Raw genomic sequence first — 72,089 nt, 5'->3', positions numbered from 1 at the left:
CTCTGTTGACTAGTGCTCCAGACTGAATGTGGATACCACTCCACTCCAATTCACTCGTGAATCTTAATCCCCACGTGACAGTAATAAGAGGTGGGGCCTTTTGGGAAGTCAGTAAGTGTTACAGGGCTCTGCCCTCAGGAATGGAATTATTGTTCATAAAAGAGATGAAAGGGAGCATGTTTGACCCCTCTTCTCTTTAGCCATATGAAGATGTATCAAGAGAAACTATCAAAGGCTTGGGGTATCGCTCTTGCCTAGATCCTTGCTGGCAGCCATCAGACCCTGCATTACATCCCCAGCACCAGGAAAAAAAAAAAAAAAAGAAGACAGACATCTATGAGGACATCAAACCTGTCGGTGCCTCAATCTTACTTAGACTCTCCAACTTCCATAACTTTATAAGCAATAAATTTCTATTGTTTGTTAATTACCTAGGTTAAGATATATTGTTATAGTAGCCTGAAATGACTAAGACAACTGCTCTCACTTTAAAGCCACTTAGGTAGCCAGGTGTAGTGGTGCACGCTTGGAATCCCCGGGCTTGGGAGGCTGAGACAGGAGGATCACACAGGTTTGAAGCCAGCCTCAGCTACTTAGTGAGGCTCTCAGCAACTTAGTGAGAACCTGTTTCCAAATAAAATATAAAAAATAGGTCTGGGAGGTAGAAAGCCCCTGGGTTCCACCCCAAGTACCACCAAAAAAAAAAAAAAAAAAAAAAAAAGCCACGTAGGTCCTTGTGCTGCTCAGCAATCTAGGTGGTTCCCCTGGTCTTCTCCGTCTTCACTCATTCCAGACTGTTGAAGAGAGGGGATGTATATTTTGGTTGTCTCCTCCCCTGAATGGGTAACAGAGAGGTAGCTGGGGGAACCCGTGATGCTTAGGCCCAGCTCTACTTTGTGCAACATTCTCTCCACCCACAGCACGACCAGCCCACTTCAAAGCACAGCTCTTCTCTTTTTAGAAAGGTGTCCTTATTCAATCAAACTCACAGAATCTGTTTGGAAAACAAAGGGGGCAGGTGACTCTTGGCAGCCGACAGGAGCTTATAACATTAGGCTTGGTCATGTTTTACTAATTGAAGGGCAATCATGAATTTCTGTCTCTGAGATTTGTTCTGATAAAAAGAACATGGTAGAGTAGTTGTAATGAACTATAATTCAAATTTCATTAGCATCACAGTAATCAAATTTTACAGAAACTTTAATTATTCCATATATCTGATTATCAATCATTCATAGTTATTTGAGGAATTGCAGACCATTTTAATAATTTTTCTCTTTCCCTCAAATACACATAAAACGATGGCCTTACAGATTTAATTTTAATACAATAAACATAATTATTAATCCTTTCTTTCTAATCCAGGGAATTTCATAAATCCACCTTTAATCCCTATTTTCCAAGTTCAAAGTTTTGTACATTTGCAGAAACAAATCCTTTGGGTTCAGATTAAAGCCAGATTTGTTGTTCTTTCTATTGCACATCGCTTTGCCCTGCTGTTTACTTTATTAGTTCATTTCAGGCTTATTCTCCTCCCCTCCCTCCATCCCGCTGGGGAGGACTCTGGCAGGCAGCCAGATGGACTCTTAAGGTTTGGTCTCCACAGTGGATTCCCAGTTTGAATCCCCTTTTGTACAATTTGCCAACTGCCGGCCTATTTTTGTTCTACTCTGGCTCCATCTAGTGGAATAAAATGATCAGCACAGCCTATATTTCTTCATTAAAGCTTTGTTAGCAATCTTCAAATTGGGTAGGAATCTAACACATCTTCCCTTAATATTATTGTTTTAATCTATTCAGGCAGCTGTTACAAAATACTATACATTAGATAGCTTATAAAGAACAGGATTTTCCTCTCAAAGTTCTAGATGCATACATTTACAAACTTATTGGCTTATGCCCACTTTCAGAAAAAAACAACACTCAGCATCCACATAGGGTATTTTACTGCCCCCTTATTTTTATTCAGTGCTACCAAATTATACCTGAGGCTCCTACTGTGGCCCTGGATTGGTCCAACCCTCCTGCCCCCACCTTGGTATTGCTGCCAACACATTTGGTGGCTACAAAGAACCCATTACCTCATAGATGGCACCTTCTAGCTCTGTCTTTACATGGTGGACAGGGCAAAAGGGCATTAATCCCATTCACAGGGCTCTTCCCTCATGACATCACCTGCCAAAGATGAAAACTTCTAATAGCATCAATTGGGGATTTCAGCATATGAGTGGTAATGGCAGGGGTGTGGGAGTAGGACTCAGACATATTGTCCATAGCAATTATAACTTTGTGCCTTTCACATCCTCTGCTCTGTTTTTGGACACAAAGATTTTATCTCCTGGAAGAGCAGGGCGGGGAGACCAAGACAGGAAGGACTGCAGGTTCATGGCCAGCCTCAGCAATTTAGTGAGGCTCTCCCCAACTCAATGAAACCCTGTTTCAAAACAAAGAATAGAGCTGGGCGTGGTGGCGCATGTTTGTAATCCCAGTACTTGGGAGGCTGAGACAGAAGGATCACAGGTTTATTACCACCTCAGCTACTTAGTGAGGACTTCTTGCACATTTTTTTGAAAAAAAAATTAAAAATAGGGCGGATGTATCTCAAAGGTAGAACTTAATCCCCACAAAAATATGTCCTGGACATATTTTATGTCTTGGAGGAAAATTCCAGTAATTACTTAGGCTTGTAAGGATGCTCAGAACCTGGGGACCTCCACCTATGTCACTGATCCTCAGTTGCTATTTTCTTTTATTTTTTGGTGGTACTGGGGGTGGAACCTGGAGGCCTTCTACCTCCGGGCTATACTCCCAGACCTATTTTATATTTTTATTTGGAAACAGGGTCTCACTTAGTTGCTGAGAGCCTCACTAAGTAGCTGAGGCTGGCTTCGAACCTGTGTGATCCTCCTGTTTCAGCCTCCCAAGCGCGGGGATTACAAGTGTGTGCCACCACAACCAGCTTTTTTTTTTCTTTTTTTTTTTGCGGCCCTGGGGCTGGAACCCAGGGGCATTCTACCTTCGAGCTACACCCCCGGCACCCCCTTTTTATTATTTATTTATTTATTATTTTTTGTGGTACTAGGGATGGAACACAGGGGCCTTCTACCTCCGGGTTACACTCCCAGACCTATTTTATATTTTATTTGGAAACAGGGTCTCTTAAGCCAGCTGAGGCTGGCTTCGAACCTGCGCTATCCTCCTGTCTCAGCCTCCCAAGCGTGGGGATTATAAGCGTGGGCCACCACACCCGGCTTTTATTCTTTATTTTGAAACAGGGTCTCAGTGAGTTTCAAAGAGCCTCACTAAGGTAGCTGAGGCTGCCCACAAACCGCGATCCTCCTGTCTCAGCCTCCTGAATGCTGGGATTACAAGTGTGCACCACCACTCCCCGCAGATTTTTGCCTTTTTTTTTTTTTTAACATGTATGATATTCCACACCTGGCTGGTAATTTTCACCTTTAATAGGATCATGGGAAGTGACCTTAGTCTTGGGTTCTAAATGAAAACATTGCTATACAGACTTCCAGTCCCTTTGCCCACCTTATTTCAAGAAAATCTGGTATATCAGATAATATAGAAATTTCTAACACTTGGAATTATATTTCTGGTGCTTTCATTTTATATTAGTGCTCAAATCCAGAGATGAGTTTCTTTAGATCATTAATTCTTTCAACAAATATTGACTGAATACCTACTATGGAATAATACTGAGTTTGTATTTAGAGTATATTAAATTTGTGACCTCTTGGGGCATATATCCTGGGGAAGGAGTTTTGCTATGGGGACAGACCATAAGAAATAAGTAAATACATAGTATCTGAGATGTCTGATTAATGCTGTGATTAAAGTAAGTGAGGCCGTGATGGGAGGTTGGGGGTGGTGAGTGGGTAGTTGCTATTTCATGATTTTCAGGATTCACTCATAAAGTGACTTTCAAAACAGCACCTGGAGAAAGCGATGAAGTGAGGAATGTGCCTGTCCAGGGAAAAGCATTGTAGCCAAAAGGAACAGCAAGTGAAAGTCTTTGAGGTAGAAAGCCATGTGGCTGGGGAATAAGGCCAGAGAGGCAGGAGGAGCTGGTCATGAAGGGGGGGGGGGTCTCACAAGGATTTACCTCTACCTTAAATTAGATGGAAAGACATTGAACGGAGGGGTAACATGACAAGTTTGGGGAGGGTGGACTGGGTATTGAATCCAGGGGCTTTTTTTGTTTTGGTGGTACTGGGGGTGGAACCCAGAGGCTTTCTACCTCCGAGCTATACTCCCAGACCTATTTTATATTTTATTTCGAAACAGGGTCTCACTACGTTGCTGAGAGCCTCACTAAGTAGCTGAGGCTGGCTTTGAACTTGTGCAATCCTCCTGTTTCAGCCTCCCAAGCGCGGGGATTACAAGCGTGTGCCACCACGCCCGGCAGGAATCCAGGGGCTTTTTACCTCCGAGCTATACCCCTAGGTCTATTTTATTTTTATTTTGAAACAAGGTATCTCTAAAGTTGTTGAGGGTCTCAATAACTTGCTGAGGCTGGCTTTGAACTTACTATCTTCCTGCCTCAGACTTCCAAGTACTGGAACTAGAGACTTGTGCCACCCTGCCTGGATCTGACATATAAATATGTTATTTATTTATTTTGGTGGTATTGGGGACTGAATCAGGGGTCATTCTGCTTCTGAGCTTTATCTGCAACCCTATTGTTTATTCTTTATTTTGAAACAAGGTCTCACTAAGTTGCAGAGGGCCTCACTAAGTAGCGGAGGCATCTGCAAACCTATGATCCTCCTGTCTCAATCCCAGGTACTGGGATTATAAGCATGCACCACCACGCCTGACCTTACTTTTTTTTTTTTTTTTTTTTTTTTTGATGGTACTAGGGTTCCTGGAAATGCTTCTACTTCCAGGCTGCACTCCCAAACCTATTTTTATATTTTTTATTTGGAAACAGGGTCTCTTAAGCCAGCAAGGCTGGCTTCTAACCAGCACGATCCTCCTGTCTCTGCCTCCCAAGCGCAGGGATTATAAGCGTGCGCCACCATACCAGGCTACATTTTTAATAAGACTTTTCTAGCTGTTGTGTTAAAAGGAAATTAAAAAGCAAAGACATAAACTAGAAGCCTATTGCAATAATCTAGGCAAAAAGTAAATGGTGGCTTAGATAAGGGTGGTAGCAGATGGAAGTGGTCTGATTTCAATATATCCGAAGAATAAATGATGTATTGATTGGATAGGGGATAAAAAAAAAAAAGAGATTGTTAACTGGGTGTGGAGGCTGAGACAGGAGGACCACAGGATTGAAGCCAGCCCCAGCAGCCCTGTTTGAGAATTACACACACACACACACACACACACACACACTAGGGCTGAGATGTAACTCGGAGGTCGGAGGTAGAATGTCCCTAGATTCAATACTCAGTACTGAAAAAAAAAAAAAAAGGAAGGAAGGAATGAAGGAAGGGGTCTTAAGCATGACTACTTGATTTTCACCCCTAGAAAATCAGAGGACCAGTGCTGAGGGTGAAGTTCAGTGGTAAAGCACATAGATGTGCAAGGCCCTGGGTTCATTCTCTAATAGCAAAGAACTAAACTAAACATCAGCAACAACAAAACCCAAAGGATGGGGCCATTAGTTGAAATAGAAGTGATTAGCTGAGCATGGTGATGCATGTTTGTAATTCCAGGACTTGGGAGGCTGAGATAGGAGGTTAAAAGTTTCTCAGCCAGCCTAAGCTACTTAGTGAGGCCCTCCACAACTTAGTGAGACCCTGTTTCAAACTAAAAACTAAAATAGGAAACTGGGCATGGTAGCACACTCTTGTAATTCCAGCATTTTGGGGGGCTGAGACAGGAGGATTGCAGTTCTCAGCCAGCCTCAGCTACTTAGTGAGGCCCTTTGCAACTCAGTGAGAACCTGTTTCAAAGTTAAGAATAAAAAATAGGGCTGAAGGTGTAGCTCAGAGGTAGAATGTCCCTGGTTCCATCCTAAGTACCGCAAATAATAATAATAATAATGATAATAATAATAATAATTAGAGTCAGAAGCATAGCTCAAAAGAATGCCCCTGAGAGTTCAATTCACAGTAGCACACACACACACACACACACACACACACACACACACACACACACACACAGAAATGGAAGTGACTGTGAAAAGAGAAAACATTTTTTAGGGGGAAGAGGCAGGGGTTGATGCAGAAATCAGTCATATTAATTTTACATGTTAATTTGAGATACCTATTAGAAATTCAAGTGGAGATACTGAGTAAATAGATGGAAAATCAGATTTGACATTCAGGCTAAAAGCCTGAGCTAGAGATAAAAATTAAAACCTCAGCAACATAAAGATATATTTTAAAGCTTACATGGGATCCCTCAATAGAAATAGAAAAAAATAAAAATTTTGAGGATTAATCCTTGGGCTACTCCAACATTTAGAGTTGGGAACAGGAAAGGACACTGAGAAGAAATAGTGAGCAAGATAGGAGCGGAACTAAGTAAATGATGTCCGTGAAGATGTCGGAGGAAGTGCGGCGCTGCCAATGGTGACCGTGACTTTTAGCTCTGTGGGAGCCACTGCCGACCTTGGCTGGGAACACGCAAGCCTCATGCAGTGGAAGTCTGGATGGGAGGAAAGAAACTGAAGACTGAGCATGTATAATTCTCTTTTTTCTATAAAGAGTGTCGGAAAATGGAGCAGCAGCTGTAGGGTGAGGTGGCATCAAAAACATTATTTATTTATTTATTTATTTATTTATTTATTTATTTATTATCTTTTTGTGGTACTGGGAATTGAACTCAGGGGCACTTTACTTCCAAGCTATATCTCCAACTCTATTAATTTCTATATTTTGAAAAAAGGCCAAGTTGCAGTGGGCCTTGATAAGTTGCTGAAGCTGGCTACAAACCTGTGGTCTTCCTGTCTCAACCTCCCAAGTAATGGGATTACAAGCATGTGCCACCACACCTGGCTGAAGTTTGACTAGTTTTCACACTGACTAGAAATGGATCAGATGGCCTGCTTCTTCACAGTTTCACCAGCTGGGCGTGGTGGCGCACGCTTGTAATCCCAGCATTCGGGAGGCGGAGACCGGAGGATGGAGGTTCGTGGACAGCCTCAACTACTTAGTGAGGCCCTCTGCAACTCAGTGATACCCTGTTTCAAAATAAAGAATAACAAATTAGGGCAGGGGGTGTAGCTCAGAGGTCGAATGACCCTGGGTTCCATCCCCAGATCTGCAAAAACAAAAAAAACAAAAAACAACAACAACAATAAAACACAGTTTCACCAACACAATGTGATGTCAAAGTCTTTCTTATTAAATAATATAATAGGAGCCAAGCATGGTGATGCACGCTTGCAATCCCAGTACTTGGGGAAACTGACACAGGAGGATTTCAGGTTCAAGAACAGTCTCAGAAAATAGTGAGACTTTCATCAACCAAGTAAAACAAACCTAGTAAGACCAACAAAAATAAAGTAGGGCTGGGGGTATATCTCAGAGGTAGAATGCCCCCGGGCTCAATCTCAGTACCACATAAAATAAATAAACAAATAAATAAAAATAAATAACATGATAGGGTAAATGTGTGCAGAGTGATTTAAATTCACATAAGTTTGCATAAGGAAGCTTTTTTTTTGAGATACTGAGGATTGAACACAGGGGCATTTTACTCTGAGCTACACTCCCAGCTTTATTTTTTATTCTTTATTTATTCATTTTTTTGTGGTACTGGGGTTCCTGGAAACCCTTCTACATCCAGGCTACACTCCCAGACTTATTTTTATATTTTTATTTGGAAACAGGGTCTCTTAAGCCAGTGAGGCTGGCTTCCAACCTGTGAAGATGCTCCTGTCTCAGCCTCTCAAGCACGGGGATTACAAGTGTGTGCCACCACGCATGGCTTTATTCTTTATTTTAAAAAAGGGTCTCACAAAGTTGCAGATGACCTCACAAGTAGCTGAGGCTGTCCTTAACCCTGCAACCCTCTTGTTTCAGCCTCCCAAATGCTAGTATTATAAACATGCACCACAACTCCTGGCTAAGGACTGAGGATTGAACCCAAGAACATTCTACCTTCGAACTACATCCCAGCCCTATTTTTTATTCTTTATTTTGAAACAGGGTTTTACTAAATTTTAGAGGCCCTCACTAAGTATCTGAGGCTGGCTGTGAACCCCCAATCTTTCTGTCTCAGCCTCTCAAGTCCTGGGATAACAAGTGTGCACCACCATATCTGGTTAAAGAAGCTTTTTTGAAAACGATTTGGGAAACTGAAATGCTCATCAAATTTTAAGATAAGCCCTGCAGATGCAGCTCAGTGGTAGAGTACTTGCCTAGCACACACAAGCACCCTAAGTTTAATCCCCAGGACAGAAAAAAAAGGTAAGCTTTTACAGAAATAAATTCTTCAAAGCCTATTCCAAGTTTGAAGTTGTGCAGTTAGCTAATATTTGGAAACTCTTGTAAATAACAAGGCCACTGGATGAGCACTATTTTTCTGTGAACCAAAGCTTGGTATCAGCTGAATTCAAGGAAACTTGGCCACTGTTCTTGGGTTACTCAATCTTCAACTAGACAGACTAGTGCTGCACTGCTGAGGAGTGACCTTGCTCATCCCACAGCGCTGTGGACTGATTTTCTTTATTGTTGGGCTCTGATCTGGCTTGCATTTTAATGACCAAAGGCAACCAAAACACACATCAATGTCTTGAACAGATATCCTACAGCAAAATGGCATAAACAAGACGAAAAACAGAACTAGAGGATGCTCCTTTAGACTCTGCGTTGACATTCTTTCTTTCTTACACACACACACACACACACACACACACACACACACACACACACACCAGCAGAAGCATTTAAGATGAAAAGAAATGGAAATAGAGAAATGTAGATTCCATTCTACTGTCTTCTCAACTCTAAAGAAAATAAATCCAATTTTTTGTATAATGCTCTATAAAATGTGAACTGTAGGTATCTTCCATGTTCTTTTTTTCTTTTTTTATGGTACTGAGGATGGAAACCAGAGGCATTCTACCTCTGAGTTACACCCTTAGCCCTATTTTTTTTTTTTAGTCTTTTTATTTTTAGAAACAGGGTCGCACTTGGTTGCAAAGGGCCTCACTAAGTAGCTGAGGCTGTCCTCAAACCACGATTCTCAGGTCTTTGCCTCCTGAATGCTGAGATTACAAGTGTGCACCACCACAGCCAACCTAATCTTCCATGTTTGTATGTAATAAAAACTACTATGATAGCCTGTGTGGTGGCGCATGTTTGTAATCCCAGTGCTTGGGAGGCTGAGACAGGAGGATTGCACAGGTTCGAAGCCAGCCTCAGCAACTTAGTGAGACCCTGACTCCAAACAAAGTATAAAATAGGTCTGGGAGTATAGCCCAGAGGTAGAAAAGCCTCTGTGTTCCACTCTCAGTACCACACACACAAAAAAACACTACTATATTATATATATTATATATTTTTATATTATAATATATAAATATATATTTATTATATATATATTTATATATATTTTATTCTTATTTTTGGTGGTACTGGGGGTGGAACCTAGAGGCTTTCTACCTCCGGGCTATACTCCCAGACCCATTTTATATATTTTTGGAAACAGGGTCTCACTAAGTTGCTGAGAGCCTCACTAAGTAGCTGAGGCTGGCTTTGAACCTGCGCGATCCTCCTGTCTCAGTCTCCCAAGCGCGGGGATTACAAGCGTGTGCCACCACACCCGGCTAAACACTACTATATTAAAGGCCATTTAATAGTATTTTCTCAGTAACACCCAAAATTCATTGAATTAATTAATTAATTTTTGGGAATACTGGGCATTGAATCCAGGACTGAGCTATACCTCAGTCCCATTTTATTTTTTTATTTTGAAACAAGGTCTCACTGAGTTAGCTGAGAGGTCTCCCTAAGTAGCTGAAACTGGCCTTGAACCTATGAATGTCCTGTCTCAGCCTCCCAAGTACTGGGATTACAGGCGGTCACCACCACCGCCAAGCTTTCATTTAATTTAAATAGACACAGTGTATGCGTTTATTAATCAGCAGAATAGTAATGATGCTGATATCCATTTTATAGGGTTTTTGTGAGATTAAATAAATCAAAACCTGTAAAACACCTAGAAGAGTGCTTGACATAGAGAATATGCACTCAGTACATGTTAGCTATTATTTTATTTTTTGCCAGTAAGAAATTTCTTATGAGCACTGAATCTTTGGACCCAAGGTAGGAACAATGTACTTTATTTCTCCATGTTGAATAAAGTCTTAAAACCTGATACAGCCGGGTATGGTGGTGTACACCTATGATCCTAGTTCTTGGGAGGTTGAGACAGGAGGATTGCAGGTTTGAGGCCAGCTTCAGCAATGTAGGGAGTCCCTCTGCAACTTAGTGAGACCATGTTTCAAAATTAAAGAACAAAAACTAGGGATGGGGTGTAGTTACTCAGAGGTAAATGCCCCTGGGTTCAATCCCCAGTACCACAAAAATAAATACAAATAAATAGGGCTGGGGGTGGGGGGTGGACGTATACCATGGAGGTAGAATGCCCCTGGGTTCAATCTCGAGTACCAAACAAACGAACAAACAAAAAAAACAACCCCCCAAAAAAACCGGAAACCTAAAACACTGGTCAAAAGCAACTCAGAAAGTAAGATAATAGCAAGAACATTAAGAACGTTAATGATTAATGTTAATGCTAATCTGTTTGGTATTTAAACCCAAGTGCAGGAGGCAAAATAATGGCTCTTCACAATGCTGACTCTAACCCTTGGAATTTGAGAATATGTTACTTAACACAGCAAATGGAATTTTCAGATGTAATTAGGGATAAGAACCTTGAGATGGGAGATTATCCTGGATTATCAGGGATGGGCCCAAACTAATCACTTAAATCTTTAAAAATAGAGAGGACTTCTTGTTGAGGCCAAGAGAGATGATGATGGAAGAAGGTCCAGACAGGAGCCAGGTGATACCTCCACCAGCCACTGTTGGTTTTGAAGATACAGAGGCAAAGAATGCAATTAGTCTCTGGGGCTGGAGAAGGCAGAGAAGCAGATTCTCTCTTAGAGTTTTCTGAAAGGAGCGCCACCCGGCTGACAGCTCAGCTTCAGCTCTGAATCCCGTGTCAGGTTTCTGGCCTATGCAGCTGTAAAATCACACATCATTGAGTCCTGTCCCAGATTCTGACTTATAGAACTGGAAAAAAAAAAAGTTTGTGATAGCAGCATTAGAGCAATGACAAAGTAAGGTAGCAATCTTTTGTTAGGATGTGAAACTTCAGTATACTTATTACTTGTTTTGTACTAACAAATTAAAAAGAAACATGTCAGAGGTCAATAAATAACACCATATACTGTATATTCCACTGGATTCAAGATAAATACAAAAAAGGGAAATCAATAGACAAATATGTCAATTTGAATAAATATCAGTTGTAGCCAGACCTGGTGGCACATACCTGTGATCCCAGTACTTGGGAGGCTGAGACAGGAGAATTGCAGGTTTGAGGACAGTCTCAGCATCTTAAGGAGTTCCTCAGCACCTTCAAAATAGAAAATAAAATAGGGCTGGAGGTGTAGCTTAGAAGTAGAACACCTCTGAGTTCAATCCCCAGTGCCATAAAAAAATAGTTCTATCTTTAATTTAAATGTAAAAATAACGCTCACCAATATCACCACCTTAGGGTGGAGTGTTACTTATTTGGAATGAAATTTATTTAGGTCTACTCATATACTTAAAAAAACAATCAGACAGCTGGGCGTGGTGGCGCACGCTTGTAATCCCAGCATTCGGGAGGCTGAGACCTGGAGGATCGCGGTTCGCGGATAGCCTCAGCGACTACTTAGTGAGGCCCTCTGCAACTCAGTGAGACCCAGTTTCAAAATAAAGAATAAAAAATAGGGCAGGGGGTGTAGCTCGGAGGTCGAATGCCTTGGGTTCCATCCCAGACCCGCAAAAACAAAAACAAAAACAATCAGACAGGGCCCCACCATCCATTGCCCACCCGGGCCCACCGTGGAAGCCCTGCACGTGCCTACCAGCAGCCGCCTGGAGGTGACCATGCTCTCCCGCACAAGATCTGGCACAACATCTGACTGAGCCTGCTGGTGTTGGTGGCCACGCTGCTGATAGTGCTGCTGCTGCTGGTGTGCAGAATTGGAGCACAGTTGGATTTTCAGCACCAAAAAATTATTTACTTCGAGTTCAGGCTTCAACTGAATTCCAGTCAGAGAGATGTTGAGAACACGCAGAACACCAGCCACATTAAACTTCCAGGGGCAGGCTGGTAATTTGTATAGCATCTGTTTTTATCTAAATTAAAATTTTTACGAGAACTGATAGGAGACATTGGGTCCCAGGAGGGAGATCATGAACCTTCAGTATCCAAAAGTGAAGAAGCTTCATCTTCTCACACAGGAAAAGATCTGCTTGCCAAAGGAAGGTGTCTGTTGGCGAGCCCCAACATAGTCCTTGACGAAAGGTTATCATGAGTCTGTCTTCAATGACTTGGCTTTGATTTTACTAAATGACAGAAGGACACTTGTCCTTGGATTTTATATGAGCCAGGCATGGTGGTACATGCTTGTAATTCCAGTATTTGGGAGGCTGAGACAGGAGGATCAGCGTTTGTGGTCAGCCTCAGCTACTTAGTGAGGCTCTTTGCAACTTAGTGAGACCCTGTTTCAAAAGAAAATTGGGCTGGGTGTATAGCTCGGAGGTAGAATGCCCCTGGGTACAAGCCCCAGAATCAGAGAGAGAGAGAGAGAGAGAGAGAGAGAGAGAGAGAGAGAGAGAGAGAGAGGAGAGATGTAAGCCATATAGTAATAAAGGGAATTAAAACCAAATTGGACCACTGGAAGTTTCATCTTAAAGATAATATTTTGTTTCATTAGCTTTCTACTTAACATGTTTATTCCTTGGCTCCTGGGATTGCCCCCCACACACTTTTTTTCCTTTTTTTTTTTTTTTTTTTTTTTTTGCCCTGGGATAAATCTGGTAAACATTTCAGGCTTAAAAAAATGTATTTTATTAGTCATAAAATGTACTCTTTTCTTAGCTGGGCGTGGTGGCACACGCTTGTAATCCCAGCACTTGGGAGGCTGAGACAGGTGGATCGTGCGAGTTCAAAGCCAGCCTCAGTTACTTAGTGAGGCTCTCAGCAATTTAGTGAGACCCTGTTTCCAAATAAAATGTAAAATTGGTCTGGGAGTGTATCTCGGATGTAGAAAGCCCCTGGGTTCCATTCCTAGTAACACACACACACACACACACACACACACACACACACACACAAATGTACTATTTTTTTCACATTTTAATTTGTCTAAAATTGGGGTGATTTCATTACTGTTGCCCAGGTAATAGTCATGTATCCTAGCTTATGTATATGTAAGATTACAGTTTATGATAACGTCACTACCTCAATGAATGTGTGTGCTGTTAATATCAAATGTGTCAGGTTTGATTGTCAGGCATTTAAAAATATCTTCAAGAAGATTACGACTCAGCATTGAAATGCAAAGTTATTGTATACCCCGAAAAGCCTGGTAACAGAGCAGTGGGATATATTTGATATTAGTGAAGCAGGTGTCCATCATTGAATGAACGATAGAAATTCCATATCTTCTTGCAAAGCCACCACAAAATGTTTTATGGGACTTAAGAAAGGAAGATACCCGCAAGTAGATAAAGCCATCCTATATTTTGTCAGTGAGGCACGTGCAAAAGGAATGCCTATCACACGCCAAGGAATGCGAATGAAATTGCCAAACCCTGGGGACTGATGACGCGAAACTCAAAGCAACAAGAGGTGGGTGTGACCAATTTCTGTGTCCAGCTAGACTATCACTAAGGCATCAAACATCGTTTTGTCCAAAGCTTCTCCCCAGCGTCAAACAGAAAATGGCGGTGGAGCACTCTCTCAAACGCTGCAGCACCACTCCTCTTGAAGACTCTGAGGGCCATGTCATGCAGGAAAATGTGGATATTGAGGACAGTGGTGTGGAAAGTGATTCGGAAGGGCTGTACTTAGAATATGAAGTCATAGCCAATTTCAAATACACTTTACATATACAAGGTTGATGTGATAAAAATCTGTTTTTAAGCATTGTTGCAATACATATGATGAACAATTTCTGTGAAAAATAAATTAGATAACAAAAGGTGTGGTGTAGCTTTAATTTAAATGTAAATGATAGATCTTTAATTTAAATGTAAAAATAATGCTCACCAATATCACCACCTTAGGGTGGAGTGTTACTTATTTGGAATGAAATTTATTTAGGTCTACTCATATATATGAGTATGATATATAGATCACCTGCCAAGCACTGTGAGGCTCTGGGTTTGATCTCCAGCACTAAAAAAAAAAAAAAGAAAAGAAAAGAAAAAAAAGGTAATGATGCTTTCTGACATTATTCTTAAATTACATGGATCATGTAGAATCTTAAATATCTATTATTGAATATAGAATTGAAAGTATATAACAATATTAACAAAACAATCATCTATTTTGCATATGACTTGGACTTGGGATCAAGAAGACCTGGATTTGAGTTTTATGAACCTACTACTTAATAGTACTATGATTCCTAAGAAAGTCACAACCACAGTGAGCCTGTTTTCCCCTTTGTAAGATAAGAGGGCAGGTACCTTCTGTATTGTTTACTGTTATGTCTCCAGCACTAGTATATTGGCATAAGCACTTCTGATGTCTATAAACATCTATTGATTAAAGGCATAACTACCTTATGAGGTTGCTAAAAACTAAATGAGCTAAGAATTATGAAAGTTCCTAACACAGTACCTAACGGAGACATCGTTAAGTGTTTCTCTGTGCAGGCACTGTTTTAGGTGCAGGGGATATGAAGATGACTGCAACAGCATCCCTGCTCTTTGGGAGTTTTAGTCTAGAGGGGCTACATAAATTTTGTGGGACGAAACTCAGACTAGGTGCTCAACAAACATTGGCTTTTATGTGGCATTCCTATACTTAGCATTTTCATAAATGCTATGCCATCTGAAAAAATGGACACAAAAGGTTTTATGAGAATAGACAAAGGTCTTAGGCCCTCACAAGATGAGACGATCTCTTGGGAGGAACAAATGGCAAAGATGGACTTTGAGAAGAGGGCTGTGGTTTGAATGTTTGTGTTCCCTCTAAAATCCATGTTGATACTTGAGCTGCAATCAAACATTATGAAGAGGTGTTAGGTCATGAGGAGTTCGCTCTAATGGACGGAGTTAATACCTTTATAAGTGGGTAGAAGAACTGGCGAGGTCCGTTTGCCTTTATCCCTTCTGTCGTGTGAGGGCACAGCAAAAGAATGCCATTTTGGAAGCAAAGACTGGCCCCTTATCAGACAACAAATGTCCTGGCAAATTGATTTTAGACTCCCAGCTTTCAAAACTGTAAGAAAATACATTTTTATTCCTTATATATTAAATTAATTTATAAGTGGCACATAAAACATAAATATACCCCACACACATCAATACGCTCCATCACAGTGCCATGTGATGTTTTGACAATATATAAATCGTGTAATGTTAAAATCAGGTCTGCTGTGCTATGGCACACTCAGGTAACTACAGGCAATAATAGGTGTGGGGAATGCAACTGCCAGGAACAGGCTAACGTTTGCCTTGGAAAAGTCTAAGGGTCATGGAAAGCCACGATTAGACTGATGGACTTTGCTGAAAGCAGCCTACTCCTCCAAGGTAAACATTCCTGTGTCTCTTGCTAATGCCTACTCTCAAACATCCTGCTTGTCAAACGTTGTCTCAAGGACCTTCTGCACATCCTCAGCAGTTTTATTACTAACTGCTATCTCAAAGGCTTTCTGCAATTGTTCTGTGGGCAGCCCAGTTAGACTTCGACTCCTAGCCCTCACTGTACATTTACTTGTTAAACTTTGTTTCCTGGGTTCTACACGTATGCAATAGCATCCTTACCTCAACTCCTCCCCCACCCCGCGTCCCACACATGAGTACAAGCTGTGGACCAGCGTCCAGTGGGGCCTTTGTTTAAGAGTGGGGTCCCCTGGCCTGCCCCTCTCAATAAGCTCCATGTGTCTACGTCATTCTCTTCCCTCAGGTGTACTGCAGGACGGTCACTGGCAATAAGGGATGGTGCATTTCAAAGAGCTACATGGAATTTGAAAGTTTTCATCATAAAGAAATGATAAACGAGGAGACAGATATGTTTAACCTGACTTTGCCTGTTGTTTATAAATTACCTGGTCTGTGGTATTTTGTTATAGCAACAAGAGCACCCAAATATGAATAAATTTGTATGCTAGTCAGCTTTTTGTAGTCCACAGTCAGCTGGCTCCATTGCTCTGGACCTGAAGTGAGCCAGGAAAAGGGGATGGAGAGAGGAAAAAAAAGAGAGAATAAAAAATACCCTCCATAGTGACCTACTTCCTCCAAGTAGGCCTGGTCTCCTACAACTTCTACCACCTTGCGATAATACCACCAGCTTTGCATCCCTCAATGGGCTAATCCACTGCAGAGGTCAGAGTCCTCTTGATCCAGTCACTCCTCGAGTCCCCACCTCTATACATGGCAGCACTAGGGGCCAAGCCAAGATATGAGTCTTTGGGGGACACTTCATATCAAAACCATAATTTATAGGAGTGAAAGATAAGAGGGGATGGGAGCTTCACAGACAAGGAAATATATAAGCAAAAAGAGAAGTAAAAACATGTTGTCAGCAATTCTGTATTACTTTATCTCTGTTTTATAAACCATATAAACCATATGCTCACCAATAATACCCTTTGGGGGAATTCTGCTAAATATTGGTATGTGCAATCTTTGAAATTAATCCTCACTTATCGTGTGTGTGTGTGTATGTGTGTGTGTGTGTGTGTGTGTAATTGGGGATTGAACCCAGGTGCATTCTTCATCTGAGCTACATGCCCAGCTCAATTTAATTTAATTTAATATTTTGGTACTGGGGAATGATCCCAAGGACATTCTACCTCTGAATTACACCCTACCCCTTTTTACTTTTTATTTTAAAACAGGGTCTGTTGGGCGTGGTGGCGCACACTTGTAATCTCAGCATTCAGGATCGGAGACTGGAGGATCTCAGTTTGAGGACAGACTCAGCTACTTAATGAGGTGCTTTGCAACTCAGTGAGACCCTGTTTCAAAAATAAAAAAGGACTTTTAAGAAAAGGGCTGGGGGTGTAGCTCGAAGGTAGAATGCCCCTGGGTTCCATCCCTGGTACCATAAACAAACAAACAAACAAACAAATAAATAAATAAAAAATAAAACAGGGTCTTGCTAGGTTGCTCATTCTCATTAAGTTGCGGAGGCTATCCTCAAACCAGTAATCTTCCTGTCTCAGCCTCTCAAGTACTGGGATTACAGGTGTGCACTACCACACCTGGATCCTATTTTATTTTTTATTTTGAAACAATGTCTAAGTTGGGAGGCCTTAAATGTACCAGTATTGGAATGGCCTAGGAAAATTTGGGGAAGCTCTGATTATTAATATATTTCAAAAGAAAATAATTGGTATATTTCAAAATAGTTGTGTCAAAATGGCAGCAGACATGGGTAAAGAAAGGACTTGATTTCTGCCTAAAACAGGCAGCTATTCCAATGTAAATTAACCTAGCTCAAAGTAATTAACCAATCAATAGGAGAGGAGAACTAGGCCTTTCTCTAAAGACAGATCTACATGATTGGATAAGCTAGCTAAGATGGTAGGAGAGGTCGACCTTCATGAAAGGAGACACCTCACCACACCTTTCTAGGGGAGGTACCTTACAGGGTAAGGGGAGGTATCTTACAGGGATGTTCACTACGTCAGAATCACACAAACAAGATGGAGGTCATGAGTATAAAAAGTCTGGTCCACGTGTAAGCCCTTTGGCGTATTCATTTCGAGTGACCCCCTCATGCCATTTTGGCATGGGGCTGTATTTCTATTTTCTGTATTTCTATCTTTTAATAAACTTCTTTAAATCTTCAGCAGCTATCCAAGCTATGCATATTTATGCTTAGCTTAGGACAAGAACCCGCGGTCATTTTCTGTTTTGGGTCATTTTTGGGTTTTGTTATGGGTTGGGGGAAAGTGTGTCCGGGACCCTCACAGGGGTTCCCAGGGAACAGTTTCCTCAAACCATAGTCTCCCAATCTGTAACATATTTGGCGCCCAACCTCTTGGGGCAACATGGGACACGTGGCTCAGTAATTTTCACAGGACTTTTTGTCCAGTGGGTCAGTGGGGAACAGCAGCAGTTTTAGCCCCAGCTGGTCAGCTGGTGAGCTTTAAAACAACTGTAGAGCAGCCTTTGAGTCACAGCATCTCTGAAAGTGACTTCCAGGACATCTCGTTGGTGGGCCTAGTACCACTGCACCCCAAAAGGTATGTACCTTCCTGGAGCGATAAGGAGTTCCCCCAGAATGACCATGATCGTCTGGCATCTGGCATCTGGGAGGCAATTCTGGCTCGTGGGGAACCCCCGACCAAGGACACAGCCCGCGGCCAAATCCCCTCCAGGAAGAAATTCCTTTAAATAGTGTATCCATTCTGCCCACATCATAGATGGGACACTTTTAAAAGCCCTATACAAGGTTAAATCTAAGAGAAATGCCCATGGCCCACCTCTGGAAAAATTCCTAAACAGGAGACACTAGCCAGCCAGCACCCATTTCTAAATAGCAGTGAGTTTTTCCCCGGCAATGGGAAACAGGTTCTAGGGATATAAGCTAAAGGAGCGTAAATGGACAGAGAAAGTTCCCCAAACAGGAGACACAAGCCAGCAAATGGTAGTAAGTCCCCCCCCCCACCCCCCAGTGGTTAAAAACCAGGTCTAGGGAGATAAGCTAGTTTGTTTTTAGCAGCAGGGTCTAGGAAGCATGGCCATTAGCAACTGCGGCTACATGCACCCCCTTGGTCGCTATGGCAGGTCATAGTCACTGGCAACTAGTGGAAGCCATAATGGGTAAGCTTTTCCAAAAGCTCAAGAAAAAAAAAAAAAGCCAGCTAGTCAATCTCAGTTAGATAACAGCCAGCCATGCCTCTTCGGTGAATGGCCACACCCTGGAGGGATTGTCTGGTTGCAGGTAGCTGGCAGATACAGCTCTGTTGGCATAAGAAAGCCCTCAGGAAAGGAAGCCAAAGAGAGAGAGAGCTACTCCCAACCTCTTCTTAGCTAGGGGTTCTTAGGCACACTAAAGTTGGAGAACATTTTCAGGGAGGCAAATTAATACAGCAATGTTTTCATCTGGGAAACCTCCAGAGAAAGAGAAAGGATTCAAAGGGAAGAAGGTTCAGAGGTAGGGCAGGAGTAAGAGTGGCAAAACTTCAAGCCTACCCTGGTCTTCTGATGGACTATGAGGCCACTCTCATGGCTCCAGCAACACAAGCATCCCAGCTGGACGCCCCCAGTTGGGCTACTAGCTTTAGGAAATGCAGGAAACTTCATCTGGACAGAGAAGGGCCACACAGCTCAATTGGACAGTGGAATATGGAGCAAGGGGAAAGGGTGGCAAAGCCCCTTCCCATTTAATACCCTCCCGGTGGGCAGCAAACTGGTGGGAAATGAGGCCACCCTCAAGGCCCACAAACAGACAGGGTGCAGGGACAGGAGGACGACCTTCTGAGCACAGAATACCTCTCTCTGTCTTAAGATGAGATTTCAGCAATATCCTAAATGCTAGGGTAATTGGTTTTAGATTGGGAAGCTCTGGGAAGGCAGGGCGACCTTGCCCAGACAGGCCACTAAAACCCCACCCTTTCTCTCACAAATGGGACCCCAGAAATCCAAAGTGAAAGCCAGATCTCCACTTGCATGTGTTCTCCAAAGCGGAGGAAAAATCTGGATCCCAAATACTAAAGAAAGCTCTCGTTTTTTTTTTTTTTTTTTTTTTTCTGCACCCAAGTATGGCTACAGTATGCGCTGGGGAACAAAGACATGTGGCCCAGCCAGGGAGGTTTAAAGTAGCTTATCTTTAGCTGTTCTTCAACTTCAGAGACCAACAGATTTCTTTAATGATTGCAGGGTTGAGACAATTGTGGTAGCCTTGGCTAAGGTAGTATGGGAAGGGAGAGTTTAAAATTCAATCTGTCCATATGCGGTAGTTTTTCTCCTTTTATGGGCTGAGTTTAGAGCGATATCACCAACTCAAGCAATAGGTGTTGGCATTCTTAAATCTTGACCCGGTAGAGCGGGAGGCCATCCTCAGACTGCAGGCTGCCAATTTGGTTTAGTAAGGACTTAGAAAGAGAGATGGACAAAAGTCATTTAAGAACTCTGGCTGAGCACAGAAGCCTAGGCTCAAGTCTGCTTAAGGATGGAGAGCAAGGGCATCACTGGTGTAATGCTCTTAACCAGGAGGCCAAATAGGCCCTCTGAGGGTAAGGGGAGGTACCTTACAGGGACGTTCACTATGTCAGAATCACACAAACAAGATGGAGGTCATGAGTATAAAAAGTCCGGTCCACGTGTAAGCCCTTTGGTGTATTCATTTCGTGTCACCCCCTCATGCCATTTTGGCATGGGGCTGTATTTCTATTTCCTGTATTTCTATCTTTTAATAAACTTCTTTAAATCTTCAGCAGCTGTCCAAGCTATGCATATTTATTCTTAGCTTTTTTCTTCTATTTGAGGTTGTTTTGGGTTTTGTTATGGGTTGGAGAAAAGTGTGTCCGGGACCCTAGCAGGGGTCCCCAGGGAATGGTTTCCACAAACCATATTCTCCCAATCCGTAACATTAAATTGCTGAAGTCATCTCAGCCTAGAAATTCTAGGATTATAGGTATGCATCATTACACCTGGCTCTCACCCACCTTTGAAAATCTGAAGAACATTTTTTCTTATTAATCTCCATAAATTAATGAATTCCTGCTTTCATTTATGCTTAATGAATTCTGATGCTTATTAATGGAAGTTACATTAATTTTTTTACAAATACTTATTGGGTCCTAGATATACTTGAGACCTTTTATCATGTATCACAGGGGCTATCAAGACATAAGAAACTATGCTCTGTGTGCAAAGACATACTTACAAAGCAGAATTCTGTGCTACAGCCAAGTCAAGCTGGATTTGCTATGGGAGGGCCCAAAGGAGAAGGGAAGTAGAGTTTCTCCCCTCTCCAATTCTTTCTACAATTCGTTAATCATCTGACCTTGGAGACTTTATATTTAAAAAGCTGTTATTTTGCAACCTCCCCTTTGGATTACCTGTGTGTTTGTTGTGCCTTTTCAATCAATAATAGGCTTCATACATTGTTCAGAAAGACTTCTACTCAGGTCTGAAATATTTGGTTTTGAATATTCTTTAAAGTATATGTTACTGTGTCTCGCATATTAGTAATATCTACTCTTGGTTTTGAGGGGATGTAAGTGCACTCTTTGGCAGAAGGCCAAGAAAGACCTATTGCTCAAGGTTTGTAACGCACTGTGTGCTGTCAGTGTGGGTTTGTCTGACCCTCAGAATGGCCCTGAAGCAAGTTCTATCTTATCTGTAACTTACAGAAAGTTGGATCCCCCAAGAGAATAATTTACCCAAGGTCTCAGATTACCTAAGTGGCAGACCTTGGATTTGGACACTGTAATTTCTGACCTCCAAGCTTCTGTTTCCGCAACATATAAACTGTGATAAAATGTATTTTAAAATTCAGCTTTCTGGTTTTTGGAAATCTCAGTTTATCCAAAGATTTCCTGTGAAATTTCAGGGATTTCATGTGCTCAATTAGCATTTATTTCTTAGTCCAGGATAGGCTTATTATCTGCCTTCGCCAGCAGCCTTAAATCTATTGTGATGACCTGACATTTTACATCTATATCTGGTGTGATGGCACAAATCTGTAACCCCAGAAGACCAGAAGATTGCAGGTTCAGGTTCAGCAACTCAATGAGGCCCTGTTTTTTTTTTTTTTTTTTTGGTGGTACTGGGGGTGGGAAGCTTTCTACCTCCAGGCTATACTCCCAGACCTTTTTTATATAATTTATTTGGAGACAGGGTCTCACTAAGTTGCTGAAAGCTTCACTAAGTAGCTGAGGCTGGCTTCAAACCCGTGCGACCCTCCTGTCTCAGCCTCCCAAGCGCGGGGATTACAAGCGTGTGCCACCACGCCCGGCTGGCCCTGTTTTCAAAATAAAAAAAAAAAATGAATAGGGCTGGGGGCATAGTTCAGCGGTAGAATGCCCATGGGTTCAATTCCCACTACCACAAAATAAAATTTTTATATTCATAATTATTTCTCTATGTATAATATAAGCATTCTAAAACTTTCTAAAAAATTTCCTTTTACAATGTCCAGAATCCTCTACTCTGTCCCTACCCCCCACCATTTTTTTTTGGTACTGGAGATTGAACCTAGAGTCATTCTACCTCTGAGCTACACCCCCAGCATTTTTCATTTATTTAAAATTTGAAACAGGGTCTCCCTAGGTTGGTGAAAGCCTTACTAAATTGCTGAGGCTGGTCTCCAGCCTGCAATCCTCCTGTCTCGGCCTAAGTAGTGGGGTTACAAGTGTGCTCCACCACACCCGGCTGGCTCCACCATTCCCTTTTGCCTTAATCTGAATTCTAAAATGTCAGGTACTACTACACTGTGGTCTTTTTTGGGGGGGTGGGGGTGGGGGTGGGGGGTGAGAGGTGGAGAAGGGATAGTGCAGGCGAGATCAAAGCTGCTCAGCAGGCCGCCTCTTTATCTCGATGTTCTGCTCGGCCAGAGCCCGGCGCTGCCCGGCGCGCTTACGTCACACGCCGCGCGCTTACGTCACACGCCGCACGCCGGCGCGGTCTCAAGGCCGACGCGGAAGCGCCCGCCCCGGCCCCGCCCCGCGGCGACCCGGGGGGGGCCGGAGGGGCGGGCGAGGCGACTTAAAGGTCGTGCGGGCGGCTGCGAGCCGAACCGCGCCGAGCCCGGGCCCCGCGGCAGCCGTCGCCGCCCTCGCCAGCCCCCGCGTCGCTCCCGGCCGTTACCCTCCGCGGCCATGGCCACCGCGGGAGCCGCCCGGCTCCTGCGCGCCGCCTCCGCTGGCCTCGGCCGCCCGGCCGCCCGCTGGCTGCTCCTCGCCGGCCCCCGCGCGGGCCCGGGCCGCCTGCCGGGGGTCGGGGCGCCGGGCCGGCCCCTGAGCGCGTCGGCGCCGCGCAGGTGAGCCGCGTCACCCCCGCCTCGGCCTCGGCCTCGGCCTCGCGCGGAGCCCGCCCGGCCCCGCCGCCTCCCGCGGGACGGCCGGGTCCCCTCCGCCGCGCCCCGCGCCCGCGCCGCCCCTTCCCCTAGTGGTTCGTGCTGCTCTTTGCCCTTAACTTGTTCCTAAGTTCCCGAGTGTTGGCCAGTGTTCAGGGCTTCTCTCCTGCTGCGATCCGGACGCTCCGTTCTCCGGAGCGCAGTGTCTGTAGGATGCGCACCCTGTTTCCTGGAACAGAATAATGTGCTTGCCCTTTATGCTCACTTCTGGTTAGCAAAGGGGTAAGAGGTCCAGCATAAAAGTGGTAAGGCAGTATTTTAAACTTTGGTACATATTATCAAACTTCCTTCTTAGGAGTCTTAGGTCTCCTACTAGCAAACGGAAGAAAAACGGTAGTATAGATACTCTAAAGTTCTTTGAAGAGTAAAAGAACAGAAGACAGTCTTGTGCCTGGTCGATAGTGACGGCTCACTAGATGCCACAGGTTAGCAGCTTCTTCTCACTGTAAGCCAGAGGCTCCTGGCATTTAGAACTTTACAATAGAAGTTGAGACGGGACAGCTGTTACCCAAAATGTGAAGTGTTATATTCTTGGGCATAATTTTTTTTTCTCCTCAAAGACACTGCTCCCTTAGTCTTACTAAAGATAAAATTTACTCATAATTTAGGAGTGTAGTTGCACGGTGGTTTATATAATAGAGATTTCTAATAATTCTCACAATCCCAGTGTAGTGTAGCTGGAAGCAAGAGTGTGTGGGATTTGTATGCTGTCTTTACCAGTTTCTTCTCCATAAGATTCTTGAGAAGAGGGTCTAGGACTTAAGCATCTTATCCCCTTTAAACCTGTTATGTAGTGTGTGGTCACCAAGATTTTGTTGCACGAAATGTAATAGAGATAGAGCAGGCAAGCTTGGTTTACTTGTTTCTATTTTACCTGCATTTCGGTACCATTGATGCCCTTCTTTGGTTTGTTTCCTACAATGGAAGCATTCTTGAGAAGTATATAAATTGGGACATATATTGAACGTCTCTGTAACTAGTATTTAAGGTAGCACGAAAACTTTTGTTAATAGGAATAATCTTTCCCAAATGTATCGTTTGGGCTTGGATATTATGTTTTCTACCATAGGTTTGAGAGTTATTACTAAAATTTCTAGTTATTATCTCACAGACGTGCTGTTTGTTTTGGTGGCTACTAAGTACATATGGCTCTTGAAGTTTAAGATAAAGTTAAATACAATTAAAGATCAGTCTCCCAGTGACACTAGCCGCATTTCAAGTACTCAGTACTGCATGCGGCTAGTAGGTATTGCTTTGGACTTTACAGCTACAGAATCTTTGTTATTTCAGAGTTCGATTGGATAGAGTCGTTCTAGAAGTTGTAGTTCTGAGTTTGAAGTTTAACATTTAGATAAGTTATCAGTAGAGTCGAAAAAGTTTTTACTATGAAGTACCTTAGCCAGATGTAGTGGTGCACACCTGCAGTCCCAGTCAGTACTTAGGAGGCTGAGACAGGAGGATCACAGGTTCGCAGCCAGCCTCGGCAGTTTAGCAAGGCTCTCAGCAACTTAGTGAAACCCTGTTTCAAGATAAAAAATAAATCACGGTGAGGTGTAGCTCAGAAGTAGAATGCCCCTAGGTTCAATCCCCAGCACCACAAAAACAAAAAACCTGGCACACATTTTGCAGTGATTTAGATTTCAAAGGACTTTCATGTTTATTTCACTTCACTACTAACACAGTCCTATAAGGAAGGTAGATACATGGTAATAAAATTTTCATATTAAGTAGCCAACAAAGCCAACACTAGGACTCAAGTAGTTTTTGTTAGTTTCTTGAGCTCCATTAGAATGATTACTGTGTGTGTGTGTGTGTGTGTGTGTGTGTGTGTGTGTGTGTGTGTTACAAGGGATCAGGACTGAACTTGGGGCTTCACACCTGCCAGGCAGGTGCTCTACCACTGAGCTACAATCTCAGCCAATACTTTTGTGTGTGGTGTGTGAATAGTACTCAGGATTGAACCCAGGGGATTTGCCTCTGAGTTGTACCCCAGCCCCATTTTATTTTTAATTTTAAAAAAGGGTCTTGCTTGCTGGGTGTGGTGGCACATGCCTGTAATCCCAATACTTGGAAGGCTGAGACAGGAAGATCTTGGGTGAGATTTGGCAGTCTACCCAGACCCTGTTTCAAGACAAAAGAATAAGGGCTGGGGGTGTAGCTTGGAAGTAGAATGCCCCTAGGTTCAATCTTCAGTACTGAAAGAAAAAAGTATATAACTAAGTTTCTGAGCCCTGGCCTCTAACCTGCATCCTCTTGTCTCAGCCTCTCCAGTACTGGGACGACAGGCGTGCCCTACCATACAGGTGTCAGTCAATAATTCTTTATAGTGTTGTGAGTTATTTGGGAGAGTTAAGGTGGCTGTGTAGTTAGGGAGCCCTAGACTGAGCCCTTCTCCTGGGGTAGTGCCCCAGGTTACACTGTATAGTGAAAGGAACAGGCATCAATCAGCAGCTGCAACTGCCTCCCCTAGGAAGGGGATGGAGACTGCTGAAAACTGGAGGTCAGCAACCCTGACAGCTTGCTAATATATCTGCTGTGGTCCAGCAGAATTAAATAGTAAAAAATAGCAAGTAAAGAAAATAGTTGTTTGCGGTAATGGCTGATAAATTGGTGATGATAGAAATTTCTAGGGATTATATTTATTTCCCAGTACATGAAATCTTAATTTTATTTGAAACGAGCTAAAAGCATGGTTCTAGTTCTTAGAATTGGGGAACAAAATAGCTATATAAAAATCTACCAATACCAATCATTAATAGTGAACAGATGGCAGTTGCTTGGGTAAAATACCTGTATATAATGTTAAGGAACCAAGTATTTATACAAACTGTGTGTGTGTGTGTGTGTGTGTGTGTGTGTGAGAGAGAGAGAGAGAGAGAGAGAGACAGACAGACAGACACACACACACACACACACACACACACAGAGACAGTCAGTCAGTCAATCAGTCACTGGGGATTGAATCCAGGGGCATTCTACCTCCAAGTTATACCCCTACCCCTATTTAAAAAAAAAAATTTTTTTTAAACAGCTCTGATTAGGTTAAAAAGAGTATCACTATTTGTTGAGGCTGTCCTTGAACCTGCAATCTTCCTGTCTCAGCCTTCCAAGTACTGGGATTGTAAGTGTGTGCCACCATGCCCGGCTCAAACTTTTTTAAATTAAAAAAAAAATCAATTTAATTATTTAATTTATAGCTTGGGAAAGTCACTACCCTAGTTTTACTCATAGGTAAATGGCTTCCCATGGTCAGCTAATGAATGTTTTTTAGAACCAGTACTAGAATCTATACTTTCTATTTTATTTATTTATTTCTACTAGGGATTGAACCCAGGGTTATTTTTAGCTTCAAGTTATATTCATAGCCCTGTTTTACTTTATTTTGAAACAGAGTTTTACTGAGTTGTTGAGGGAATTGGCTAAGTTTCTAATGCTGGCCATGAATCTGTGAATCTCATGTCTCAACTTCTCAAGTACTGGGATTACAAGGGTATGTCACCACACCTGTTTGAATCATTGCCTTCTGATTTTTAGGTTCCTGGCTCTTTCAGTTGCAGAATTGCTTGCCTTTCCTTTCTGATTGGTGCTTCTGATTCTGTCTATTAATATTTAACACTGACTAATCTTGCTCAGCAGTTTTTTTTTTTTAAATAAAGCTATAAACCAGCCAGGCGTGGTGGCGCACGCTTGTAATCCCCGCGCTTGGGAGGCGGAGACAGGAGGATCGTGCAGGTTCGAAGCCAGCCGTGCTGGCGTAAGAGACCCTGTTTCAAAAATATAAAATAGGTCTGGGAGTGTAGCCCGGAGGAAGAAGGGCTTCCAGGAACCCCAGTACCACCAAAAAAAAAAAAAAAGCTATAAACCTTTAATGCATAACAGATCAGGTTCTTTCTTATCAGCAAAAGGGCTTAGGCTTTAAAAGTTATTAATCAGTGTTTGGTAAGTTTTATGTGTTAGGTATTTTATATACATTGTTAAAACCATGAAATAAATGTTACCTTGATTTTACAGAATAGGAGACTCATGTAAAGAGTTGTCTGGTTCCTTTGTTGGAAACTTTAACTCTAGTGTGTACCAGAAGAACAGCAACCCTAAAGCCTCTAGCATTCAGTAATTAATTCTATAATTAATGGAGTTCTTCCTATTGTATATACTGTGGCTTTAGCTGCCAGGCATTTGTCCATGTAAAACTCTAGATTTTTCTGCTGGGCTTATACCCATATTTCCATCTGGCCTTGTGGTGTTCTCTACTGTGTTTTCCACCATTAAACAAGACTAAACTTGAGTTAAGCCAGGCGTGGTGGCGCACGCTTGTAATCCCTGCGCTTGGGAGGCAGAGACAGGAGGATCGTGCAGGTTCGAAGCCAGTTGTGCTGGCTTAAGAGACTCTGTTTCCAAATTAAAAAATATAAAATAAGTCTGGGAGTGTAGCCCGGAGGTAGAAGGGCTTCCAGGAACCCCAGTACCACTTAAAAAACCAACCAAACAAAAAACTTGAGTTAATTTCCATCTTCCCTAAAGCTCCTCCCCCTCCCCTTCCTCTCTACTAGGTTAAACGGTACCATCCAATTGTCCAAGCTGGAAATCTGAACATTACATTATTTCTTTCCTGTCTTTCAATTCACAGTATATAAATGGTCCTCAAAACCTTTGATTCTTCTTAAGCTTCTATATTCTTGCTTAGTTTGTGCTTTTATTTTTATTTTATTTTATTGTGGTACGAGTTGGGAGGGCCTCACTAAGTAGCTGAGGCTGTCCTTGAACCGTGATCCTCTGGTCTCAGCCTCCCAAATGCTGGGATTACAAGTGTGTGCCGCCACGCCCCGCTGGGAATATTTATTTTTAAAGCATTTCTTTTGCTATGAAAAAAAATTGGAAGGCACAGGCCCTTTGGAAGGCCTTTTGATAGTTTTTAGATAATACACATGAGCTTTTGATAGTTTTAAGTTAATAGAATCCTTTTTTTAATGTTGTAATATCAGGGAGGACATTATCCACTTAGGGGCTTTAGTTGCCTCATTTTTGAAATGAGGAAATTGGATTTGGTAATTTTCAAGATACAGCTCTGAAATTAATTCTGGGTTTTATTTATATTAATTTTTCTTTGGTGAATTATTACCATCTGTTGGTAGTAGTGGAAATTACGACCTAAGTTGAAATATATTTTTTCTATTATAAGGATAAATCAAAGTAGTAATGAAGGGTAATAATGAAAGGTAAAGTTGCGAGTATAATTTCTTCTCCCACATTTTGGAGTGATGTTTGTGAGACGGTAAAGAAATTTAAGTCAGCTAGCTGATAGATAATATCTTATAGTAAGACATGTAAGGAGTTATTTTATCTTTCAAGGAATTAAAACAATTAAAAACCTTTTCTAGTTCCATTGATTTTTGAGTATACAATATTAAATGTTCAGTATAAAAATTAAGTGTTCAAATACTCATGAAACATCAAATGACTATCTCAGAAATAGTACTTCATCCTTTTTTTTTGTGAGCCTGGGGATGGAACTCAGGGGCATTCGACCTCCAAGCTACACCCCCTGCCCTATTTTTTTTATTCTTTATTTTGAAACAGAGTCTCACTAATTTGCAGAGGGCCTCACTAAGTAGCTGAGGCTGTCCACAAACCGTGATCCTCCGGTCTCTGCCTCCCAAATGCTAGGATTACAAGCGTGCATCACCATGCCTGGCCAAAAATCTGTTTTTTTGTTTTTTGTTTTTTTTGGTGGTACTGGGGTTCCTGGAAGCCCTTCTACCTCCGGGCTCCACTCCCAGACACCTATTTTGTATTTTTATTTGGAAACAGGGTCTCTTAAGCCAGCGCATGCGCCTGGCTTCGAACCTGCACGATCCTCCTGTCTCTGCCTCCCAAGCATGGGGATTACAAGCGTGCGCCACCACGCCCGGCCAAAAAATCTGTTTTTTAAAGCTCACCACAATCCTGGTATTGTCTTTTAGGGCCACATTCATCAGGACATTGTTTTTCAGAGAGCTATTTGAGAGCCAAATGGATTTTATGTGCTGGGGGCATAGTTTAGTGCTAGAGTGTGTGCTTAGCATATATGAGGCCCTGGGTTTAAGCCCTATCATAAAAAAGAATTCATAAGTAATTATGATTGCAAAGTGTTTGCACATGTCTGTAGCCAGTGGGGAGACATACTATAGGCCACCTGGTGGCCTTGACCAGGCAGAAGCTACTGTTTCCTTTAAGGAAGTAGAGCTTGTTATTTGGCAGGTAGTAGATAGCTATCTCAAAAAAATTTTGGAAAGGAAAAAATATTGTAAAAGAGTCAATTAAAACACACTTGCATATACTTTATTTCTTTGGCCTTTCAGTTTAAAACAATTATTTTAAATTATGTTTTGAAATTACTAAAAATGCTAAACAACTGTTTCCTTTTCTAGCTCAGAAGATAAGATATCAGTCCACTTTAAAAATCGCGATGGTCAAACATTAACAGCCAAAGGAAAAGTGGGTGACTCTCTGCTAGATGTCGTGATTGAAAATAATCTAGATATTGATGGGTTTGGTAAGTATGGAACAATTCATAATTGAACTATTGAATAGGTTTCAACTTTTTTTTGAGGAATTTTAACCTATCTTATTATGTAAATATTAAAATTCAGGATGTGTTAGTATTTTTATTTATAAAGAACAGTGGAGTGACACTGTTATCTTATTCTTTGTAAAGAACTTAAATAGCCATGCAACCAGAAATCTACTATGTCCTCATTACCTTACTTATTAACTTATTACCTCTGGGATGTAAATCTGAGGGCAGGGGGCGGAGTTGAAAGATACCAGGTTAGAGATAATAGCTACCAAGTTACAGAAGGGGATTTAAGTAGTTTTAATCATAAATGTCAGCTCACCTCCCTAGGAAGGGTACCTTATTCTAAAAAGTGTATTATTTAGAGAGTTTTCATTTCTGTTATTCTGACCATGTTCCTTAGCCACATATGTATGTGCAAAGCCTGTGTTTGAGCAGCTGCCGTCTCACAGGTCCTCGGGCATGCTCATATACAAGCCTTACTTGCTGAGATGGGTTCTTTGCAGTCAAGCCACAGTTTATGACCACTGAAGGACATGGCCCAGGAACATGAGGACCTGTGGCTCATTCTCTTACATGCATTTTTGGTATGCCCACCGGTTAGGGTTGTTGGCTTGATGTTCACAAGCCTGGTAATTTTGATTTGCTGGTCAACAGTTATTTACTTATTTATTTATTTATTTATTTTTTTGGTGGTACTGGGATTCCTGGAAACCCTTCTACCTTCGGGCTATATATATGCTCCCAGACCTATTTTATACTTTTTTCTTTTTTTTTTGGAAACAGGGTCTCTTAAGTCAGCGCGATCCACCTGTCTCTGCCTCCTAAGTGTGGGGATTACAAGCGTGTTCCACCACTCCTGGCCTATTTATCTATATTTTGATAGTGTGGTTGCAATAGGCATCTACTGGAAAAACTGACATATTATTATGTTTTTCAATAACCCAGATGTTTTGCTATATAGTGTTTTTGCCTACAGTCTTTTGCCCTAGACCATCCACTTAACTACCATTTCAAACTGGGAGCTAGGTAGTCAACTCATTTGCAACAGACCATGAGTCAGTATATATGTGACATACTGAAAAGACCTCTTGGTGCAAAGCCTGAAACACATCTTATCATTTAACTTATGACCACTATGTCTCTGTCCATTAGTACTAATAATTTGCTATATTTACTATATGATTTACATGCCACTGCTATCTACTGTTTCTACATATTTGGTAGAGCCATCTTTAAGCCAAACCAAGCATGCTCTTTTCCTTCAGTTGTAAGGTTATCATATCCTTTCCCCACTTTATAGGCGACAACATTAAGTCTTTAGGTATCTTTCAGATTCCTGGTTCAGTAGAGAAATTCCCATAGCCAAAAGGGAAAGTCCCACAAGAATGGAAAGGAGTCACATTCCTGGTATATAGTACACAGAGGAACTTAGGTTAAACAGGTTTTAGATTTCTAGCATTTTATAAGGCCTCAGGTGGAGAAAGGTTTGGGGCATCAGTTTTTTTTGTTTGTTTGTTTTTTGGGTTCTGGAGATTGAACTCAGGGGTATTCTTTCTCCAAGCCACACCTCCAGCCATGTTCTTCTTTTTGTTTTGAATTATGGTCTCCCTTGAGAGTCTTTCTATGTTGTTGAGGCTGTCCTTGAACCTGCAATCCACCTATCTTAGCCTCCCAAGCACTGAGATGACAGGGGTTTGCCATCATGCCCAGCTATCTTATTTCTTCTTTGTGTCTAAAAGTAAAAGTACTATTATAAATTATAATGTAGAATATAAGAGCAAGCCAAAGTCAGAAGATATTTAGTCATGTGGTGGTGGTGGTGGTGGTGTTGTGTATGTGTCTTACTGGGTATTGAACCCAGGGACATTCTACCTCTGAACTCCACTCTCAGCTCTATTTTATTTTATTTTTTTGTGGTACTAGAGTTTGAACTGAGGGGCATTCTATCTCTGAGCTATACTCCTAGCCCTATTTTTTATTTTGAAATAGTGTGTTGCTAAGTTGATGAGTTTCACTACTTGGAGAGCCTGCCTTAGAGCCTGCAGTACTCCTTTCTCAGTCTCTCAAGTACTGGGATTGTAAGTGTGGACCACCATGCCAGGCTTATTTTTTTAAATTTTGAAACAGGGTCTCACTAAGTTACATAGGGCCTCATTAAGTGGCTGAGACTGGCTGTGAACCTGCAATCCTCCTGTCTCAGTGCCCCAAGTAATGGGATTATAGATGTGCACCACCGTGCCTGACTAGGTGGTAATCTTTTAAATGGCTCCGGTATGTCTTTTTCTTTTTACTGCCATAATTGTATACTTTTCTTTGGTTGTATTCTCCCACTGAGTGTTTAAGACCAAGTACATCAACTTATTTTGGGCAAACAAAAACATTTTTATTTTTTACTAGTAAGGCCAGTCAGGTCTCCTCTGGATTATTAGGGACTTTGTAAGGACTCTCTTGGTTCTTTGGTCTTTTCCTCTACCAATTGTGCCATCAGCCGGGATGAGTCAGGATCTTGCAGTGGAGACATTCCCCTCTCTAATTACTTTCCCTTTTGTAGAATATACTGGTGGTTCTAATTTCTGGGATCTTCACAATCCCCCTGATGACGAGGTCAAGTGACTTAGCAAATTGTAGGGCTCTTGGAGGAGTTTTACCATTCCCTGGGTCCTATTTGACCTCTGAGGGCCAGGGCCGACACGTGGGTGGTTTTATCCTTGGTCCTTTTATTTCTTGATCTCCAAGTGTCAGATGTTGGAACACCCAGAGTGTCAGTCCACTAGTCCTTTTTAATAACTGGAGGTCAGTACTTCTGCTGATCTGATTTGGCCAGTAATGCCTGGCATCTCATAACACTATTTAGATTTAGAAGTTGTACTTTTGTAGCCGGGTGTGGTGGCGCATGCTTGTAATTCCAGCATTTGGGAGGCTGAGACTGGAGGATCGCGGTTCGCTACTTAGTGAGGCCTTCCACAACTTAGTGAGACCCTGTTTCAAAATAAAGAATAAAAAAATAGGGCAGGGGATGTAGCTCAGAGGTCAAATGCCTCTGGGTTCCATCCCCAAATCAGCAAAAAAAAAAAAAAGAAGTTGTACTTTTGTAAAATGTTGACAATAGCTACAAAGTTTTATAAGGAAAATACAAATAAAAGTATCAGGAACAAAACAAATCCAGTTTGTATTTTTGCTTAAAGAAGATGGTCATAATATAATTAGGATCACACAAATGTAAACCTGAAAAAGTCTATGATTATTATCAGTTTTTGTTTAGAGGATACCAGCTTGGTAAAGTGTCCCCCCAGCCCTGTACCCTAGAAGGTCTGCACATTTTGGGAACACAGATACTTACTCCGACACACAAAGAAGCCAGCAATAATTAACAGCATAGCCACAAAGAAGTTGTGCATATATTAAGCTAGCTTTTACTTTCGGAGTGAAACCCAGAATACATGGCTCAGTATATAGTAACAGGTCTTTGTAGGTTAAAGCATTGACCAAATCAGAGAATATCTTCAGACCGTATATATGTCTGGGAAACAGTGTCAGTGATCAGAAATAGACTTTTGATGTAAATTGTATCTCCCTTATGCAATGATAAAACAATTGTTTAGTCAAAGCAAACAGGTGTAAGCCAGCATTTAAATGGCAGGAATTTTTTCTTTTCTTTTTCCTATCTGAATGGTTGGTACTGAACATATGGCAGAAACTTAAAGAATATCACTGCCATTTTATGTATCTGAAGTTCAGATACAATGCATATGGTATAGATAAGAGCACTTATTCACCCTGCATATACAGACTTATAGATCTTTAACTTTATATACTTTGATGTGACATTTAGGCAAAGTTTAGATAAAAATAATTTTTAGCTCTCAAATATATGTACATCTCTATTTCCAAACATATAGTGTATTAAGTATACTATACTAACTGAAAATAATAGTTGTTTATTTAGCTTGAATTATAAAATGATAATCTAAAAAACTGTAAAACAGATGCTTAAATGAACACCAACTGCTAAGACTCAGCCTTCCTAATTAATCAAAGACCTAAAGATAGCAATCACCCAAGGGCATTCTACCTCTGAGGTACACCCCCTGCCCTGTTTTTTATTCTTTATGTGTCAGCCTTCTAAGTACTATTATTACTACAGGCCTGTGCCACCATGCCCAGCTTCCTTCTTCCTTTTATGGGGAGGAATGCCTGAACTTTGTGTGAACTCACTAGGGTATATCAAGTTTATCAAAGAGCACAAATGTCCCCATTCCTGCAAAACAAGCTACAAACAAATAGATGAGAGGTTTAGGGGAAGGAGGAGGAAATGCACTATGTACCCTTATGGAGTAGGCTTTGCCCATGGTTGATACTCGTAATATTTGCCAGTTTTCTAAATCAAATCTTTGTCAGTTGTATCATTTGAGTATACACTACATTCTATCATATATTACTTGAGGTGTTTTCCTAACCTTTCATACCCCCCCCCCCCCCCCCCCCCGCTTCTTTCCTGAAACTCCCTTGTGCTGGGATTGAGCCCAGGGCTTACACATGCTAAGCATTTACTCTACCATTGTGCTTCACTCCAGCTCCAATCCTCTATTTTATAGGGGAAGAAAAGAAGGCACAAGAATATTGGTTTTTCTTGGTCATACATGAGTTAATTGAGAAAGCTAATATTTACACCTCAGACTCCTAAAGCTCTACTTTAGGAGTTCTCGTTCATGGTACTGGTTATTGAACTCCGGTACATTCTACCTCTGAGCTGTACCCCAGCCCCTTTTAGTTTTTGTTTTGAAACGATCTTGCTAAGTTGCTGAGCTATCTTTGAACTTGTGATCCTCCTATCTTAGTCTTCCAAGTTCTGGGATTATAGGACTATAGGTATGGGACACTCTGGCCCAGCTTGCTGTTTTCTTTAAAAAGTATTTTTTTCTGTGTGAATACCTATTATATAAATTAGACAATAAAAAGTTGATATAGTCCTAATTTTAAGGAGCTTTATAATTGAATGCAGTGGTTCTTGCTGGTGTTGTTTTGGAAGTTCACTCTACAATCTTTTTTTTTTTTTTTTTGGAACTCAGAGGCATTCTACCTCCAAGCTACACCCCCAGTCCTATTGCACTCCTCCTGTCTCAGCCTCTCAAAATGCTGGAATTACAAGCATGCACCACTACACCTGGCTTACAGTCTTTTAAAATTCTAGCCATCAGTATTTCATCCTGGGTAGTACAGGGAGAGGAAAGTATGTAGGTGTGTTTTTAAAAAGCTGTATATAATTCAGGTCTGTACTGTAAGTAAGAACAACTAATTTAGTGAAAGAACTCGTTAGTAATTTATATACAATATATTATGCAATTTGTATATAATTGATCTTTTACATATACGTTCATGTTCAGTATGCTGCTTTTTTTTTTTTTTTTTTTTTTTTTGCATTGCTAAGGATTAGCCCAGGGCTTCATTCATGCTAGTCAAGCCCTCTACCACTGAATTATATGCCTAACCTGCTTTATTTTCTTATTTTGAGACAGAGCCTTGCTAAGGTACCCAGGCTGGCTTGGGACTTGCTTGAACCCAGGAGGATCCTATCTCCAAGCTATCCCCTAGCTCTTTTATTATTTATTTGTTTTGAAACAGGGGCTTAATAAGGCTGCTGAGAGTCTTTCTACTTGCTGAGGCTGTCCTTGAACCTGCAATCCCTGTCTCAGCTTCCCAAGTACTTGCCTGGCTAGTTGTTGAACACTTTAGCTTTCTGGGTTTGTGATTTGGGTCCTGGCAAGTAGCAGCTAAGAAGGAATACCTAGGAGTTAAATGTCCATACTGCCCATTTCTAGGAATCTGGAAGCTATACACAGGGGTAAGAGCTAAGAGGACCCCAGTCTGTCATCGATGGCTAACCCTGAGGTTTGTGCAGGAAGGAAGTGAGGGCTAAGATAGACACAAACTTTCTCAACAAGATCTCCAAAGTGCAGGAAATTAAGAATTAACAAGTGGGTTGGCGTCAAACTAAAAAGTTTTTATCAAAGGAAACTACCAAGAACCTAAAGAGAAAGCCCACAGAATGGGAGAAGATTTTTACCAGCCACCACTTGGATAGAGGGCTAATATCCAGAATATACAAAGAGCTCAAAAGACTCAATCAAGAAATGGGCAACTGAACTTATTAACACTTCACAAAAGAAGAGGTACAAATGGCCAATAGATACATGAAAAAATGTTCAGCGTTATTAGCCATCAGGGAGATGCAAATCAAAACTACCATGAGATTCTATCTAACCCCAATCAGAGTGGCAAACATAAAGAAATCAAATAACAACAAATGCTGGAGAGGATGTGGGGACAGAGGAACTCTTCTGTTGGTGGGAGTGCAAACTAGTTCAGCCGCTATGGAGATCAGTCTGGAGATTCCTTAGAAAACTGGGAATAGATCCACCATATGATCTGGCTGTACCATTCCTGGATATATTTCCAAAGGAGTGGAAATCAGAGAATTATAATAACATATGCATACCCATGTTCATAGCATCACAATTTGTAATAGCCAAAATATGGAACCAACCTAGACCTCTGTCAACAGATGGATTGCAAAATTATGGGAAATACAATGGAATTCTGTTCAGCTATAAAAGAGAATAAAATGTCATTTGCAAGAAGATGGAAAGACCTGGAGAACATTATGTAAATGAGATCAGCCAAGGCCAGAAAGAGAAGGGACATATGTTTTCTCTAATGCCCAAACTAGGGAGCATTGAGGATACCAGAGGGATTCCAGATAATGGAGGGGAAATCTCAGCAAAGCTAGAATGGAAGGATAGGAGAGGAAGAGGCTGAGGTTGATCAATGGAGGAGCTACATCTGAATATGTGTAAAAGTATGAGTATAGCATGGTTAACCTGGACACTCATTGTTGGGAGGGGGAAGGGGGACTGGGGTGGAGGGCACCAAGCACAGTCTAAATGTATACAATTTTCAATATGTTCCACATGTAAAACAATTGAAAAAAAGAAGAAATAAAAAAAAAACAAAAGAAATGGGTGAACCATGCTGCTGTTCTGTGCATTTGAACTTGTGTCTATTACATATTTGAAACATTTTAAATTGGGGTGCAATATTTTAGAACAGCGTTAATTAAGTGGTGCTGAAATATACCCCAAAATCAGTTACTTCTGAAAGGTTGTTAAAATTTCACACTATAAAGATTAAACTAGGCCGGGTGTGGTGGCGCACGCATGTAATCCCCGCGTTTGGGAGGCAGAGACAGGAGAATCGCGCAGGTTCGAAGCCAGCCACGTGCGCTGGCTTAGGAGACCCTGTTTCCAAATAAAAATGTAAAAAATAGGTCTGGGAGTGTAGCCCAGAGGTAGAAGGGCTTCCAGGAACCCCAGTACCACCACCACCAAAAAAAAAAAAAAAAAGATTAAACTCTTACTTTGACATTCTTTGCTGTTAATTTAGGAGTGATACTAAATAGGGAAAGGGTTTAGAAAAATGGCTTTAAAAAGACATATATATATATTATTTATTTTTATTTATTTTTATTGGTGCACTGTATTCATACATCATAGTGGGATACAAACTTTTGTAGACATACATGCACACATCGCCCAGTCAGCCCCCACCCGATCCCCACCCCATTCCCTCCCCATCCCTCCCTCCCATGCTTGGCTTAGTAGTTGACATCTAGTATTATAGCAATTTATCCAAAATTAAAAATGATAATCTCACATAACAGTTTCATTTGTCTGATACCAAGCTTTTGATGACTTAAAGATAACATTTCAATATTTCTTTTTACTTTCTTTCTTACCAGAGAATATTTTTTTTCTATTTTTTAGGTGAAACTATCATATATTTATATATTTATTTTTCAGAAAAAAAATCTATCCTAATATGGAATATGGACTCTAGATACCCAGAACGATCTTGAAAAAGAACAAAGCTAGAAGATATATATTTTCTGACTTCATACCATATAAAGCTACAATAATTGAAACAGTGTAGTACTGTTCTAAAGGCAGATATATAAACCATTGGAGTTAAATACAAGCCTAGAGCTAAATTCTTCCCTATATTGTCAAGTTATTTTTGACAAGGTTTCCACGAACATTTGGTGGTGGAAATAATAATCTTTTAACTAAATATTGTTGAAAAATGATAATTACATGGAAAAGAATAAAATTGGACTTTTACCTAATCCCATATACAAGTATTAACTCAAAATAGATAAAAGACCTAAATATAAATCTTAAGACTATAAACTTTTAGGAGAAAATCTGGGTCATAAAACCTCACAACATTGAAATTGGCAGTGATTTCTTGGATATGATTTCAGTGGCACAGGCAACAGAAGAGTATACAAACTCCCTAAAAAATAAAAAAAAATTGTATATCCAAAGACAATGTAAACAGTTAAAAGTTACTAATAGAATGGGATAAAAAATTTCCAAATGCTCTATCTGAAGGTAAATTAATATTCCAACTAGAAATCCTAAAAATTAACAACAATAAAGGCAAACAATACCATTTAGAGATAGGTAAAAGACTAACATAAATAATGAATCTCCACAGATAACCAATCTTAGTTGACTGTTGGATGGAAACTCTTTTTTCTCTGGTTCTGGTGTGTGTTACCTATTTCTTCTTTGTAGTTAATCTCTTTGAGTATTTTCTTTAGTGCTGGTTTTGAAGACATAAATTCCTTCAGTTTCTGTTTGTCATGGAAGCTTCTTATTTCTCCATCTAATATGATAGAAAGTTTTGCTGGGTAGGAAATATTTGGCTGGAAGTTGTTTTCTTTCAGAGTTTGGAATATGTTACTCCAAGCCCTTCTGGCTCTCATGACTTGGTTTGGGAAGTCTGGAGTGATTCTAATTGGTTTGCCTCTGAATGTCACTTGGCCCTTTGTTTTTGTTGCCTTTAAGATTCTCTGCTTGGCTTCCACATTGGTCATTTTGACAACGATGTGGCATGGGGATCCTCTTCTCCGATCCTGTCTAAAGGGAGTTTTATAAGTTTCCTGGACCTGTGTATCAACCTCTTGCTCTATCATTGGAAAATTTTCTGCTATTACTTCCTTGAAGAGATTGTTGATCCCTTTGGTTTCACTTTCTTTTCCCTCCTCTTTTCCAATTATTCTTAGGTTAGCTCTCTTAAAATGGGCCCATATTTCTTCAATATCAGATTCCTGCTGTCAGATATTTTTTTCTAGTTTAGAAACTATGTGTTCATTTTTGGAATGATCGTCTTCTAAGAGCGAGATTCTGTTCTCCATGTGGTCTAATCGGTTGTTTGTGCTCTGAATTGAGGCCTTTACTTCATTAATTGCATCCTTTATCTCTTTTTGGCTCTCTCTGAGTTCTTTTCGAAGCACCTCTATTATTTCTACAGTTATTATCCTGATTTGATCTTCTAGAAATCTCTGATTTTCTGTTTTATCGGGTTCTGATATTGTGGGGTTGTGGGCATTCATTGCTCCAGTAGTATTCCTCTTTCCCATGATTTCGGAAGTTTGTGCCTTTTCTGGGTTCTTCCCTTGGGTCATTGTGACTTCACTTAAGGTGTTCTGGATCTCGAGTCAATAGTATCTCAGATCCCACTACTCCTTTACTGGGTTGTATCACAGAGTCTCCAACCCAGAGAGTCGATAGAGGTTGCTTTAGACTGTGGGGGGTGCCAGGTTGCACATTCTCCTATGGTGTGATATCTCTGCCACTGCCCCTCCCCCACTGGGTCAAGTCCCAGGGAGTACAGTACTGGGATTTCTCCTCTTTGGCCCGCAATTTGACTCACTGTTCTTGAGTACGCAGATGTAGCTGTACTGGACTCGGTGAATTTGGTGCTGCCGCTGCCGGTGGCAATATGGCGCTGCTGCTACGCCCTCGGCCATGAGGCTGACGTATTTCTTCTTGGTTTTGAGTTCCACTCTGAATCCCTGCAGCGTGTGCTGAGCTCAGCCACTGGGAGCTTTAGATGCTCCCTGCGCGGAGAAATCCCGCCTGGCTGTTCCGTAGCGGCTCACCTCGGCTTGCTGTCCATTAAGAATATTTTTAAGCTTACAGCATTTACTTGAGTTAGGATACTGGCAAACCATACTGATGATGTGGTTACAGGGAGGTATATGGATAATATGCCTCAACTTGTAATGGCCGATGTGTATGTTTGTTGAAGCATTTACCTGCATTCCTGCCCTGCCTCTCTGCATTTATTTCTTTGAGAAAATTAGTCTCAATAGAGTTTTAAGTTATGTGAAGATTTTAGGACTCAGCATCCCTTGAACAAAGAAAGGTTAATAATTTTCGATGCTTCCCCCTTAACAAAGCATGAGAAAATCTATTAAAATTTCTTTTGTAAATATAATTTTAAATAGTTGCATAATTTTCTATTAGTTATACCACGATTTATTTATTTATTTATTTCCCTCTTCTTCCCTCCCATTCCCCTCAGTTGGGTCACCCTATTTTCTCATCTGTAGTTTCTCTTTCTTTGTGTAGAGTTCTTCCCTAGCTTCTGAATATCAGGGAGAGCATCCCATTTCTTATATTTTGTGACTAGAGGCTGATAAAGTCTTAATTAATTTGTTTACTTCTTTTTTTTTTTTTTTTGTACTGAGGGTGGAAACCAGGAGCTTTTCTACCTCTGGGCTATACTTCCAGACCTATTTTATACTTTATTTGGAAACAGGGTCTCACTAAGTTGCTGAGAGCTTTACTCAGTAGCTGAGGCTGGCTTCAAACCTGTGTGATCCTCCTGTCTCAGTCTCCCAAGTGCGGGCATTGCAAGCATGTGCCACCATGTCGAGCTAAAGTTTTAAATTTAGATGCCGATAAATTTGTAACTTTACAACATTGGCTCAGACCTTTCTTCTCTGAGCCCTGGACTTGCAGATCCAATTTCTTGCTTTGTATCTCTTCTTGGAGATCTCAAAGGTATTTTAAACAGCTTTCTATACGCCCCCCCCCCCAAAAAAAAAATCCTGTCCATTCTTAACTCTTGTGTGTCAGTGATAAGCACCACCAACCTGCTTAAACCAGAAACTGGGAGCATCTCTTATTCTCTCTCTGCATATCCCATCAGAACCTCCTGTCATTTGCTTTTCTGAGGTGTGTCTCCAGTGTATTCTGCTGCCTCTGTCTTTACCGTTGTCACTTGTGGGCTGGCCAGTCACTGGTAATCTGCTACTTTTGAGCCCACAACCAGGATGCTGTGTCATGACTCCTGTCTACATATCATTCCCTAACTAAAATAATGAATGACTTCCCTTTGCAGTTAGGATCAAATTTGTGTTCCTGACCTTAGCCCAGAGGGCTCTGCATTGGAAAGATACCAAGGAATGGCATAGCTGGGTCCTATGGTGGCTCTATTCCTAGTCTTTTGAGGAACTTCCATGCCCATCTCCATAATGGGTGTATTAATTTACAGTCCCACCAACAGCATTTCCTTTTCACCACATTCTTACCAGCATTTATTGTAGTTTGTATTCTTGATGATTACCCTTCTATCTGGAGATGGAATTTCAGTGTAGTTTTGATTTGCATTTACCTGTTTCCTAAGGATGCTGAACATTTTTAATATATTTGTTGGCTGGTTGTATTTCTTCTTTTTAGATGTGTCTCTTTAGTTCAGTTGCTCAATTTGTATCCCAAAATACAAATTGGGATATTTGTGTTTTGGGTGTTAAGTTTTTTTAAGTTCTTTTTATATGCTGGATATTCATCCATTGTCAGAGGAGTAGCTGTAAAGATCTCCTGTTCTGTAGGTTCTCCCCACATTTGTCCCTTTGCTATGCAGAACCTTTTTAATACCATCCTATTCTGAGTTTTGTTTCCTTAGCTTTAGGGGTCTTATTGAGGAAGTCTTTGCCTGTGCCTATATGTTAGAGAGTTGGTCCTATGTTTTCTTGTAATAATTGCAAAGTTTGAGATCTAATTAGGGTTTTGGCCCACTTTGAGTTCCAGACCTTTTTTATATTTTATTTGGAAACAGGGTCTCACTAAGTTGCTGAAAGCCTCACTAAGTAACTGAGGCTGGCTTTGAATCTGCGTGATCCTCCTGTCTCAGCCTCCCAAGTGCGGGGATTACAAGCGTGCGCCACCACGCCCGGCTACACATCTGTTTATTTCTAGTTTATTATGGTGTGTGTGTGTGTGTGTGTGTGTGTGTGTGTGTGTGTGTGTGTGTGTTACTTGGGAGTATACTCAGGGGCATTCTACCTCTGAACACAACCCTATTTTGTTTATTTTGAAACAGGGTCTTGTTAAGTTACCATGTGCTGGCCTTGAACCTATGTTCATCACGGCTCAGCCTTCCAAGTACTGAAATTACAGGCATGCACTGTAAAACTACACCTGGCTTTTTTTCTTCTTCTTGGTGCTAGGTATTGAACCCAGGGGCATTCTACCTCTGAGCTATACCTCCAGACCTTTTGAAACAGATTCTTGCTAAGCTGCTGAGGGTGGCTCAAATCTGCGATCCTCTTGTTTCAGTCTTTCAAGTACTGGGATTACAGGTATATGGCACAATATCTGGCATATTTTGCTTTCTTTTTTTTTTTTGTATATTCTTTCCTTCCTGTGTCTTTTTTTTTTTTTTTTTGTGGTACTGGGGTTCCTGGAAGCCCTTCTACCTCTGGGCTACACTCCTAGACCTATTTTTACATTTTTATTTGGAAACAGGGTGTTCTAAGCCAGCACGCACAGCTGGCTTCGAACCTGCACAATCTTCCTGTCACTGCCTCCCAAGCGCGGGGATTACAGGTGTGCGCCACCACGCCCGGCTGTTTTATTTTGTTTTACTGGGGTTCCTGGAAGCCCTTCTACCTCTGGGCTGCACTCCCTGACCTATTTTATACCTTTTTTTTTTTTTTTTTTTTTTTGGAAACAGCGTCTCTTAAGCCAGCTGAGGCTGGCTTTGAACCTGCACAATCCTCCTGTCTCAGCCTCCCAAGCACGGGGATAACAAGCGTGCGCCACCAAAACCAGCTCCTGTGTCTATTTTGAGGGAAACTTCGAGTTGGGAAATACTGATAGTGCTTATATAAATCTTTATTTATGTCCGTCGTGCTTCTTAGTGTATTTCTGACTATGCTAGATCAGTCTTTACCCTAGAAAATGAGATTTTATGCTCATACCTAATTTCATAATTTAATATATATTCTTTTTCAGCCAGCCTCTAGATTTTGTTCGTTCTTTCTTTCTTTCTTTCTTTCTTTCTTTCTTTCTTTCTTTATTTATTTATTGTGTGGTACTGGGGTTCCTGGAAGCCCTTCTACCTCCGGGCTACACTCCCAGACCTATTTTTTATAATTTTATTTGGAAACAGGGTCTCTTAAGTCAGCGTGGCTGGTTTTGAACCTGTGCTATCCTCCTGTCTCTGCTTCCCAAGCGTGGGGATTACAAGCGTGCGCCATCACGCCCGGCTCAGCCTCTAGATTTTGATTGGGAAAGGGGTTATGTGTGGGGGTAGGCATTCTGTCTTAGCATCATAATAGATGTACAGAAATACAATGCACACACATAAAACTATCTTCTTGTTGGCCAGCACTCAAATTCTATGAAAGGAAAGGAGCAATAGTCTGCAGATATCTTTCTCTGAGAAATAACGTTTCTAAAATTTTTGGAAGATTTGCTTAAGCCCTTTAGACATTTTTTCTGTTTGAAAGAATTTCAGAAGTTTTATTAATGTCCAACTTTGAAAAATCAGTGACTATGCCTTACTATTCTTAATATAATTGAAAAATTACGCATTTTTGGAATTATACAGGTTAAGAATAAGTTCTTACTCTAGCAAAATTTCAAGACTTGTGAAACCAAAACTATTGTCAGAAGTCCTGCAATTTCAAGATGACAGGCCTTGTGAGTTGTAAATTTTACATTTGTTGCTAAAGTGGTGTGCTTTGGCTACTAAACAAATAATTGTCTTCTTTTGTCAACATCATGTGAACTGTACAATCTACAGACATTGGATGTTTCTATGCTATGTTGTTGATATCTTAAACTGTGGTTATAATTTGAAATCATTTAAAAAGCCTGTATCAGTTTCAGAGACAAGCATTAATAATGAGAAATTCACATTTGAAAATGAGCTATTTTGGAATAGAAGTTAGAAGTGACAGAATGCTATGAAGAAAACCAAAAGCTTGTCATGATGAGTATCATGGTTGATACAGGAGAAAGAGCTCTAAATTGTTAGCCAGCATGCCAACAGAATACAAGCAGTGCTGTAGTATCTATATTTGTTTGGTACTTGGTATTGAACCCAGGGGCCTTTTACTTCTGAGCTACAACCCCTAGCCTTTTTTACTTTTTTTTTGTTTTGAAACAAGGTCTCGCTAAATTGTTGAGGCTGGCCTCAAACCTGAAATCACTTGTCTCAGCCTCCCAAGAACTGGGATTACAGGTGTGTACCACCACGCCTGGCTATATATACCTAAAGTTCATGAAAATGATATAACCAAGCAAGGATGGTGAGTAAACTGCTGGCACCAAAGACTGTGTAGCTATCATGTGTTCCTAAGTCAGATTCTCTGTGCTGAGGTGTGGAATATTTTTTGTTAATCTTTTTAGTTGGCAAATAATAATTTTATATATTTATGGGGTAGTGTGGTGATATTTGATACTTGCTAATTAACATATCCTGTCTTTTTTTGTTTTGTGGAGACATAAGAATTTTACTTAACAGTTTAAAAATATACATTATTACTAACTAGAATCACCATGCTGTGCAGTAGATCTCAAAAGTTTTTTTTTTTTAATTTTATTTTATTGGCGTACTGTATTCATACATCATAGTGTGATACAAACTTTTGTAGACATACATGCACACATCGCCCAGTCAGCCCCCACCCGATCCCCACCCCATTCTCTCCCTATCCCTCCCTCCCATGCTTGGCTTAGTGGTTGACATCTAGTATTATAGCAATTTATCCAAAATTAAAAATGATAATCTCACATAACAGTTTCATTTGTCTGATACCAAGCTTTTGATGACTTAAAGATAACATTTCAATATTTCTTTTTGCTTTCTTTCTTACCAGAGAATATTTTTTTCTTTTTTTTAGGTGAAACTATGATATATTTATTTTTCAGAAAAAAATCTATCCTGATATGGAATATGGACTCTAGATACCCAAAACAATCTCGAAGCAAAAACAAAGCTAGAAGATGTATATTTTCTGATTTCAAACCATATAAAGCTACAATAATTGAAACAGTGTAGTACTGTTCTAAAGGCAGATATATAGACCATTGGAGTTAAATACAAGCCTAGAGCTAACTTCTTCCCTATATTGTCAAGTTATTTTTGACAAGGTTTCCACGAAGATTTGGTGGTGGAAATAATAATCTTTTAACTAAATATTGTTGAAAAATAATAATTACATGGAAAAGAATAAAATTGGACCCTTACCTAATCCCACATACAAGTATTAACTCAAACTAGATAAAAGACCTAAATATAAATCTTAAGACTATAAACTTTTAGGAGAAAATCTGGGTCATAAAACCTCACAACATTGAAATTGGCAGTGATTTCTTGGATATGATTTCAATGGCACAGGCAACAGAAGAGTATACAAACTCCCTAAAAAATAAAAGAAAATATTGTATATCCAAAGACAATGTAAACAGAGTTAAAAGTTACTAATAGAATTGGGTAAAATATTTCCAAATGCTATATCTGAAGGTATATTAATATTCCAACTAGAAATCCTAAAAATTAACAACAATAAAGGCAAACAATACAATTTAGAGATAGGTAAAAGACTAACATAAATAATGAATCTCCACAGATAACCAATCTTAGTTGACTGTTGGATGGAAACTCTTGTTTCTCTGGTTCTGGTGAGTGTTACCTATTTCTTCTTTGTAGTTAATCTCTTTGAGTATTTTCTGGAGCGCTGGTTTTGAAGACATAAATTCCTTCAGTTTCTGTTTGTCATGGAAGCTTCTTATTTCTCCATCTAATTTGATAGAAAGTTTTGCTGGGTAAGAAATTTTTGGCTGGAAGTTGTTTTCTTTCAGAGTTTGGAATATGTTACTCCAAGCCCTTCTGGCTCTCATGACTTGGTTTGGGCAGTCTGGAGTGATTCTAATTGGTTTGCCTCTGAATGTCACTTGGCCCTTTGTTTTTGTTGCCTTTAAGATTCTCTGCTTGGCTTCCACATTGGTCATTTTGACAATTATATGGCGTGGGGATCCTCTTCTCGGATCCTGTCTAAAGGGAGTTCTATAAGTTTCCTGGATCTGTGTATCAACCTCTTGCTCTATATTTGGAAAATTTTCTTCTATTACTTCCTTGAAGAGATTGTTGATCCCTTTGGTTTCACTTTCTTTTCCCTCCTCTATTCCAATTATTCTTATGTTAGCTCTCTTAAAATGGGCCCATATTTCTTCAATGTCAGATTCCTGCTGTTGGATATCTTTTTCTAGATTAGAAACTATGCATTCATTTTTGCATTGCTCATCTTCTAAGAGCGAGATTCTGTTCTCCATGTGGTCTAATCGGTTGTTTGTGCTTTGAATTGAGGCCTTTACTTCATTAATTGCATCCTTTATCTCTTTTTGGCTCTCTCTGAGTTCTTTTCGAAGCACCTCTATTATTTCTACAGTTATTATCCTGATTTGATCTTCTAGAAATCTCTGATTTTCTGTTTTATCAGGTTCTGATGTTGTGGGGTTGTGCACATTCATTACTTCAGTGTTATTCCTCTTTCCCATGATTTCGGAGGTTTGTGCCTTCTCTGGGTTCTTCCCTTGTGTCACTATGGCTTCACTTAAGGTGCTCTGGATCTCGAGTCTGTATTATCTCAGACCCTACTACTCCTTTACTGGGTTGTATCACAGAGTCTCCGACCCAGGGAGTCGATAGAGGCTGCTTTAAACTATGGGGGGTGCCAGGTTGCACTCTCTCCTATGGTGTGATATCTCTGCCACCACCACTCCCTCACTGGGTCAAGTCCCAGGAGGCACAATACTGGGATTTCTCCTCTGTGGCCCGCAATTTGACTCACTGTTCTTGAGTACGTAGATGTAGCTGTACTGGACTCGGTGAATTCACTGCTGCTGCAGCCGCCGGTGGCAATATGGCGCCTCTGCCACGCCCTCGGCCATGAGGCTGGCGTATTTTTTCTTCTCTGGTTTTGATTTCCACTCTGAATCCCTGCAGCGTGTGCTGAGCTCAGCCACTGGGAGCTTTAAATGCTGTCTGCGCCGAAAGATCCCGCCTGGCTGTTCCGCATCGGCTCACCTCGGCTTGCTGTAGCCGTCCACTGAGTTCGCCGCTGCCGCCGGCAGTATGGCGCTGCCTCGGGCGCGTGTGTCTCCTCTGTGGCCCTGAGCTCTGTTCTCAGTCCGCTTTCTCTCTGGAGCCTGGTGGTTTTTTTGTTTTTCTGGTGATGGTGTTTTCTGGCTATGAAAGGCGCTCTTTTTGTGGTAATGGAGATTGGTTGTTAGCGGGACTCTTAAGCCCCGCTTTTCTCGGTTGCCATCTTCCCGGAAGTCTCTCAAAAGTTTTTTTCTATTGTCTAATGGAAACATTGTACGTTTTGAATAGCATCTGATTTCCTCTCTTCCACCATCCTCTGGTAACTACTTTTCTATTCTCCAAGGCATGAAGCATTTTTGGTTATCTGAAGTCAGGTATAGCAGAATTAGAAGTTTGAATATCTATGTTCTACCTAAGTATATTTTAAAACAAAAATATATGAAGATTATAGATTTGTGAATTATAAGAACCCAACTCCCTATTTTACATTTTGTTTCATTAAGAAAGTAACTCTTGACATATGGGTCTACTACAGTTTTCAGTTTTTGAGAAGGCATTTCTTATAAATTGTGATCACTTTATGTTTACATATATGCATATATCTATACATATATACATGGCAAAGGTGTCTACTCATATGTAAGTCAAATCTCAGAACAAACTAAAAAAATACTTCTCAGATTGTTATCTTATTATGGAGTTTTGCAGGATTGTTCCTTCCAGGAAGTGATTTCTTTGGTTTTGTAAATCTTCATTGCAGATTTGATTCTATAGTGATGCTTTAACAGATTCTGACCATTGTGTTATTCTGGTTCAAAATTAGCCCTCTCATGAAAGCTGAATTGTGAGTTTCTCCTAGTACAGAAACTAAGAAATCTAATTTCTTGATAACTTTGAAAGGGATCATGAAAGTGATGCATTCATTTAAAAAATAAGGGACTAGAATGTACAATAGAAACTTAGCATGTGGGAGTAAAAGTCTCCTATATGTATTCAACTTTCATCAACTCTTATTGGAATAGTCTCTTCAGCCTTCACTTGGTAGTGTAAGCAAGATGTGGAAAGAACTGGCAAGGTTCCTGAGCAGAGCAATGCAGATTTCTAGAGAGTAGGAATGAGACCTCTAAGAGAAGGTTAAAATAAGAATCAAAACTTCCTAGGGCAGAGAGGAAATTAAAGTGGATGAGGAGCTGGAGCAGGGATAGGAACTGTTCATTTCAGCTGCCCAGGTGATACAAAAGGAATGTCCTACATTTTTCAGGAGGGATTTGCTAAAATATGAACTCTTTCTCTCCATCCCAAGATGACTGAGACCACATGCACTCATGTTCTTCTTCCTTGGGTTTTACATTGCACATTTATCAGCTTTCAGTAACCTACAGCAGATATTTCCATCCACCATTATTCCTGAGGCTGGATGAAAAAGAAAAAGAAATTCAGATGTTCAGAACCCCCTGGACACTGTCACTTCAGTGGCAAGTCACAGTGAAAGACTTACTTGAGCATGTGAGTTTGCCACCTGGTGTGTCAAGAAATCAGGTGGGGAGTAGTGGGCTTACAAGACAAGTCTGAGCTCGTCCATGGAGGCCCCTGTGCCCTACCCACCAGCTGCCTCTTACATGTACATGATGTACTTTAACAAACATATCAATCACTAAGCCAAACATAAGATGTATGACTAACACCAATAAAAAAATAAAAAAAACCCAGCAAAAAAGACTAAATGTAAATTTTCATTTATATTTGGTTAACATGGATTAAAATGTATTCGTTCTTGAAAGTAATTTTAGGGAAGATAGAATATTATTTAGTGGAATAAAAAGATGATTCTATACAAACACAGACTCCAATAACACTAAGATTACAATAATTCCTTTTTTTTGTCTGGCACTGGGGATTGAATTCAGGGGCATTTTACCTCTTAGGTACACCACCAGCCCTATTTTATTTTTATTTTGAAAGTACTGGGATTACAAGCATGTGCTACCATGCCCAGCAGATAATTACTTTTAAGAGCTAAAATTTCAAACTTGCTTCTCTTATCAGATGATGAGACCTTATATGGGTTCCATTATTCCTAAATAGCTTAAGAAATATTTTGTAACTTCTCTAAGTCTCATTTTTTTCTGTGAAAATGAAAATAGAATATGTAATAGTGCATTTATAAAGATTAAGTGGGGATTAAATAACATAATAAAGGTGATATTTCAATAATAACACAAAAAACTAATTCCTCCTTGTGGAGTCATAAGATATCGGCACCGACAGGACCTTAGTGATTACCTGCCTCACAGATGGGAAGACTGACCTTGAGAGGCATGCTTGGGACACAGCAAAGAGCAGTGTGTTCACCTGCTGACGCTAGCCCCTGACTTCAAGGCCATGCCACATCAGATCTCTTTACTACAGCAAATGCCCTTCCCTTAGTAGGATGTGTTCATTTACCTGTTTGTGAAATATTCAAACTCTTAAACAAAGGCCAAAAAGTTAGGGTGTTCATGTGTAATATATAGGTAGATAGGTATATGTACATATGCTTAAGCATTAAATACACACACATAGGGGGCTACAGAGGGGCAGCCTGTGGGAGCCAGCCAGATGTGAGATGAGGCTGATGTGGGCAGGGTTCTGGGTAAGCCTTGGAGGGCGCTGTTGCAGAGCAGATTCCATCTTTGTTGATGAGATGACTTTTTAGTTCCCTTTTTTTTTTTTTTTTTTTTTTTTTTTTTTGCGGGTCTGGGATTGGAACCCAGGGGCATTCAACCTCCGAGCTACACCCCCTGTCCTATTTTTTATTCTTTATTTTGAAACCAGGTCTCACTGAGTTGCAGAGGGCCTCACTAAGTAGCTGAGGCTGTCCGTGAACCGCAATCCTCCAGTCTCAGCCTCCCAAATGCTGGGATTACAAGTGTGCGCCACCACGCCCGGCTTTTATTTCCCTTTTCATAGTGCCTGCATTTAACAGGTGCCCAGTTAACTAATGACTTTAAAAAAGGGAACAGAAAAGCCAGGCATAGTGGTGCATGCTTGTAATCCCAGTACTTGGGAGGCCGAGACAGGAGGAATGCGGTTTGCAGCCAGCCTCAGCTACATAGGCCCTCTGCAACTTAGACCCTGTTTCAAAATAAGAATAAAAAATAGGGCTGGGGGTTGTAGTTTGTAGGTAGAATGCCCCTGGGTTCAATCTCCAGTACCACCCCCCACAAAAAAAAAAAAAAACCAGGAGAAATAGTCTGATATTGAAAATGAAGGTGACTTTTTGATTTTGCCCTGATTTCTGTTGCTATAGGATATCAAGACTGAAGAATATTTAACTACTTAGGCGTATGTTTGATTGCTTTCTAGTTCCTTTTTATGTAACAAAAGTCTTTGTGAATTCTGTAGAACTCCCCAGGAAAGATACATAAATTATGACTGTATATTTTAAAAAATGTACATACACACACACACACACATATGTATGTATGCATGTCTCAGTTTATAAGCTTGTAAGCTCTTTGATATTAGTACTATATGTTGTTCTTCACAGGACCTTATCTAGAACTTTGGTAAAATACTGTATGAGTGATTTCAGACTGTGTGTGTGTGTGTGGGAGGGGGGCATCCCTAACTCTTTACTCTTCAGAAATAAAATCCTTGTATTTAGTATTGTAATGCTGATTCTAAAACTTAGTACTGTTTGCCTTTGATAAGCCAAGTTTGCATTGTTTAATGCAGAGGGTCTGTGCTGTGGTTGCTGCTTTCGTAGGTGCCTGTGAGGGAACCTTGGCTTGCTCTACCTGTCATCTCATCTTTGAAGATCACATATATAAGAAGTTAGACACAATGACCGATGAGGAGAATGACATGCTCGATCTGGCTTATGGATTAACAGACAGGTAAAATTTAAGACTGCTTCACTTGGACTCACAACTTGGGAAGATCCATCCTTATGACTTTAAGATCACACCCATGAGTTCTAGCTTAGAGAACAGTCACAAATTTTGCATATCAAATAATGTGGCATTTCTTTTCCACTGTCCCACAGTTTAACCGTGATGACGTTTTTCCTCTAGCAAAAGTAAAAAAAAAAAATTAAAAAGGACGTATTTTAAGTGTAAGTTCTAGATCCTAAGACATCTTTATTCTATTTTTACTCCCGGAATTAATATTTGTCACAGTTTAACAGGATAGAATATAATGCTTTTTATAATGTTCATGAAGGACTGATTGAATAATTGAACAAAATTAGAGTGGAAAATTTTACCTATTTGACAGAACAGAATTATCGAAGAAATTTAATATATAGTTGTAAAAGTTATGTTAAGATGATTATGTCTTTTTTCCAAGTGTATGTTAAAGTAAATTAACCAGAGCTTATTCTTATGAATAGGTAGAGTTACTCTTAGATGTGATAAGATCTATAGTAGCAGTGACACTGAGTGGTACCTTATTATTGTGTGTGGAGGGGGGAGGGTGGTGCTGGGGATTGAACATAGGGCCATTCTACCTCTGAGCTGTACCCCCTAGTCCTGATTTTTTGTTTGGAAACAGTCTTTCTCTAAGTTGTTGAGAGCCTCAGTAAGTTGTCGAGACTGGCTTTTAACCTGTGATCCTCCTATTTCAATCTCCTAAGTACTGGTATTATATGTGTCAACAATGCCCAGCTTAGTAATTTTTTTTTAATTTATCAAGTTTTAATTGGAGTCAAAGACTGCTAGTTGATTTACTTATTCAAGGGGAAAGTTAAGGGCATATTATGTAATTAAAGTGGGCTTTGTTTGCCATGATTTGGTGACCCCGGACACCAACAATATTTTGTTTTTGTTTTTGTTTCTGGAGATTAAACCCAGGGGTGTATTTCTGAGGTACACTTCCAGACCTTTTTATTTTTTGTTTTGAAACAGGATCTTACTAGGTTGCTGGGAATCTCATTAAGTTGCTGAGATTGGCCTTAAACCTGCAATTCTTCAGTCTCAGCCTCCCAGGTACTAGGATTACAAACATGTGCCACCATGCCCAGCTGAAAAATAAGTTTTAAACAATTACAAGTAATAGTAATAATAGTATTACTATTTTCATACAGATTTTGTAAATACAGTTTTATTGGACACTTTAACAAACCATTTCATTTAATTCACATAAAAGTATTAAGTCATTTATGTTAGAGGAAAAGAATAATTTTTCCTTTCATATAGTTCATTTCCTTCTTAATGGAAGTAATACTGATGTCCTGGAAAAGAGACTGAGGAAATAGTATCTCTTTAGACACCAAAGCAAAGCAGGACTGTGGCTGTCATCTCCCTGTCCCCCTTTCTGTCTTCAGTGCCACATTCTCTATCAACACCTCTTTTCTTTTTTTCTTCTGAAATAACACAGATAATACATCCAGTGATGGTGTTAGTTTGATTCTGAGAATTGTGTTTCTTAATAAGATGGTTCAGTCATAGCTAACTACTTGCCTGTTTATTGAGATAAAATTTATAGATACATGTGATAATACCTCAAGTGTAAGGAGCAAAAGTGTTTCTTGTTAGCTTCTGTTACCCTCTAGTGTGTCTAGTTGATAGGATTGGTTATATATGTTTGACCTGGTAAAAGTTTAGAAGGTTAATAAATTCCTTACTGCTTTGGCTAAGAAGAAATAAAAATGTCCTACACATTTTGCATTGATTTGTGAATGACACATACTAAACACTAAACCATACTTACCTCCTTTTCTTTGCAGGTCACGGTTGGGCTGTCAAATATGCTTGACCAAGTCTATGGACAATATGACTGTTGAAGTACCTGATGCAGTGGCTGATGCCAGACAATCTGTTGACATGGGCAAGAACTCCTAAGCTATAATAAAAAATATTTTCATGAAATTTCACCTATTTTTATAATTATTTCTTAATATAATTAAAGAGAACATGGGCAAATGGGTTTATTATTATGATTAGCTTTCCTGTTTTAATTCACCTTGTATAACTACTAAATTTTGTAGTATTATGTGTCATTTTAATTTTGATTAAATTATGAAATTTCAAATATTAGAAAATAGCTGATAAGAATTTTATATATTTTATCTTCCGTATGCCTAGTGGCTTTAGCAAAATGTTATAACATAACCTTATGTCTACTTAACCATGAGGTATATTAAAAAAATATTATTACCCCTGTTTGTGGGGAAGAGCAGAGCTCTAAAATGCCTTGTCTAGGACTGTATAACTAACTTGCATCTTGTTTTTGGAAGTTTATGTTCAGACTGAAACTAGAGAAATTATGAATATCTTATTTTTAGCAGCATTAAATGTAAATGTTTATGGAAAATATTTAATTGTTCAGTGAGCTGCATTTCAAAGGCAGTTTTTAACTTTATAAATAAATATTTCAAAAATTTGATTCTGTTAGAAGTGTAACATAAGTTTGAATGTAGGCATTGTAATACAGTCAAGGAAGTTTGATCTGCTCTGACTAAACCAGGGGAATAAACTAAAATTAGATGTCTTTATTCTTTTCTATTCTAAGCAGAAGTATCTTTGTAATTAAAAAAAAATGTTGATTTATAGGTCTCTGTCTGTAACAGAATGGAGACCTTGAGCATTGGATCTCTGTGTACTGAGCCAGAAAAGGACCTGATCTGGCTACCACCTCCCATGCATTGCCCAGGGGCACCATTCTCCCACACACACACCGTGGGCAGTGAGCCCAGTAGTGAGTCCCAGAGATGAGGGAGTGGTCTCCATACCTGAGAGGAGGCTACTTATATCCTTGTCTTTATCATAAATAAATTCATAAAAGGTAACATAGGTACACAGTGTCTCGTTGGGAAATTTATAACCACATGAGGTACCCAGGACTAATTGTGAGGAAAAGTGGAACAAATTAGTTTTAAAAAGGTTAATTATATGACAATTGAATTAGCCTCAAGTACTTTATTGCAGTTTGATCACTTGTATCAGTCATGTAATGCTTGACGCGTGACATTGTCGTGGGCTGTTAGGGATACAGAAGTGAACAAGATGAGGAACGCCCTTGGGAAGTTCAGCTTTTATTAGGAAAGATTTGCACAATAATTTGCTGGTACCAACCTGACTAATTGCCAAAGAGTGTTTTTTTTTTTTTTTGTGGTACTAGGGGTGGAACCCAGGGTATATCCCAGAACTATTTTATACTTTATTTGGAAACAGGGTCTCACTATGTTGCTGAAATAAAGCTGGCTTCAAACCTATGCAATCCTCCTGTCTCAGTCTCCCAAGCACTGGGATTACAAGCATGTGCCACCACTCCTGACCAAAGAGTATTTTATTTTATTTATTTAATTAATTTATTTATATCTTTGGTACTGGGGATGGAACCTGGGGCTTTTCTACTTCTGGGCTACACTCCCAGACCTATTTTATATTTTATTTGGAAACAGGGTCTCGCTAAGTTGCTGAGAGCCTCACTAAGTAGCTGAGGCTGGCTTTGAACCTGTGTGATCCTCCTGTCTCAGCCTTCCAAGCACTGGGATTACAAGCGTGCGCCACCACGCCCAGCCAAAGAGTATTTTAAAATAACTAATATGCCGGGCGTGGTGGCGCACGCTTATAATCCCCGCGCTTGGTAGGTGGAGACAGGAGGATCGCGCAGGTACGAAGCCAGCTGCGCTGGCTTAAGAGACCCTGTTTCCAAATAAAAAGTATAAAATAGGTCTGGGAGTGTAGCCCTGAGGTAGAAGGGTTTCCAGGAACCCCAGTATCACCAAATAATGATAATAATAATCAATAAATAATAAAATAACTAATATGTAAATGTGGTTAGGAAGGGCTTGTAGCATCTCGTGTTTGCTGAACACTTAATGTCTGTGCAGTGCTTTCTGTGTGGAGTGCTATACTTGTAGAGTACTTCAGAGAAGTTTTTTTTCTCTTCATAGCTTGAGTATCCCTGTCTTCTTCTATGAATCACCAGAATTCCCCTTTCTGGAGCCACTTTAATTATCCTCAGCCAGAGCACTATAAAATTGAGAGTTTAAATGGTCTCAGATTCCAAATTAGGAAAATTCAAATAATGAAGTTTAATTGTATTACTTAAAGCCTTCTAAAGAGCTTATTAAAGGGATATACTGTATTTAGTTTGCATAAGGGTTATTTTTCCAGTTTGAAAAATGGCCTTCTATACTTAATTCATGTGCATTTCAGGTAATTGTAATAGTCTATTGCTGCAAAACAAATTACCCCAAAAGTTAGTGCCTTAAAACCACAATTATCTTTTATTTCAGACTGTTTCAGGGAATGCAGGGCAGGGATGGACTGTCTCTGCCTCACAATGTCTGGGGCCTACACTAGCTGACAGAAGGTGCAGGTGCTGGAATTATCTGTAGGCTTTCCTGTCATGTGACTGGCGAGGGCTATTGACTGGGATGCCCATAGGAGGCCTCTCCATGTGCTGGGCTTCCTTACAAAATGGTGGCTGGGTCTTCAAGGTAAGAGCTTAGAGAGTGAATACCTTTTCCAGACAGAAGCTGTACCCTATTTTTTTTTTTTTTTTTTTTTTTTTGTGGTGGTACTGGGGATGGATCTAGGGGCTTTCTACATCTGGGCTATACTCCCAGACCTATTTTATATTTTATTTGGAAACAGGGTCACACTAAGTTGCTGAGAGCCTCGCTAAGTTGCTGAGGCTGGCTTCGAACCTGTGTAATCCTCCTGTCTCAGCTTCCCAAGCGCAGGGATTACAAGCGTGCACCACCATGCCCGGCTAGCTGTACCCTTTTAATGGAAGGCACACAGCATCATTTCTACTAATTCTCTTCATTAGAAGTAAGGCACCAAGTCTGGTTATTATCTGAGGGGCATCAAAGAATTTGTAGACATGTTTTAGTGCCATGTGATAATGGCTTTTTTCAGGTGAATTTGCTGGCCCTTTATTTTCTATGAATATTGGCCTGTTAAAACAGCTTTCTAAGTTTTTAAAAAGCTAATTTTTTTTAATCTCATAAAACATTTGAAAGAGCTTGTGTTGTCTTTAGTATGATGGTTTACTTATTTTATTCTATAACTCCCAACATTTTTCTTGACAGTTGATTTAATTGAAAGGGAAAAATAGTGGGCTCCCTTTCAATGCTGTGTAATACTGTTTTACCTTTCTTAGTCATTTTGCATCAGAAAAGGCATCTTCCTTTCGTGTACTCTGTGTAGTTGTTATGTGCTAATGCTTAATGTTTGGTTTTCACAGCTTTAAAACCACAACCTGTTATTATGTAAATAATTCAGAACCACTGAATTAATTTAAGTGATAAATTCTAGGAATTTCTAAAACTTTTTGCCTAACTTCACTGTGAAAATAATGTCTCTTTTTTATCAGAGGATAAAATAGCTTTTCCGTTTTTCTAATACTAAGTATCCTGTCCATGTAATCTCTATATTGATTACTTGGCATTAGAACAATTACATTTCACTTGAAGAGTTATTTTTGAACAGAGACTTATACTATGTTTTTTCATCTTTTTTAATTTTTTGCGGTACTGGGGATGGAACTCAGGGGCATTCTACCTCCAAGCTACACCCCCAGCCCTATTTTCTTATTCTTTATTTTGAAACAGGGTCTCGCTGATTTGCAAAGGGCCTCACTAAGTAGCTGAGGCTGTCTGTGAACCGTGATCTACTGTCTCAGCCTCCAGAGTGCTGGGATTACAAGCGTGCGCCACCACGCTTGGCTTTCATCTTTTTTTTCTTTCTTTTTACAACTCTTTTAATTGCTTGTCCTCCCTTAAACTACTTTAAATTTTGTGTTAAACCACATTTTGAGTCAGAATTTGTTAGGTGGTATTTTTATTGATAGTAATATGTTGTATGTTTATTCCTATATTGTATATGAAACTATAGACCACAGTAAGACAAACTTTACATATGAACTTTGTTTCCTAATAGATAAATATTTAAGATTAGAAATCTGATTTTGGTTAAGCAATAACAGGAATTCTTTAATGTGTCAACACATCACAATCAAGTTATTTTTATCAGACTTTTTTTCTGTTTATATGTTTCTAGAAACAGAAAAATTAGAAAACCAGCTGGCAAGAGGAAGTCATGGTCACTAGTAGACACAAATAAACATGGCTAAAACAAAGAATTGGGGAGTGGAAAGATAATTTAAATATACCAGAAGCAACTTTCAAGAAGAGTCCATTGGAAAGATCTTTACAGTGAGAATAGTCACTTTATGCAATAGTTATTCATTACAAACTATCTGATAGTTATCTCACTCCTTTCCTTTTGACTCACTTGCTTATCTTATCTAAGGCAGTATTTGCCATCTAAATTTTTTTTTTTTTTTTTTTTTTTGTGGTACTGGGGTTCCTGGAAACCCTTCTACCTCCGGGCTACACTCCCAGACCTATTTTTATACTTTTTTATTTGGAAACAGGGTCTCTAAAGCCAGCACAGCTGGCTTTGAACCTGCACAATCCTGTCTCCGCCTCCCAAGTGTGGGGATTACAAGCCTGCGCCACCACGCCCGGCTTGCCATATAAATTTTAATCAGTATTATAAAACTAAGCAGAACCATTGCTGCCTGTGGTTTGCCACGTTTGCTGAAATCACCAGTGCTTGGCTTGTTTACCAGAGTAGTTGCTGTAGTTAGAATGTGTCCCCCAAAATTGATGTGTGGGAACTTGGTTCCCAATGCAGCAGTGCTGAGAGAACCTGTAAGAGGTGACCAGGAGGGCTCTGCTGTCACAGATGGGTCAGTTCTGGTTAAAGGGTGAGTTTGGGCCCCATACTCTCCCTGTCTTTTGTACTCTCTTGCTTTTCCATCTGGCCCCTTGAAATTGAAGTTCCCAACCTCCAGAACTGTGAGCTAAATAATGTCTATCGGTGTTTTGTTATAGCAGCGCAAAAGGGACGAGGCCCTCACAGTGTTCATCACTCTCACCTGTCCCACTACTCTGCCTCAGACTCCTGGAGAGCACTGACTGCATATGGTATATGTGGCACTTCACTGCAGATAGCAGTTAATGCTTATTACACCAGCATTTTTTCTCTGATAGAAAGGCACTTTTTGTGGTTTAACAGTAAGCACTTTGCTGTGTTCACTTTTCACCCCATTTAGCCTGTAGTTGATGTGTTTGAGTTAATCAAAACCAGTAAGGAATATGTTTAAGCTTTTGGCTCTGTGGCAGTCACCTATTATGGATGGGACTGTATGAGCTCACAGTAAGCCAGTATACTGAGTCTGCAGTCTAATTCCGACTTAACAGGAGTCAAGACACAGAGGAACTTTTTTCCACAGACCAAGTCATTGTCACTGTGTTGAAAAGGACTGCATACAGGACAGTGCTCCTTCATTCTCAGAAGTCATCCCATCATGCATTTCTGATAGCTCTCAGTGATTTCTCAGCAACATTAGGCTTTCCTTTAGTTTTGTGGAGGATTCCTTAAGGCAGCAGCAAGATGGGTGGTGCAAGATTATCTTCTCCAATAAAGCAAGCCAAAGAATGAAAATATTAAGGGTACTTTCCTTAGTATTTTTTTAAACCTGAACTCCAAAGACTGAGTTAGTCTCATAGAGATAGAACAAAACTCTTCTGTGTGGTGGGAGGAAAGCATGGTATTTATCATTTGATGATCTGGTGTGATTCTAAAAATTGTCTAAAACTTGAAAATAAAGCAAAAACACTATCTTGCATGTCTTTTCAAAGTTGTACACAGAGGATGGTCTCACTGGGTCACCTAAGGATCACCAGAGATGTTTTAGGACAAGGGATTGACAAACTGTCCTGTGGGTCAAATCTATAGACATTATAATTTTTGTGTGTGTGTGGTACGTGGGGATTACAGGCGTGTGCCACCATGCCCGGCTTATTCTTTATGTTGAAACAGGGTCTCACTGAGTTGTGGCGGTCCTAAGTAGCTGAGGCTATCTTCAAATAATGATCCTCCTGTCTCAAGCCTTTCAAATGCTGGGATTACGAGTGTGCGCCACTATGCCCAGCTCATTTTTTTTAAATAGAGTTTTATGGGAGCTTAGTCATGCTCACTCATTACATATTATCAATAGCTGCTTTCATACTATAACCTCAAAGTTAGGTTTATATGACAGAGACCATATATATGGTCTAGAAAACTTAAAGTATTTGCTATATGGCCCCATACAGAAAATGTATAGTGACCTCTGTTGTGGGGGAAGATGAATTTGACTTACTGTGTACTGATTTGCACCTAAACCCTCTGAAGTTAGATGTTAACTTATGAAAGATTGATAAAAGTTGCAAATGCTTTTAATTTGGTAGAAATGATAGCTTGAAGAATTAGGGGTTTCTTGACTTGTAAGGCATTACCCAGTCTGTATCTTTCTCCTACTTAGAGCATTCATTTTTTTCTCATCAACTCTGTATATCAGTGTCTCATGTCCTTTGACCACTTTTGTCATTTTGCTGGTTCTCTCATTTATGAGTTAAATAAATCTTTGACACATGCTCACTATATATTTGTGTAAGAATCTGTCTTATAGAAAATTACACAATGACTGCTTGAGGCCTGGCAGTGCCTCTCCATGAACAGTCCACTTTGAAATGGTCACTTCGCCCTGCTGGGCCACAGGATGCTTCTCTCTTAAAAGAGATTATTATCCCTGTTATCACTGCCAAATCACCCCACCACCCATGTGATAGGCTGTGATAGGAGGATCTCAGGTTCAAGGCTAGGGCACAGTTCGACTCTTTTAAAATAAAAATAAAATAGAGCTAGGGGTGTCCAGAAGTAGAATGCCCCCATGTTCAACCCTCAGTTTCACAAAACAAAACAAGAAAACAAAGCCAAGCATGATGGCACACATCTGTAATTCCGCTACTTGGAAGTCTGAGACGGGAGGTTTGCAGGTTCTAGGACAGCCTCGGCAATACAGCAAGACTCCCAGCAACCTAGTGAGACCCTGTTTCAAATTAAAAAGTCAGGTGTGGCGGCGTACACCTGTAATCCCAGTATTTGGGAGACTGAGACAGGAGGATCGAACAGGTTTGAAGCCAGCCTCAGCTACTTAGACTCTCAGCAACTCAGTGAGACCCTGCTTCAAAATAAAATATAAAATAGGTCAGTAGTGTAGCCCGGAGGTAGAGGCCCCTGGGTTCCATCTCTAGGACCACAGAAGAAGAAGAAAATAAAATAAGGCTGGGAGTATAGCCTGGAGCTGAACTCTAGAAGGCAGTACAAGGCCAGAAGGCCCCTGGGTTCTATTCACAATGCCATTAAATAATTAGCTAATTAATTAATGGGCTGAGGGTGTACCTCAGAGATAGAATGCCCCTGGGTTCAATCCTAGTACCAAAGGAAAAAAAAAAAAGAAGAAAGAAAGAAAGAAAAAAGAAAAAGCCCTAGTTGAACCTTTAGTACCACAAAGACAAAACTAAGAAGAGATCCTGATCCATCTTTTAACTCAAAAGTAAAACTTAGCTGGGCGTGGTGGTGCATGCTTGTAATCCCAGCATTTGGGAGGCTGAGATGGGAGGATCATGATTTGCAACAGCCTCAGCTACTACTTAGGCCCTTTACAACTCAGTGAGACCCTGTTTCAAAATAAAGAATAAAAAAATAGGGCTGGGGTTGTAGCTCGGAGGTAGAATGTCCCTGGGTTCCATTCCCAGTACCGCAAAAAAAAAAAAAAAAAAAAAAAAAAAAAGTAAAACTTACACTTCAGCCAAAGTTAATAATGGATAAATGAATCCAAAATCATTACTTATCAGGGGTCTTCAGGGTCCCCTGTTAAATGGCTGACAGTGACTCTGAAATGGCCAGTGGCAAAATGCTCCAGTGATAAGCAGCAGGTGCACCACCGGGAAGCCACTTAGGGATGCGGGATCTCAGCCCAGCCCAGAGCTACTGAATCAATCAGCATCTTCACCAGGTTCCCTGGGACTGGACACATGGCAAAGTATGGAACAGCAGGTCCACGGTAGCTACTCTCCACCCAAGCTGCACATGAGGGGCACCTGGAGATTTGTGAAAGCCACTCATCTCTGGGCAGTCTAATTTAATCTGCCTGGGGTGGAGTCCACGCACTGCTATTTTTAAAAGCTCTCAGACTGGCTCTAATGTATCTTCAGGATTGAGAACCAGTGAGCAAAGGAACTGCCAGCGCGATCTTGGCCCGCAGATGAGCCCTGCGCGCTCCACTGTGAAGTGCCAATAAAAATGACTACTTCCTGCCGGGTGTGGTGGAGCACACCTGTAATCCACACACTTGGGAAGCAGAGCCAGGAGGATCCCAGATTCCCAGCCATCTCCAGCGGAGTGAGGCCCTTGGCCACTAGCCATCTGGTGACACGCTCAGCAGCTGACCTAGTCTCTGATTCAAAATAAAAAATAACATAGGGCTGAGAAGCCGGGCATGGTGGTGCACGCTTGTAATCCTGTCTTCCAGGCACAGTTTTGTAATTGGGTTAAAAAATGTTATGTGTAAATACTTTATTAACTGCAAAGCACGGTGTAATTGTTGGCTATTGCTTCTTGGCAAAATTAGTTATTAAAGGATAGGTATAATCCTATGATGTATGAATTGCAAACAGGTTTGATGCTTTGACTTCTGCATGAAAATAGTTTTTAAAAGAAATATATTAGCTGGGCGTGGTGGTGCACGCTTGTAATCCCCGCGCTTGGGAGGCAGAGACAGGAGGATCGCACTGGTTCAAAGCCAGCCTCACTGGCTTAAGAGACCCTGTTTCCAAATAAAATATAAAAATGGGTCTGGGAGTGTAGCCCGGAGGTAGAAGGGTTTCCAGGAACCCCAGTACCACCAAAACAAACAAACAAACAAACAAACAAATAAATAGGATTGTCTTAAGTCTGTTCATCTGATGACTCTCATTGATAGTGGAAGTGCTTTATTATAACAATATGTTTGAGAAATATTCTACTGTCAACATATATTAAATTCCTTCAAGAAGAAATTAGGACCTGAAATTTTTTAGACTATAATAACTAGAAAAGGGAGCAAATGACAGAATATAGCTGTGTATTGTTTGGATGTGGGCTGGAAAGTAATTCATTGCTTTTCTATTGAAAGAAAAAGTAAGTAGTGATAATTTCAATAAAAGCAAAAGAAGTGCTTATAGCTGAAAATGGAAATAAAAATTTTTACGTTCTAGAGCAAGATTAATCTTTTTAAATCACACAACTTCTTATAATGTTCCAAATCAGATTACTATGTGGAAACCTGTTGTGAAATAAAAACAGCATTTCACCATGATCACCTGCCCCCCAACCCTAAATTGAAACATACCTAAGAGTTTGAAGAAATTTTGCACATTTCTTTTTTATTCTATTTTTTTTTTTTTTGGTACTGGGGATAGAACCCAGGGGCATTCTACCTCCGAGATGTACCCCCAGCCCTATATTTTATTCTTTATTTTGAAACCAGGTCTCACTGAGTTGCAAAGGGCCTCACTAGTAGCTGAGGCTGGCTGCAAACTGTGATCCTCCAGTCTTAGCCTCCCGAATGCTGGGATTACAAACGTGCACCACCACTCCCAGCTTGCACATTTCTTCACAGCCCATTTTTCAAAGTATGATCATTGGCTAGATCTTGTCTAATAGACAAGCTATCCTTTGTTCACAAGCTCATATGGTTTGAGGAAGTTTTAATGATCCTTGACGGGCTCCATTTAACATTCTGTTATGGGGAAGGCAGCATGCTCTGGTTGCTCAGTGAAAAGAGCCATGTCCTGTCCAACAGGCGAAGTTGCCCTGAAGGGTGTCATGTGTACAACAGTGCTAAGGGATGTCCACTGCGATCAGATTTGAATTTCAGCATCGAAAGTGACGACTCCTGTGGTCTTTCTTATAAATACAATCTGTCTTATTCGTTGTTTCGTTCCAAGTGCTTTGTGTATGTGATATATGGTAGGTGGTCAGTAAGTATTGGTAGAATTTGTTGAATGAGTCTCCAATGAAAAGATGTACTGCCCTCACTCATAACTGCCTCCAAAGTCTTCTGGGGTAAAAGTAGCAGGAGCTTGAGGAGAAGAAGCAAATCTTGAGTTAGAGCTTTTGGTTAGTAGTGCTATTAGGTTAAATGAGATAGCAAAACAGAAAGCCAGTTGTGGTGGCATACACCTATAAATCCCAATACTTGGGAGGCTGAGGCAGGAGGAGCACGGGTTGGAGGACAGCCTCAGGAACTTAGTGACACTGGACAACCTAGTGAGACCTTGTTTCAAAGCCAAAAATAAAATGGGCTGGGGATGTAGCTCAGAGGTAGAATTCCTCTGGGCTCAAAGTCATAGTTCTTAGGGTGATGAGACAGATATTTCAGGTATTTTTTAAATCTATTGCTTTTGCCAGATACTCCAACTTTTCAGGAAAACAGGCTCGTTATTTATTATTATTATTATTATTATTATTATTTTATTTCTTTTTCTTCTCCTTTTTTTTGGTACTGGGTCATTCTACCTCCAAGCTATACCTCCAGCCCTATTTTTTATTCTTTATTTTGAACTAGGGTCTTACTAAATTATAGAGGGCCTCACTAAGTAGCTAAGGCTGGTTCTGAACTTCCAGAAGAACTGTCTCAGCCTCCCAAGAACTGGGAGAATTGGGATTATAAGCATATGCTACCACATTAGAAGAAATATGATTATTTCTTCTCAGAATACTGACAAAATTTACAAAACTGAAAGGAAAGTGTTAGCCAGGTGTGGTGGCACACGCTTGTAATCACAGTACTTAGAAGGCTGAGACAAGATCACAGGTTCACCATCAACCTCAGCTACTTCAGCCCTCCACAACTTTGTCAAACCCTTTTCCAAATAAAAGGAATGAAAATCAGGGCTGGGAGCGTAGCCCCGAGGTAGAATGCCTCTGGGTTAAATAACCAGTACCATACACACACACAAAGTAAAGTGTTCATGCACACATCACTGGTGTAGACAGACTTGACCTGCTACCTCCTGTTCTAGCTGCTGCTGTGTGTCCTGGGGCACATGGTCAAGATGGCTGTTCCTATAGGAAATAGATATTTTATTATAGAGGGCAAAGAGGATAGTCCCAGGAAGATGACTTCCCTGGATTTTTTTTCCTTCTCTACTAAGGACTGCACCCTTTGTCCAACTCCCACACCTTCTGTCAGCCAACAGGTGAGTTACTTCTGTGTAGTACTCGTGTAGTAATCGTGCAGTCTTGGAGTTCTTCCACAGTGCAGTGACACCCCACCCTTTGTGGGACACAGCTTCATCTCGAGGTGGTTACTGTGCGTGCCTCAGAATGTCCATCAGGTTCCAGATTGATGCTGAGAAGCAGGATAACAGCGAATCGCAGGGTCCTGGGTTAGGAAACCGCCTGCTGCCACTGTTGCATCTTTGCTACTACCCAGCTCTCATGCCACAAGTCCAATTTTCTGGGTTGACTAGAGCCTTCCAAGCTGGAAGATGTTTGGAGACCGAGCAAAGGAAAAACCAAACAGGAAATAAGTAAGCCACTAGTCATCACCTAATGCAACTGCACAGAAAAAGCTGAATATTTTAAACGTTTTCAAAATGTTTGTAGATACCAGGCCATCTAGGTGAAATAGTCCGTTGCCCATACTTCCTTTGTTGGGGCTTTAATTTTGATCTGGAAAAACCTCACCCTCCCTGCCCAAGTTAACATACTTTGCACTTAACACCTCATTCAAAACTTTCAAGCATGGTATGTCTAGTAATAAAGCCTAGAAGCGTATAGCTATTAATGTTTTTCTTATAAACATAAGAAAACCTGTCCTACCCATGCTTCCTGCCGACATAGTGATTCCATTCCAGCTCCTCTGTGACCTGCCTTTCCTGTAGGTTTTTGTGTGTATGTGTGTGTTGAGGGGGTACTGGGGGTTGAACTCAGAGGGGCTCTACCCTCTGAGCCACACCCCCTGCCCTATTTTGTTTTTTATTTTGAGACAGGGTCTTCTGCATTGTTGAAGCTGGCCTCAAACTTGTGTTCCTCTTGTCTCAGCCTCCCAAATATTGAGATTACAGATGTGCACTATCATACCCAGCTAAGTCTTTTATTAATATTCAGTCCAACAGCTTCAGGCCTTTCAGTCTCATTGTCTGGAGTGCTCTGCCTACCTTATTTTTCACTCAGCCGTACTCCTTGGTTCCCTCCTGCACAGTGTGTATTATGTTCTCTCTCAAGGGCTCTTCCATGCCCAGCCCAATACTGGGACTGAGTAATTAACAAAGGAGAGCATATTGGCAGGATTCAGTAGTCTTGGAAAAAATTTTCAATTTAGTTTTCGTCCCTGGGGTCAATCTGTAGGTTTCCCGTGTACTATTTCCCTAATCCTTCTAGAGCCAAAGCCTTTTTTCTTAGATGACCTCTCGACTACGCAGCTTTCTAAAGGGTCCGTAGCCTGTCACTTTGTGGATGCCCAAGTTTAAGTAGGCAGGGAATTCCCTCTCAGAAACATTTAAATAATCTCCCCAAATATTGCTTTAATAGGGCTTCTGAATCTTTTTTATTTATTTTTTGGTGGTACTGGGGTTCCTGGAAGCCCTTCTACCTCCGGGCTACACTCCCAGACCTATTTTTACATTTTCATTTTGGAAACAGGGTCTCCTAAGCCAACGCGCGCGGCTGGCTTCGAACCTGCGCAATCCTCCTGTCTCCGCCTCCCAAGCGCGGGGATTACAAGCGTGCGCCACCACGCCCGGTCTGAATCTTTAATAAACCTGGATTAAAATAATTCCCCAAAAGGATGATCATTTCGAGTACAAATTGTATCAACAGACTTTCCACAAATGAAGTCTAAGCCCTCTCACGGCATGGAGCAATGCTGAGCCCCATGTAGGCGCTGAGTGCTAAGTTCATCGTGCTGTCTTGTGACTGCACTTGCTTAGGCTCAGTTGTGATAGGAACACCTCCGTGGTTCTCTTTCAAGATGGCTCTGAGCAGCCTTCTCTGGGCTCCCAGCTGGGGCTAAATGGCCCCCTTTGGGAACTTCCTGGATGCAGTGCCATCTTGGCATCTATCATATTGCAGCGCACTGAGTGCATTCAGGTTGGGTGTTGGTGTCTGTTGTGTGCCATTAAGCTATAAGCACATCCTGTGTAACATTGTGCCCAGAACACAGGAGTCAGGCAATAAATACTTGCATTGAGTGTTGGAAAGCGGAGAATGAGCGCCATGAAAACACTTCAAACAAATTAACCAAAGAAGGACATCTCAAACCCAGGAGTTGCAGTACAGGTAAAGAGGTTCTGGCAACAGTACTTGTCCCTGATTGGAACATTGTTTATTGTCTGGGAACCATTTAAGTATGTTGATAGTTACTGACAGTTCAAGGGTTTTCTTGTCTTTTTCTCACTTTGGAAGGGCAAAGACTTCTGATCTCATAAGATGTGTGACTTTGGAAGAAAAAGGAGGGGAGGAAGATGCCCATTTATTCATTTAGCAAATATTCACTGAGCATCTACTAGGTTCTAAGGACTCAGCAAGAACAAAAAAACAAAAGAAGGAAACTGAACAAGTCCTTGTCCTTGCAGCTTACTCTTTAGTGGAGAAAGGGGAGTAGAGCAGACAAGCAGAGAGAGGGATGCAGTAGGATGGTCTGAGGCGGGCACTGAGGGAAGCATGCGGGGGTGGACAGGTTCTTTTAAGCAGAAGTATGGGAGGGGGCAGACAAAGCAAGACTGGTGAGGGGGAGTTTTCAGATGGCACAGTCCCTCTAGGCCAGTCAAGAACACGGCTTTTTCTTTTAGCACTAGAAGGTCCTGGAAGGTTTTAAGAAAAGCAGTTTGACACCTGACTTACATATGGCCAGCACTGTGTCAGGTGTTCACATAAATTGCCTCATGCAACCTTGAGAAGTACCCTGTAAGTACTTTTAAGGAATATGGTCTGATCAGCATTTTGCAGGGGAGACTTCCAGTGACTTTATCCAAGGGAAAATGCACAATAAATGAGGGAGGCAGGGACCCTCTTAACCTCTCTTAAGTCCTGCCTTTTTCTTCTGCAGGACAGATAGGCAGGATACCCAGAAACCCTATGCAATCATGAGAATCAAATGGTTACATAAATGCAGGGCTAGCTGAGCAAAGTGCTTGAGGAACTCAATAAATGTTAATTTCTCTTCTTGTTTCAGGGTCACACACAATAGCCAAGTCCACACTAGATAGGAGATCTCATCTATAGAGCCTGATGAGGACCATCCATACACATCAAAGATTTTAGACCCACCCCCTTATCTGGGTTCAGTGTCCTTAACCATTGAGCCTATTGGCTGGCTCCCCTGGCACATTTCTTTTTATTAATTTTTAAATTAATTTTTAATTTTTATGTGGAACATATTAAAAATGGCATACATTAAGACTGTGCTGGTGCCCTCTCCCCACCCCTACTTCCCTTTCCCCCCTTGCCAACAATGAGTGTCCAGGTTGACCATGCTACATTCATACTTTTACACATATTCAGATGTAGCTCCTCCATTAATCAACCTCAGCCTCTTCCTCTCCCACCCTTCCTTTCTAGCTTTGCTGAGGTTTCCCCTCCATTATCTGGAGTCCCTCTGGTATTCCTAATACTCCCTAGTTTGGGCATATTAGAGAGAACATGTGTCCCTTCTCTTTCTGTGCCTGGCTGATCTCACTTAAAGTTCTCCAGGTCTTTCCATCTTCTTGCGAATGACATGCTTTCTTCTTTATAGCTGAGTAGAATCCCATTGTGTGTATTTCCCACAATTTTGCATTCCATTCATTTGTTGATGGAGACTTAAGTTGGTTCCATATTTTGGTTATTACAAATCAGAGAACTACAGTAACATATGCATACCCATGTTCATAGCAGCCCCAGGCAAATTTCAAGTGTAAAGTTCTTTATTGATTCTGAGATGTTCTCAGGTGAATGTTGCACATCTTTTTTAAGTATTGAAGGGTTATGCACACTGTGGGGACTTTATCAGTTTTTTATGAATGATTTGAGGAGTGCAGTGATAGAACAGCCAGGTTTATTAATGCCAGTGTGCTGTGCAGGTTTGATTGAGTCAGGGGTCTTGCCAACAGGGCATGTCCATGTGCTTCAAGGAAGGTCTTAGAATTCCTGAAAAGGGATGCAAGATGTCACTGCCTCCTAAGCATGCTGGAGTGATCCTTCCTGTGGCACATCACCCTTATTACTTAATAATTACCTTCTGACCTTTACTGACTCTGACAGTTGCAATTTTTTTTTTCCAAAAAAAGGATTCAAGATTATGCAGTTGCCTAGAAACAGGGCCCAAAATACATCTGGCTTCAATAGAAGAGCTAAAATGAGTTTTCAATTTTTGGCATTGTCTCTTTCCTTTCTCCTCTCTCCCCTCCCCACTCCCCACTTCTGTGTATCAACCATGAATTGCAAAAGAGTTTCTTACAAATCTTTTCTGAACTGTCCAAAGCCAAGATACCTAACGTGGAGAGCATGTTTCCACAATGAGAAGCTTTAGCAGCCCTGACTTGGTGTTATAAAACCCACTCACAACATGTATGAAATCTGTGCTGTCAAGTCATTCACTCTCCTGAAGTGTTCGCCAGCACTCGTGAGCATGCCAACGGGAGCAGATCCCATTTGTCTTCCAGCACAGTTTGCCAAACAACTACAAATGTGATTTTTTGACCTAAAAAAGTGTCTGCTTACCACTCCAATCTCTCTTCCCAGACATAAGCTCTCATCCACCCTTTTTCTTACACTCCTTTTATCATTCCACGGTGTGATCAGTCTGGAGCTGGTGCACATTGCAAATGAAACCCCTTATCACGTAATAAAAAGGAATCGATGAGGAAAAGAAACAGCATGTTCTATTTATTTCTTGTCTGCAGTTTGATTTCTGTCTAAGGATATGTGATGATTTACTGAGAGGCTTCTGGTGGCAAAAGTTCATATCCATTAGGTCACAATGTTCAGAAGTATGCAGGCTAAGTCTAAGGACCACAGTTCTGCAAAGGGAGGGAGGCCTTGAGACATCAGGGCTCTCCAGTTTAGTTAAAAACTTCTAGAATTAGTTCCTACTGCTCCACTGTTTCCAAACTTGCTTGATCATAACAACCATTTGAAGGCTTATTTTATTTTTTTATTTTAAAAATTATTACTATTTTTATTTTTGGTGGTACTGGGGGTGGAATCCAGGGCCTTTTCTACCTCCAGGCTACACTCCCAGACCTATTTTATATTTAATTTGGAAACAGAGTCTCACTAAGTTGCTGAGAGCCTCACTAAGTAGCTGAGGCTGGCTTCGAACCTGCGCGATCCTCCTGTCTCAGCCTCCACCCCCGGCTTTGAAGTCTTATTTAAAAAAAAAAAAAAAAACCCATTCAAAGTTTCTTTGCTCAAGACTCCATTTCAGTAGATTGGGCATAGAACTTGGGACATAGCTTTTAGCAAGTACCCTGGCAAAGCAAATGGAGAAAACACACAGACCAGCAGGGCACTCTGCCTTTGAACTGTAGGCGAGGCTTTCTGTGACTTTGCTGCAGACATCCTGCTGGCCCATCGCACCTCCTGCAGAAGGCCAGGGCTTCACTCTTGCCCCAAACACTGCCCAGCAGGCCGCGTGCCCTCTCCTCCAGGCTTTCTCTGCCTGAAGACTCAGCTCAGGCACTGCTTCCCTGCATTTCTGGAATACTCGCTCTTGCTTCTATCAAGGGGATGTCACTTACCAATATTTATTATAATTATTTACTCTCCACTGTCCCGTTCCCTGCTTTATTTTGTCTGCAGGACTTGTCCTATTTCACACTTCTCAGTGTGAAGTGGAAGCCCTGGGAGGGAGGGCCCTGTGGGTGCTGCACTCACATATGTTTTTTGGAGGTAAGAAAAGCATCAGCAAGCCGGGCATGGAGGTGCACACCTGTAATTCTGGGAGGCTGAGACAGGTGGGTCGCAGGTTCAAGGCCAGCCTCAGCAATTTAGCAAGACCCTGTTTCAAAATAAAAAATAAAAAGGACTAGGGGTGTGTAGCTTCTAGGTAGAATGCTCCTGGGTTTTATCCCTAGTCCATGAAAATAATAATAAAAAAGCATCAACAAGGGGATACGTGCTGGCTGCTCCTAAACAACAGAGCTTTTGTTGGTTGTTCAAAGGCAGCCCCAGGGGCCCCAGGCCCATCTTGTAGACCTGCCTCCCCCTTGACAGGGCTTGGTGCAGCCTCACTGAGGGAAGATGAGTACTGCACCTCCGGTAGAAAGCCAGACCCTAGAGTCAGCCCACCAGGGCTGGGTCATTCTTGGACCCATTCCTTACTGCCTTCTTGGACAAATAATAGTCCCTGTTTCACAGAGCTGTTCTAGTACACTCAGTAATCCACACAAAGCGCTTCACACAGTGGCCGGCAGGCGGAGAGTGATGAGCTGTGTTATGTACCCGGTAGGTGTGTTGCCAGGCACTGGGAACATAGCAGAGAGTGAGGGCTGCAACACAGGCCCTGGAATGAGATATGTGTACACCGAGCACCACTACCACCTAGATCCGCGACCTCAGGGAAGTCACCTTGCTTCTCTGAGCCCATGTCCTCAGGCGCAAGGCGAGGATAAGAGCTGCTGTTCACAGAGCACTTCCTACATGCTGGGTACTTCGCAGCCCTTGGTTGGTGTGACCTGCACTACCATCCTGCGCGAATGTCAGTCCACGAACCATCACCCAGCATTGATTAGCATCAACTCCTAGTGCCCATTGCTTCACTTATGACCTCTAAATCTGGTTATTTTCCATCAAAATCCAGATAAAATGTCACTTTATCTGTCTATATATGTGTATATGTGTATATGTGTATATGTGTGTGTATATGTGTATATGTGTGTGTATATGTGTATATGTGTATATGTGTGTGTATATATATATATATATATATATATAGTGTGTGTGTGTGTGTGTGTGTGTGTGTGTGTGTGTGGTACTGGGGATGGAATTCAGGGGCATTCTAGCTCCGAGCCACAACCCCAGCCCTATTTTTTTTATTATTCTTTATTTTGAAACAGGGTCTCACTAAGTTGCAAGGGCCTCACTAAATAGCTGAGGCTGGCCGCGAACCTGTATCTTCCCGTCCCAGCCTCCCAAATGCTGGAATAACAAGCATGTGCCACCACGCCCAGCTATCTGTCAATATATTTTATGAAGTTTTACCACATCTAGACTTCTGGTCCGGAATAAGGCACACAGCCAACTGAACTTCTTGCTTGTTGTGTTCTTGTCTCTCAGTTTCTGAATCAAATTTCTCAGCCCTTTGAAGAGCTGATCCCACTGAGGCTGCCAGTAGCACTGCAGTTAGAGAGAGGACAGACAACCAAGCACCCTGCTCCTAAGTTAGAAGGCTGGCTGACTGTTCCAGGGAGATATCTCTTTGGCCTGGCCCATGTGCAGCTACACCTGGGAAAGAATGCCTGGGATGACTGTTCCAGACCACCATACAGCTGGGCTCTCCTTGGGAAACACGCCTACACAAGATGCCCTGCTATGATAGTTCAGAAGAATCCAGATGCTCCTTAAGGGGTTGGTTCCGAGGCAACAGCTTTCATTTGTCCTCAAACCTGTAATCTTTCTGTCTCCGCCTCCCTAGTACTGGGTTTACAGGCACGAGCCACAGTGCCTGGCTAGAACTGCTTTCCTTTAAGTTGCAGTAACAAACTATAGCAGCCATGAGGATTGATAATGAGCTTTAGCAGCTGCTTAGGCAATGTGGGAAAAAGCAAAGCCTATTTTCACAAAATCATCACGTGGTCCTGTCATGTCACCTGTCATTCTGGTTAACTTGTCCAAAGTTCTTGGCATCCCCAATCTAGAAGAATTTAAAACTACCTAAGCTCTGGTGAGTGAAAAGCTGTCCTGAGTATTTTTCTTTTTCAACATGGATGTCTCTGCCACTTGGAGACTGATGTGCTGTCTCAGAGTTCCATTTCTTCTTTTCTCCCAGAGCTCACTCTGCTCCTTAAGCAATTAGCTCTAAATAGATGGGCTGAGCACTGCTCCAAAAAGAGCAAGCCTTGTATAAAAAGGAAGCGGCTAAGCTGCAGCTCCCCAGTCCTCTCTGCAGATCCTGTCAGCTCCCCTTGAAGGAAACTTCAGCCCCAACAGTCACCTCCTACATTTTTTTGTTATTGCTCCAAGACAAATCTAAG

The 72,089-nt window shown here is 41.0% G+C and overlaps 1 protein-coding gene across 1 annotated transcript; it reads left to right on the top strand.

Moving 5' to 3' along the window:
* Positions 1-22,984: 22,984 nt before the first annotated feature.
* On the top strand, positions 22,985-52,863 carry FDX1 (ferredoxin 1; the record flags this gene model as incomplete). The annotated part of the gene is made up of 4 exons (XM_080695903.1): positions 22,985-23,145; positions 29,649-29,773; positions 50,790-50,919; positions 52,749-52,863. The coding sequence occupies 4 exons, from the start codon at positions 22,985-22,987 to the stop codon at positions 52,861-52,863; spliced, it is 531 nt and encodes a 176-aa protein (XP_080552029.1).
* Positions 52,864-72,089: the final 19,226 nt, after the last annotated feature.

The sequence above is a fragment of the Muscardinus avellanarius genome, assembly GCF_963383645.1.
Source record: "Muscardinus avellanarius genome assembly, chromosome: 1".
NCBI lineage: Eukaryota > Metazoa > Chordata > Mammalia > Rodentia > Gliridae > Muscardinus > Muscardinus avellanarius.
Note: the sequence above shows the minus strand (reverse complement) of the source record. Positions and strands in the feature narration are given on the sequence as shown.